The sequence below is a fragment of the Glycine soja genome, chromosome 20, assembly GCF_004193775.1.
Source record: "Glycine soja cultivar W05 chromosome 20, ASM419377v2, whole genome shotgun sequence".
Taxonomy (NCBI): Eukaryota; Viridiplantae; Streptophyta; class Magnoliopsida; order Fabales; family Fabaceae; genus Glycine; species Glycine soja.
The window spans coordinates 32,511,002-32,583,090 of NC_041021.1; the positions used below are offsets into that span (position 1 = coordinate 32,511,002).

Below are 72,089 nucleotides of genomic sequence, written 5' to 3' on the forward strand. Positions count from 1 at the left end.
CTATCTATAAACCTAGGTAGGAGTCCACCGTACCAAGTCAATGTCGTCCCTTTGAGGGACGTTGGGAAGACACAACATAGAATCGTGTTGTTATTGGTGTAGAGGTTCGCCTGAGTCAGTAAGGCATCTAGGTGCTCATCTAGATCCATTGTCCTATCATACCGCTTGAGGTTGAGTGGTTTCCACCTCATGGGTATGTCTGCTTCCATAATGCGGTCACAAAAGGATGTTGACGGTACTTAGCCCTATTGGACGGTGCATGTGGGAGAGGCTTAAGTCATCTGCAATGTTGATTGTGCGTCGAGGGTGCGATTCCCCTTGGGTGCACTTAGGCAAAGTGTGAGTAGAATGCTCATCGCCTTAGGGATGTCTAACACGAGCCTTCAGCTGATCATGCTCAGCCTTTAGCTTTCTCAGCTCTTCCTCATGGCGTCACTCCACCTCTACAATGCGGGTTTGGAGTTGTTGTAGAGTATTTGTGTCTGTCATAGTTGTCGGGTGAGGATAGAAGTCTTCGAGAGGGGTCTCACATCTGAGGCCAAACTGAGTGCTAACCATGGATGAACAAGAGAGAGTTGACAAGGGTATATTTTACTGTGGCCCCACGGTGGGCGCCAAATATTCTTACCAAAATCCGGAGCTAGGGCACGTTAGGGTGAACGTGGCCAAAGTGGGCTCCAGTTGAAACAACCTGTCAGTTAGGGATCCCAGTTGCTAAGGGCTGGGTGTCCGTGCTCATGTTACAGGACTGACGTGGAGGGTTGGCACGTGTCTCGCAGTACCATGTTGGATGTCACGTGTATTTTGTGGATCCTGGACAGTACACCAAATTAGATTATAGTTATGTTTAATCATGTTCAATAGGTACTTAATTTTTTATGGACTAGAGTATATTTTCATATTATTTTATACTACTATATTAATAGTAAAAAGTTTAGTAGTTGTATTAACTTTGTAATAAATTTTTTGTATTTTTCTTTATATAATCTGCTAGGACTTGTTGCAGCTATTATTTTGAATTTATGATTTCCCTTTGTTGTTGTAGAGGTAGCAACAATTGCCTTTAATTGTGCAAATCCAGTGGTAGAACATGCAAAACATCATTTTTTAATCAGTGGCAACAACTACAGTTTTAGGTACAACAATTAAGAGTGCAGTCTTTGCTTTTGTTGTTGCAGCTGATTTACCTGCTGCTTTTGCATTCTTGACAAATAGCTGATTTTGCATTCTTGATAGGAGGAGTTGATTTTGTTTTCTTGACAGGAGGAGTTGGTTTTGCCTTTTTTAATTGTGATGGAGTTTTTCTTTTCTGTACCTTTCTAGCATTTTGCTCATTTACCTATAATGACAAAATCATTAGTGTTATTTAAGATTTATTATTGGTTGTTCATTTAATACACAAAGTTACATTAGCAAACTTACCATGTTATTATGCACATCATTCTCAACTTGTTGTGACTAAGTAACAAGCATTATATTGTCAGCCACAAGTACTTTGTTGTTTTCCCAAGTGTTGTCTTTATTGGCAACTTCCTTAGCAACTGGAGAAGGAGGTGGAGGAGGAGGCAAATCACACTCCTTCTAATTGTGCCCATTTTTTCCACATCTTTTACATTGGTACTATGTTGTTTTTTCCCTTTAGTTTGGTAGGATTGGGAACCTCATCGAGTTCCCTTCTCCTTAATTTCTTGGGTCGACCTGGACCCTTCTTATAATCAAGTGGCAAAATAGATTCCATATTTCTAACATTTTCCCACATCCTTTTCCTAGACCTTATTTGAGTAGCACAATCCATAATGTTTCCTACTATAATACTGATGGACAAATTTTTCAGGTTTATGACCAGCATACTGCAAGGCAACAAGGAATACCAACTATACCCCAGAAATTACAAGTACAAGAATTATGATGCAAGTTGACAACTAACTTTTCACCATTTAAAGCATAGGTAACCTCTAATATCTTATGAGAAGAGTACTCTTAACTCCAGTTACAACTAAGCTCAATTTCCCTATCTAGCACCTTCGTGGGTTTAGGCATAATTTCACCACTATATTTTGCTAGCTTTTGTTGTTGTGTAACAAACCTAGCCATTAAATACAACCTAATCCACTCAAACAATGTTATTATTGGTTTCTCCCTTGTCAACTGTTGTCATCAGCCAATCATGTACTTCCGCATTCAACTGCTTTAATTGATCCATTTTTCCATGCCTGCACATGTGTTAGTCGTCTTATACGACTAACTTTTGTATAGAAATTTTTTTCCAAGACTTGTATAGTTCCCCAATTTATGGTTATTTTGCAGTGATTTTGTAAATAAATCTTGTTTTATGGTTAAAGTTGTCTCCAGAATATGTCCATTGGATTTAATGATGAAATATGTGCAATTTTAGGTGAAAATGATGAAATATGTGCAATTTTAGGTGAAAAAGAGGCTAAGTCATGAGGTGCTAAAAGTGACAGTTGAGCTTAGCTCATCAGTGGGCTAAGCGCACATCCACCGCTAAGCGCAGCTTTAGCGTGCTTAGCACGACAGAAGAATCTGGCAGGGCATCATCATCAAGGCCGCGCTCTAAGCGCGAGATCAATGCGCTAAGCGCAGCAGTTGTCTTCAGCTAGGCTCAGCACACGAATGATGTTAAGCTCAAATCCACTTACTCATGCTAAGCAAGAGGGTGGCGCTAAGAGCAACATCGTGAATTCAGAGCCTGTTTAAAGCCCGATTTGTGCAAAATTAGGGTACAATGCTCAGGGCACAAAATTCCACAGCACACCACAGTGCCTATTTTGGGAAAAGAGCTCTAGAGGCAGCAAGAGGAGCAGCTTTTGCAGAGATACCTAGGTTTTGTAAGCTTATTATTGTTAAGGTTTCCTCTATAATGGTTGGCTAAACACCCTTGTTGGGGATTTCTACTGAACAACTGATATAATTATTTTCATATCTAATTGATTCTGTTTCTTGCGTTCAATGCCTCTTTCAGTGCTTAAATTTTGTATGCTCTTGGTCTGATCAACCATTTGTGTGCCTAGTTTGGTGATTTTAACATTGCAAAATGTATTGTTGCCTTAGAACTTGAATGAAGCAGAATTGGAACTTAGTCTTACAAGAGGGATCTGCAGATTAAGTTTTGGTTTTAAGTATGCTATTACAATAATACTGTTTGGTCTAAGTCTAGTCCAACAAGAGGAATCTGAGGACAAAGCTTAGGCTAAATTAGGCTAAACTTTTGTAAGCTATTTAAGCTAAGTCTAGTCCAATAAGAGGGATCTGAGGATGAAGCTTAGTTTAAGTTAGTCTAAACATATGAGGGCTGTCTAAATTGAGCCTACTCCAACAAGAGGGTGTGGATCATGCATTGTTTTGATGATGTCGAAAAGAAATCACTTGATTGTCATCATCAAAAAGGGAGAGAATGTGAATGTATGAATACATGAATTTTGATGATGCCAAAGAAGAATCAAACAAGGCTGCTTCAAAGGATAAGCATTTGCTTCAAGATTAATTTAAGATTGCTTCAACAAACAAAGCCTTGTTTCAAGATTCACTAAAGATCAAGCTTTGCCTCAAAACAAAGGGTTTCAAAGTCATGCAAGGCTCTGGAAATTGATTACCAGGAAGTGTAATCAATTACCAGAAGGGAAGAATGAAAAAAAGATGTTGAAAGGGTTTTGAATTTGAATTTTGAACATGTAATCAATTACCATATGTCTGTAATCGATTACCAGCAACGAAAATCCTAAAATTCAAATTCAAAAGTCATGACCTTTCAAATTATAACTGTGTAATCGATTACACAAACATTGTAATCGATTACCAGTGGAGAGTTTTCAGAAAATTTGCTAACAGTCACATCTTTTGATTGGATTTGTGAATGGCCATCAACGGCCTATAAATAGGTGACTTGGGCATGAATTTTGATGAGAGAGTTTTTCTTGTTCAAAATGTCTTATCCTCTCAAAAGGAAATGAGACAGATTCCAAGATAACTTTATTGCCAAATGCTCTCTCAAAAGAAACTCTTGGGCAAATACTTGCAAATCCATTAAGATTTTCTCCATGGACTTCAATTGTAATATCCTTCTCTTCAAGAAAGAATTCTTCTTTCTTTCTTCTCATTCAAAGAGATTGATTAAGGGACTGAGGGTCTCTTAAGTTGTAATGATTCCTGAACACAAGGGATGGGTTGTCCCTGTGTGGTTCAGACTTTGTAAACGGATTTTTACAAAGGGAGTGGAAAATCTCAAGAGGGTTACTTGAGTACTGGACATAGGCACAGACTTTGCCGAACCAGTATAAAAACTGTGTTTACATTCTCTCTTCCCTTATCTCATTTATTTTGTTGCAATCAATTTTGTCTTGCATATTTAAAGAACATTATTAAATTGATTGTTGCTTATTCTACATTCTAAGTCTATCCCTCTTAAGTTATTGAGGTCGCTGGTCCAACAAAGGGATCTAAGGACGAAGCTTGGATTGATTCAGTCTAACTAGGGATTGAGGTTTAGTAATTTAGGTTGCGGCATAGAACACAAAAACATAATTGATTAGAAAAACATCCTTATATGCATCAGCTGGTCTATTAAAAAGACCCAACACTTCTACCTACTGCTGTCAATTTTACTTGCTTGCATTTTATTATTTTTATCCTAGACTTAGTTTAATTCTGTTTTAAACCATCAATTATCAATGTTTCTTTCAACAATGCCTTATTTCTAAATTTAACCCGGTCTTAGACTAGTTCCCTGAGTTCGATACTCGGATTCATCTGTTTTAATTTTAAATACTTGACGATCTGGTGTGCTTTTCGGCAAACCGGATTTTCCTTGAACATATTTGTATAAAGAAAAAGTGGACCAAAAAAAAGTAACTGTAGGGGAAATCCAACAACATGTGTTGTCTTTGTTGCACCCATCATTAGATCTCTCAGAAGTGTCCCTCCACCAAAATTTTTCTTGAAGTTTTGATATAGATGTCTCAAGGAAAACCTTTTATGTTCACCAGCTCCCATGGCTCCAAGTGTTTGAACTAATCCCTACAACAAAAAGAAATAAATATATCAAACAAGTCCAAATAAATTGACATGTTTAAAGAGTTAACAATTGAATGGGTAATTTTACCTTTTGTTGGTCACTGATGAATATCCATTTGTTGGCATTTATCTCTCCAATATCAACTACAAGAAGCTTCAAAAACCACTTCCACGAATCCTTTGTTTCACTCTCCAACACAACAAATGCTAAAGGGAGATATTGATCATTGGGATATCTCCTAATTGTAATCAATAACTATTCCCCAAACTTACTCTTTAAATGACAACCATCAAGACCAATTATAGGTCTACAAGCTTTCTTGAATTCCAATTTACATCCCTCAAGGCACGTGTAGAAGCTCCTAAACCTCAGCAAAAACAACCCTTGTGGTATTTTTAATATCAATTTATAGCTATTACCTACACAGGTACGTTTTAGCTCATCACCATAAGTCTTCAGATATGAGTATTGTCTAATAGCATCCCCATCCAATATTCCTCTAGCAAGCATTCTAGCTTTCCAAGCAACAACCAAACTTATGCCAATGCCATATTTGAATCTGGCATCATCCATTATTTATGATAATTTAACATCATTGTTGGACCTCAGCTTCTTTGCAGTAATCGTAGCCACCCACATAGAGCCTACATTCTTGTTTTTAAAAACCTTACCACAGTTATGTTTTGGTCTGTGAATCTTAATCCTTTAAGTTTCACTCCTCCCATCCTTGCTACAAAAAATCACATAACCACATTTCTATTTGCACTTTTCCCTATCCCTTACTCTATCGTTTGATATAAATACAATATGTCTCCCATTCAGGATAGAATGCTCAAGTATTGCTTCTTTCAACTCTTGTATACTAGAGAAATCCAAACCCAACTTGAACTGAAAATCTTTGCTCAACTATTCTTTTCTAAATCTTACAAACATGCCTACATCCTCTTCATTAGATTTTGATCCACCATCGAGAAGTTCTTCAATTTCATACCCCTCACTCATCTCATTGTCTCTTTCTTCTAGATGTTTATCAACACCTGTGGATCCAATATCACCATCAGCTTAAGCTATACCTTTTTTCCTCAAAATCAGGTAAACCAAAGGTTCATCGTTATCAAAACCATCATCAATTGCAACTCCTCTCTCATCTTCACTATCTTTAAAAAGAACACTCCCATTATCTCCATCAGAATCACTTTCAATACTACCTTTATCAGAGTCACTATCAGTAACCCCACCACCAACACATTCAGGCTCCACAAACCTTCATCCTCAACAACATTTGCAACATTAGCCAAACCATGATTCAACTTCTCCACATAAACATTCAGTGCAAAGTTTCTCAACCCGAAATTTAGTACCACAATAGTATGGCTATCCAATGCCAAGTCTTTAAGTCCAACATTTTCCCCATTCCACCATAACATAAAATCCCCCTTAATCTTACCATCCTCCTTCAGAATCCCAACAAATTCAAAAAACAAAAAATCTTCATTTGTTAGTGTCTATCTCTAATAAAAAAAGTTATGTCTCCTGCAACATACTTCAAAATGGGCTCACGAACCAAATAACTGCCACCCCCATATGTAATTTCCACTATAAAGGCCATGTCTAACAAAAACATGAATTTATTCATCGACAGTGCCCTCAGTGCACCCGACCACATAATGACAACAGAGTAGCTGACATGGGAGAATGACCAATAGAAACACAATAAAGAAGATTCACTTATTTGGTCCACCTACTTCACTTTTGGGACCACAAGCTTCAACACCAAATACCTTCAGTCAAATATGTATGCTTCAAACTCGCATGAAACCCTAACCCCCAAAATGCATGAACATCAACCACGGAGGCACACAACTCACATGATCTCCCTCAACACCCACGCATCCCGTGACAAGACCCACCATGATAACGACAACAACCACAATCGTTATCCCTAACCCTTTTTGTAGTGAAGTGAGGCGGAGCGTGTGTAAGGAGAAGATTTAGGATCATTTGTGTGATGAGACTAAGGCAAGGAGAAGAAAAGGATCGTTTGGCCTTTCTAAGTTAGCAAAATGACACAAGTTTTGGTGTTGCATCAGTTTTTGTTTTAAACCTAACATAAATTATATTTGTAATTACTAATTATATTTTAAATTAAAAACCAAAGAGTAGTGGCTTATTTGAAAGTCTGACTCAACCTTTGAGCATATGTGACACCACACATAAGCATCTGACGTGTCAAATTATTAGACACATCAGTAGTTAACAAATCCAAGAAACTACAAGGACACAAATAAAAAAATTTCAAGTATTAGGGAGCAAAAACAACGAAAAAATTTTCAAGGAGCAAAAACGAAATTTGGGTTTATATCAAAGAACACCAACATATTTAAGCCTAATTTGAATGACATGATGACATGGGGTCCTTCAGGGAATGTGGTCTATTCTTCTTTTGCCTTCAAATGGCTCAAAGCCAAGAATCCATCGTCTAATTCCGCTCAAAGTGTGAACTGGTCCTGGGTTTGGAGTCTAAAGTTACCGGAAAATATTCTTCATTTTCTTTGGCTCACATTTCATGAGAGCCTTCCTAGTTGATGCAATCCTACCCCGCAAGGGCATTGGATAGAAAACTCCAAGTAGATTGGGCCAAAGATGCAAGAGAAGGCCCTAGGGTTCTTATGAGCCTTAGGGTAGATTTCAGGCCCATGGGCTAAGTATGAGCCCACTTATCTTTGAAAATATTAGATTAAGGTTTCATTATTTGTGGGCCTTGTATTTAGGGCTCCATAATGTAGGTAGGGTACCCTAGAAATATAGGGTTTTTCAGCCCTTGTATTTTAGGGCACCTAGACTAGTTTTTGTATTAGGGGTAGTTTTGTAATTTCACATGCACTAAGTGGATATTTGATGTGTGTGGTTGGAAATAAATTTAATTGAATTGGTAGAAGCCCAATCCAATTAAATTTTAGAGGGGGAGGTGAGCGTTTGCTTACTACACCCCATTGCCACATCATATAGTCACACTTTGTGCATGTCCTTCATGCTTTTCATGCCTCATGACACCTAAGCACACTTAGTGGAGAATCTTGGAATTGATCTTGGATTAGTGGGCTGAACCATAACTAAAATTCACTAATCATAATTAGTGAAATTTTGGCTCCAAAGTTTGGCTCCACAAATTCAATTTCAAATTCAAGTGAAATTTGAATTTCCCTCCAATTTTGTGTGACACTTAGGCTATAAATAGAGGTCATGTGTGTGCATTTTTTTCAACTTTGATCATTTGAATATTAAACTTCAGATTTCAAAGCTCATTTAGAGCACAAAATTTCGTGCTCTTCTCTCCCTCTCCCTTCATTCATCTCCTTCTTCCTCCAAGCTCTTATCCATGGCCTCCTATGGTGGTGAGCTTCTTCTAGACTCATCTTCTCCTTGAAGTGGCGTCTCCTCTCTCTCTCCCTTTCTCCATTCCGCTGCCATTCATATTCCAAGAAGCAAAGGAATCCATTGATGAAGAAGATCCTAGGCCTACAAGCTCCAATGGAGCTTGCATCATGTGGTATCAAGAGCATCTTCATCTAGGTGATGTTCTTTTGCTTCCTCTATCTTTTTGTTCGGTGAATTCTCTTTAATTCCTTGTTTTTCATCTTATTCTCCATGTATATCCTCCATTGTCTTGTGGTTTTGTGCTGTTTAGAGTAGATTCAAAAAAAATAAACCGATTAAATCTTAGATCTACACTTGTTCTTGCATTTCTATGGTTCAAATTTTGTAGATCTACTCTTGAATCTTGTTTTTGTGTTGATTTTAGGTTCTATCAATTTTCATTCATAATATTCTTGTGCTGAACCTTTAGATCTAAATTTTGTTCCAAAATATTGATTAAAAAAAAACACAAAAATCTAAGTGTAAATCACTTAATCCATGTTGTCTTAGAGTCATGTTTAGTCATAGTAATTGTCACATTATGCTCTAAGTTTGTGTTGAATTTTTATTTTTTTATTGAATTCTAGATACATTTGTTCATGTATTCTTGTCATTCTTAGCCTATCTTTTGAATTTTGAGTCTAATTCATGCATGTTATTTAGTTCATAACATGTTTTAAATCAATTCCTAGAAGTAGTCTTGTTCTTGAACTTTTTTTTTGCTTTCTAAGTTTCCTACATGATGCCTATGATGAAGTTGAGTTGTGGTGCTGAGTTGTGGCTGGATTTGTGAATCAAAATAAGTCTTAAGCTCTCTTTAATTGTGTTATTCAAGATAATTGAGCATAAGCAAACACAAATTGTAACTATCCAAGCCTTAAGCAACATAAACACTACTCTTGATTTCTAAGCTGAAATCGCTGGTGCTGGCAGCTTGAACATACGAACTTGTATAAATTACTGGGAATTGGTCACTACGTTTTTTGAGCTGAAACTTTTACTGAATTTTATAGACATCTGGATCAAAATTATAAAAAAAGAACCAAGCGATTTGGATTAAAGGAAAAAATAATAAAAATCTCACAAGTTGGCAGAAAAATCAGTGTCCAGAAAAAAAAAAAAGTGAAAGGAAAGTGTGCTTGTTGTTTTGGCTCAAAATTTGTTCTATAATTGGTGCCTATTTTATACCAATCCTAGTTCTGAAATTTCAATTGAAAATTATTGTGAAAACAAGTGCCAAAACTAGAGGTTTCTTGAGTCTTTTTTTTTTTAGAGTTTTTCTACTCTACTCTAGAGCCATTCTAGGTTTCTCTTTGAGTCCTAGCTTGCTTTTTTGTGCTTTTCATTGCTTTAATTGTTGAATAATCCTTGGAAATTTGTCTTGTTAAAACTCTATTGGTTTAGCTTTCATTTCATTTTTTGTCTTTGGTTATTGCTTGTCTCTTTGTTTCCTTGCTTGTGAGTTGCCATATAGGGAATTGGAAAGGAGGATTGGTGCCATATCTTGAAGAATTTGAGTCAAGAAGCAAGGGGCCAACCACCTTAAGAGCTATTGGACTAAGAAGCACTCCAAATTGAGTGAAATACTAAAGAGAGAATAGCCACCACAATTGAGGACTTTTTTTTTGTAATTTTGTAATTGGCAATTTGTTTTGCTTTCAAATTTTGTAACAAAAAGGCCTTTCATTGGAAGTAAGTTGGGAGCCTCCAATAGGTCACCCTACTTCCATTTGTGTGTAATAGTTTTAGGCAATTTTCCCTTAGGATAGTGAGTGTTTTGTTGGGAACCTTAAATGAGGTCATCCAAACACTCTTAGGATCCGCCTAGTTTGCATTTCTTGCACTTTAATTTCTTGCTTATTTTCATAGCTTATTTCCTTTACCCTTCATTGTCAAACCGCCTAGATAGCTTGCCTTTTACCAATTAGTTTTTACCTTATCTTTCACACCTCTTTTAGTGTTTATTTTGGCTAGTTTCAACCATAGTTTATTTTACCTTTTGTTTTCAAACCCCCAACAAGAAAGAACCATAACTTTGGAACCAACATGAGTCTTCATTCTTCATCTAGTGTTAATGGTGAGGGTTCTACTCCTAAGGACCCCTTGTATAAGATACTAGATGAGTTGAGATCCCTTAAGTTGTGGAAAGAAAAACAAGAGAGAAAAGAAAAAGGTAAAAAAAGAGTGGAAGAAATAAGTCAGGATGAAAGAAAGAAAATAAGAGAGGAAGAAAGAAGAAAAATAATGAAAGAAATGAAAAGAGAAAAACATGCCTCCTATAGTAGTCATAACTCTTGCAAGAGCCTAAGTGAAGAACTTCGTGACTATTATGAAGGAAGGAATAGGTCACATCTTAGACCTCACTCCCATAGGAGAGAAAATGAAAGAAAGCCTCAAGAGGTTAACATTAAACTCTCATACTTCCATGGGAAGGACAATGTAGAGGCTAATTTAGATTGGGAAATAAGGGTAGAGCAACAACTTAAAAGGAAGTCTACTTCAAAATCTTATGGCTCTCACTCTTATCCAAAGAAAGACCAAGGTCAAGGAATCTTAGGGGTGAGACCTTCTAAGCCCAAAGATGATAAGGGGAAGACAATAGAAAAGCAACCCCTTAAGGCTAGTATGCAAGAGAAGACTAGCTCCATGAAGTGCTTTAAATGTCTTGGAAGAGGACACATTACTTCTCAATGCCCCACCAAGAAAACCATGATTATGAGGGGCCAAGACATTTATAGTAGCCAACATGAGGCTACTACTTCACCTTCCTCTAGTAAAAGTGAAGAAGCAAAAGGGGAAGAATCTAGTGAAGAGATCTACCCCCAAGAAGAAGGACAACCTTTAATGGTTAAGGAGGAGTGTAAGGAGGTAAGTGTCTCCTCCAAGAGGTTAGCTATGAAGGAAAGACATTTTGAAATAAAGACAAATATTAAAGAAATTTCCCTTCTTAGACAACCTCCACATTTTCTCCTTTGTAAAAAGACACTTGTTAGCATTGCCACATCTCTTAGGCTTGAGTTTATTCCTCAAGTATAGGAGTTGTTGGATGAGGGTTTGGTTCGCAAGAGATTAAATCCTTGTGCTTTGTTGGTGCCCAAAATAGGTATTATTAGGCACCAAATCCCTAAAATAGGTGGTGTGATGAATGCTTTGGGTGGTGCAACACTCTTTTGTAAAATCACTCGTGCACCCAACATCTTCATGATTTGTGTACATAGGGACTCATTAGGTAGGTTTGTTCTTATTTTTAGTTTCAATACAAACTTAGTCACTCATATGGGACACCTTAGGTTTGTCATACTTTTTGGTAGGAATAATCAACATGAAAATACAGAAAAAGGTATGTTTTATTGCTTTGCTTTTCTTAATTTTTTAAATTGTGAGCAAGGGGTTCCCATGAACCCTAAGAGAATAAATGTCATTCCTGAGTGGCCCGCTCCACCAAGTGTAAGAAAAATTTGGGGCTTCCAAGACTTAACAAACTTTTACAAAAGGTTTGCCCCATATTTCTCTATACTTGTAGCACCACTCATTGAGTTGGTGAGGAACCATGTTCCTTCATGGGAAGATGCCCAGGAAATGAGTTTTCAGACCTTACCTTACTTCAACATACTAAACACCACTAATACATATGTTTTTGTTCTTTTTACAGGTGTTGAGGAAAAAAGCCCAGAGTTTCAAGAACCTCGGGATTTGAGGTCAAATCCTTTTCAAGGGGGAGGGAATGATGCAATCCTACCCCGCAAGGGCATTGGATAGAAAACTCCAAGTAGATTGGGCCAAAGATGCAAGAGAAGGCCCTAGGGTTCTTATGAGCCTTAGGGTAGATTTCAGGCCCATGGGCTAAGTATGAGCCCACTTATCTTTGAAAATATTAGATTAAGGTTTCATTATTTGTGGGCCTTGTATTTAGGGCTCCATAATGTAGGTAGGGTACCCTAGAAATATAGGGTTTTTCAGCCCTTGTATTTTAGGGCACCTAGACTAGTTTTTGTATTAGGGGTAGTTTTGTAATTTCACATGCACTAAGTGGATATTTGATGTGTGTGGTTGGAAATAAATTTAATTGAATTGGTAGAAGCCCAATCCAATTAAATTTTAGAGGGGGAGGTGAGCGTTTGCTTACTACACCCCATTGCCACATCATATAGTCACACTTTGTGCATGTCCTTCATGCTTTTCATGCCTCATGACACCTAAGCACACTTAGTGGAGAATCTTGGAATTGATCTTGGATTAGTGGGCTGAGCCATAACTAAAATTCACTAATCATAATTAGTGAAATTTTGGCTCCAAAGTTTGGCTCCACAAATTCAATTTCAAATTCAAGTGAAATTTGAATTTCCCTCCAATTTTGTGTGACACTTAGGCTATAAATAGAGGTCATGTGTGTGCATTTTTTTAGAACTTTGATCATTTGAATATTAAACTTCAGATTTCAAAGCTCATTTAGAGCACAAAATTTCATGCTCTTCTCTCCCTCTCCCTTCATTCATCTCCTTCTTCCTCCAAGCTCTTATCCATGGCCTCCTATGGTGGTGAGCTTCTTCTAGACTCATCTTCTCCTTGAAGTGGCGTCTCCTCTCTCTCTCCCTTTCTCCATTCCGCTGCCATTCATATTCCAAGAAGCAAAGGAATCCATTGATGAAGAAGATCCTAGGCCTACAAGCTCCAATGGAGCTTGCATCACTAGTAACATGTTTTGAGTTTATAAACACTTGTCTACAGATTCTTTTTGCAACAGGTGCAACAATAAAATGGTGATAAGTCCATTCTACACATGCTTTGTGATTGCCACTTAGCTATTCAGGTTTGGAGGTTCTTGAGGCTGGATACCAATGTGGCCTTCTACTCTGGGGATCTACAACACTGGCTCACGGACAACATTAAATCAACACGTGGAATGTTGTTTACTGCAACGTGCTGGGTGATATGGAAGACGTGCAATGCATTCATTTTCGGAGCTAATACTTGGAGCTTATGGAGCATTATTAATCAAATTCAAAACCTTCACATGGACATCATTAAGGTGTGGAATCACACTCCTCAACACATTCGTTTCGTTGGCTGGGAAGCTCCAACTTTTCCAGCCATTAAATTGAATATTGATGGCAATTCCTTTGAGAACACGGGGAAAACTGGATTTTGAGGTATTTTTTGTCATCATATGGGCAACTGAATATTGGGTTTTTTAGGTCATTGCGGCAAATCAACTAGTCACAAAGCCGGAGCTTTCTGCTATACTTCATGGACTACAAAAAGCATGGGATAATGACCACAGATCCTTTGGCTATGAAACTGATTCTAAGATATGCTTGGAGTTAGCTACTAATACTTTGGAACCACATATATCATCCTCATTTGCCCATCATCAGCAAAATTCAAGACCTTCTAGCTCAAGATTGTAATGTTAGTTTGCATCACACACTTAGGGGGCAAACTTTTGTGCAAATTGGCTTGCAAAATATGGGACCAACCATGTTGATCCTTTTACTTCTTGGTTACACTCTCCTTCGGAACTACTTCCCCTTTTATCTACCAATATAATGGGAGTGGTTCATGTTAGGAACTAGCTTTTGTTTCCTTTGTTCTTTATTTTCTGATGTATCAAAAAATGTATAGCAGATGTATGGTGTGGTTTTTGTGCAACAATTGAGAGAAATAGAGTTGAGATTTTTTTTTATCAAAATGTTATTTTTGGAACCGATGATAAACAATGAAAATGAAAAATGAAGAGGTAAGTAAAAATCACCTTATTTCATCAATCTTATGACTAATTATTTTACGGAAAATGTGTTTCACTAATTCATGTGTGATATAATTATATCACCAAAATATTATAGATAAAAATTAAAAATAATATCATATATCATTTTTAACATGATAAATAAGTTATAATATCTAATTGAATTAATTGGGTCAATAAGATAAAAGAGTGTAGATTTTAATTTAATTAAAAATTACTTGAATCATGGACAAATTATTTTATAACGACATTTAATTCTCAAAAAATAATATCGCGGTATTTAATTCCTTTAATTCAGGCAATATGAATCCCATAGGAATTGTCTTTGTACTTCATTTAATAGTACTCATATCTTAATTTGAATGTGTACTACTAGAAAATATAAATATTACATTGTCCAATTAACATCAGTTTATATGAAAATCGATACAAACACATACACACTGATTTTTTTTTTTAAAATAAGGAAATGTGATTAACATCGGTTGAGAGAACTGATGTTACAGATTAAACTCAACATTGGTTTTGTTTAGAACCAATGTTGAGCCTCAAGCATTAAAATTGATTTTTGTTTAGAACCGATGTTGATTTTAACATGTTAACATCGATGTTATGCTTCACCCTAAGTCTTAAACATCTTCATTTTCGCTCTCGCGCCCAACTGTCTCTCACAGCCTTTCTTCATTTCACCTTAAACCTTTGTGACTCTCATTTCACCCTAAACCTCTCAGTGCCCAAATTTCTCTTTATCTCAACTGTCGTTGTCGTGGTTGTCGTTGTGCCCATCGTTGTCGCCTCGTCACTGTTGCCATTGGTCACAGGTTCTTTTGTTATTTAACTTGTAATTAATTACTCTATACTTATTTTATCGGCTGCTATGTTACCCTGCTTAGACCCTCATGGAGTACTTTCCTTTGATTCGAACATCATTAACACATTGGCGATACTCACATTACCCTTTCTTGGAGGATTTTGAATATAGATTTAGCTGCTTATAAAATGAAGAATGTCTTCTTGGAGTGCACACACAATAGGAACTTCCATACCATAACCTGGAGCTTCACATAATCCACAAAGTGAAGAAGTATTGTTGCTCTGTCCGTCTACAACCACCATTTTATCTTTCAAAACTGGTAATATTGTTTTTGCATTTGTTAGAATATAGTAATAATTTGTTATTTTGCTTGGAAGCTTACTTACATCTCATCAATCTTATATGTACTGGGATTGAGTTGAATAAATATTACCCAAGCTACATGATTTAATATTTTGTTTGTATTTGATATTTTCTTTTGTGCTAGTGAAGCTAAATTCCCAGATGTCATACATCTAATATGTTTGGATTGATATTTGTGATTACCTGTGTGCATAACTGCATATTGTGTGTTTGCAATTTACATTTTTCCATAAAATAAAAAAGAAATTGCATTTCATGATTTAAATGTTTGTAGAATTGTTCAAGTATATTCCACTACATTGCCTTAGGTCTTTGGGACTTATGATTTTTGTTTCTTTCTATGTGTATGACCAATTAAAATTTGAGACAATAATATTCCCAATTACTGTAGTATCAAAAAGTTATTGTCTTGTAATCATGATATGTTATGATTAATGATGTGTTTTGTATTGTCATGCTATAGGTGGAAGATAAAGGATTAACTACTGAGACAACTGACAAAATTGAAACTTTTCTCAAAGAAAAAGGACCTCTTCTAGCATTGTTGTCTAAATTTACAGAATGCAGTGCTTTCTTAAAAGATGATGAATTCGTTGCTGCATTGAATGACCTGGAATTTTATTTAAACTTCTAGATAAATCAAAATGCCTTGATAAAGTGGTTTTTGACTTGAGTCTTGCCCGAGGTCTTGACTATTATTATACTGGAGTTATATTTGAAGTTGTCTCTGAAGGGGATACTCAGGTAATTCTCACGAGTTTTATCTTATCTTTATTCTGAAATGTTTCTTTAGTCCATTTTTCATACTTTCAATTCAAGGGCATGGGGCATTATGCTAGCCCAGGTACAGGGGATGTTCAATGCGTTTCACAACTCTAAATGCTACAAGCTAAACCCATCTTGATAAGCTAATGCTTTTAAATGTGATAGTCTAAATACGCAATGAAATGAAGGATAATGGTTCTTTTTTCCCCTCTCTTGTTAAACAAAGGAGAAGCTTTAACACTCTTTTTAAATAGGTAAAAAGAGCTTAATTATATGATAGATCTTTTTTCAATTTAATTGTTAAAATTTAAATCTAAATCATACCAGACAATAGAAGACTGTAGATTTGCTTAGTCCAAGAAATTAACTTATATAGGATGAATTTGGATATTGAAACGTTGTTAGTGGTTTGAGAGGACAAGACGATTATTAGGCAAGAGAATGGTTTTAAGGTCAAATTCTTGGCTATTTGGGTTCTTTAAAAATTATCTGCTAATTTGGGATTTGAGATTTTATTGTTTCTTGGGTGAATCTATTTTATGCTATAGGATTTAAATCTGGATAGAGTAAAGTTTCATTCACTACTAGAAAATAGTCTTTCTACATCGGTTGACAACGCCTTTCTACATCGGTTATAACGTGTCATTGTAGCCAGCGTTGTTGAAAGTGTATCATCCTACAACGACAGTTGACCACCCGATGTAGAATATTTACCATCTACATCGGTTATTAGGACAACCAATGTAGAAGTGTGCTCATTCTAAGACGAGTTGCTCTCTAAATCCATCTTAGAATGCCACATTTCTACATCGGTTGTCATAATAACCGATGTAGAATGGTAAGTATTCTACATCGGGTGTGTCCAGAACCGTCGTAGAATCCTACCGGATACACGATTCAACATCGATGTTATACTAATAATCGATGTAGAATGCTGGACATTCTACATCGGGTGTTTCGTGAACCGACGTAGAATCCTACCCTATGCATAAGCATTCTACATCGGTTTCCCTAATAACCGATGTAGAATTATTATTTTATTTTTATTTTTATTTTTTTACTTATTGTTCATGAATGTCAATAACAATATGCAAATATAGTGTGCTATGTATAGGCTTCCTTCGTAGTTGCAATAAGCAGGACTTACCTTGCATTTGCAACAGGCTGATTCAATAAATACAATAAACTTCTAACAAAACAAGGAATCAAAATTTAAATTATAAAAAATACCACACTGGAATAGCATTTCCAACTGATATCTCTTGAAATCCAAGTCCCAGTATGCCATCAAACTTGGCTGCCAAAAATGTAACACGAGGTTCCCTAGTTGCTTCAATAAATTTTTTATGGGTATCAAAAGGCACTATACCAATTACTAATCAACATATTATGAAAGAAGCCCTCTGACACCCTCTATTGAAATAAACATTGATGATTAGTAGTTCAGTATTATTTACCTGGTTCTTTACAACTATATCACCAACTCTGACACTGGCGTAGCTAAAGAAACCAGAAATTGCCCCGATACCATATTGAATTGCAACAGCAGTCCCTATATAACAGGGAGAAAAACATTATCACTGAGAAAGACATCATCTCAGCATCTCTTTTATAGGTCCAGAATAGCAAGTGGGCAAAAATAGAAGAACATATAAACATGTTGCATCTCCTCTCTCCAAATCTGCAAAACAACATTCATAGTGTGATTTTCTCCTTCAACAAATCCATAATTAGGAAACATTTTAAGATTTGAAGTAGATTTTTTTCCTTACAATTTCCACTAATTATGGTTTTGATCCTTATATAATATTTTTGTTTCGGTTTCCATGTTTTCACTCAATTTTCCAAGAAAGATTGCTTGCTAAACATATCAAGGCAATGGTCCTGGAGAGACCAAAATCGCGTAGTAGTATGAAACTATGAGGACCAATATCCAAGGAAAAGAATTACAAGGATTTTTTCAGGTCAGGCAATAATAAGGATTAAAACTCAAATGAGTCAAATAGGGACCAAAATTTATTTTGCACCATATTTAAATACACACACCAAGAAAAAGGTCTTGTATGTTAAGATGGCAATGCCCTTAGAACCATGTAAATCAAAGATAGAAAATTAAAACTAGCAGTAGTTCAATTTTCTCCTTCAACTAATTAACATAATCTAATAAATAATAAATTTTGTTTCCCATTCCCAAGATCCTTATAATTCAACCATACATGAATAGTGTAATTTAATTAAAATCATGTGGAAAATTAATAGTTGTAACAAGTTATATAAATAATTTAACCATAAATAAGTCCATACAGTATCACGGAATTCCAACCGAATTTAACCAACACTTAAAAATTTCTTAAATAAATTATGATTGTTTGATTTTAATAAAAATTATTGTTAACTTTGAAAAATTACAATAACTACATAATTTTATAAAAAAATTTACAATTATATCATAAAATTACTATTTCTTTTAGTCCCTAAATTTTTTTTTACTAGTTAATTATCTCAACTTTTTTCATTCTTACTTTTAGTGTTTAAATAGAGACTAAAAGTAAGGACCACAAAAAATTAAGAGACTAAAATTAGTCAAAAAAATTTCAGGAAGTAAAAAAGGAATTACTAAAACGTTTAGTAACTAAAGAAAATAGTATACCCTTATTTATTTAAAACACCTAAAAAATAAACAATTTTAAAAGAGTAGATGATACCTAGCTTTCGAGGGCTAGGGAACCTCCCCGAAGCGAGAAGCCTGTGAAAAGCTTAAGGGACTCGCGGGGAAGAAGACGCGAGCTCCGAGAGAGAGAAAGCTTAGAGAAGAAGAACTTAAGAGGGAACAGAAGAAGCTTCTAGATATTATTTCTATATCTCTTTGAAGTTAGTTACAACTTATTTATATGTTTGAGGAGCCATATCTAACCGCAACGGGTTAGTAGCAACTAACCCTAACCAACTATGCCACTACTAACTACCCTTCCCGCCTAAGGATCACATGATCAGCTTCTACCTAAGCCCATTCACCCTAGCTGGTAAACGTCCCAGTGCTTAGGTAACTACCTCACTCTCCTCGAACGTCGTCGTTGCATGGCTTCGTCTTCCACGTTCATATCATCCCCCCTCTCTTTAGACAAAACCTTGTCCTCAAGGTTGCGGTGTTCTTTCAGCTGTTGCCAGTCTTCCCACGAAGCGTTGTCGGGTGATAACCCTTCCCCCTGCACCAGCACCATACGTCGTGGGCCATCTTCGGACGGAACCAACTTGGAGTCTAGGATTATCATGGGGGCTGCTGCTGGTTCATCACTAGCCATGGCAGGTAAGGGGTCCACGTTTGTTGTCGTAAGGTCTCCCACAAAGGCCTTGAGTAAGGAAACATGAAAGACAGGGTGAATGCGACTGTGGCTGGGAAGCTTCAGACGATACGCAACCTTGCCCATCCTCTCCACCACCGTGAATGGCCCATAGTACCTCTTTGCCAACTTTGAGTATGATGTCTCAAAAGCTGAGGTTTGACGATGAGGTCGAAGTTTGACCAACACCCAGTCCTCGATGTTAAACTCTTGAGGTCGTCTTTGTGCGTCTGTTGTCTGCTTCATCTTCTGCTGTGCCCTGAGCAGTTTCCGGCTGAGCAGCTTCAAAACCTCGTCGCGTTGGTTGAGCACCTCATCCACCGTGTTGATAGACGATGTCCCCCCCAAATATTCTGGAATAGCAGGTGGTTTCCGATCGTAGATGATCTTGAACGGGGTGATCCTTGTGCCTGAGTGGCATGAAGTGTTGTATGACCACTCAGCCCATAACCGGAATTGCCCCCACGACGTTGGCTTGCGGTGGACAAAGGCTCGTAAGTACTGCTCCACGACCTGATTCGCGACCTCCGTCTGGCCATCTGTTTGTGGATGGTACGAGGAACTGAGACGAAGCTTGGTACCACTGAGTTCAAATAGCTCCCTCCAGAACTTACTCACGAACAATGGGTCTCTATCTGATATGATGCTACGGGGCAAACCGTGAAGACGAGTCACCATAGCTGTGAACAGCTCCGCCACCTTCCTTGTAGAGTGCTTAGTGGGTAACATGCCCAGATGAAGCCCCTTCGGAAAGCGATCCACTACTACGAAAATTCATGTATAGCCTTTATACGAAGGTAAGCCCATAATGAAGTCCATGCTTAAATCTTCCCACGGCCGATATGGTACCGGAAGAGGGCACAATAGCCCTGTTGGTTTGCGGTTGTCGTACTTAGTAAGTTGACACGTGACGCAGGCTGCGACGAAGGTGCGTACATCACTCCGCATGGAGGTCCATGTGAAGTTCTCCTGCAACCTCTGAAACGTCTTCTGAGTCCCATAGTGACCTCCTGTCGGCGTACTATGGAATTCTTCCATTAATAGCGGGATGATGGAAGATCCTGCGGGAAGCCAAATGCGTTGTTTGTGAATAATCAATCCATTCTCGACCCTATATTCAGAGGCTATGTCGGGGTCCTTTTGGATCTTCTCCTGCAACGCTAGAAATTCTTGGTTTGTGGCTAACTCCTTCTTAAGGTCAATAATGAAGGAGAACTGTGGCACTGAGAGTAAGTACAAGGAAGCTCTGGCGTCTTCTCCGGCAACCCTTGATAAAGCATCTGCAACCCCGTTCTCGTGTCCCGGCTGATACTGGATAGTGTATTCGAATCCCAGTAGTCGAATTAGATACCGATGTTGCTCCGTTGTCTGCACTGCCTGAGTCATCAAATCCTGTAAGCTTTGGTGATCAATGAGAATCACAAAGGGGTGGCCCAACAAATAGTGGCGCCACTTTTTAACGGCCATCGTGATAGCTGCAAGTTCACGAATATATGTAGACGATGCTCGGAGTTTGGGGCAAAACTCTTTACTGAAGAATGCTATGGGGTGACCTGCCTGAGAAAGAACTGCCCCGACGCCGGTACCAGACGCGTTGGTCTCCACCATGAATGGAATATCGAAGTTGGGCAGTGCAAGAACAGGTGTCGTGGAAACTAGAGGTTATATGTCCGAACAATTATCAACTTGGTAATGGCTCTTTTCACTAAGACAATTAGTTTGATATGGTAATAGTTTTGGGGTAAGACATTAAATTACTACAATGTACCAAACTTGGTGTTTTACCAAAAAAGTAAAAAAATATATAAATAGACATGTATTAAAAAAATAAATATTAAACTTAGATGTATTGAATTAAGATTTTCAATGATTTTAAAAGAATTTTTTTTATTAAAAAAAGGTTTCAAGGTATTCAATCAACACTTTTTAGTGACATAAATAAGTCTTGAGGTATTTAATTAAGATTATTAGAATTTCTTAAGGTGTACAATGAAATCTAATTGTATTCAATTAAGATTTTTTACTTGTTAAAGAAAGTCTTCTGGTATTAAAAAATATAAAAATTTTGATAAATTCTTTTTTAGTATGAATTTTGATGGATTTCATGTGATTTTTCTATAGAAAATATACATATAACAATCCCACAAAAAAAATCTCAAGATTTCTAATGAATTTTGATGAATTATTTTGATAATAATTCTTTTTCTCTTTCTTGAAAAATATAGACATTCATGAAAACACTTCGTAATCTTCAATAGCCACTTGTTAATTTACCAATGTCATGTACAAACTACTTCTCCTTTCTCTTACTTCTATGTAACAACTTTTCATTCTTAAAATACAAATAGAATCATTTGCTATGTATTATGGACACATAGATATTTTGACATGTCGGGACTCTATCTTTTTGTATTTGCATTTGTTCATGGCACTCCTTGTGCCTTATTTAACTTTTTATTATTAATACAAATACAATCACCTTCAATGACATGACAATGTTGTGTCACAGTAACAAGGCGTGATGACACCCAGTCTGTTGTGTTTTCGCTTAATGGAAGACAACTAACCACATGTGGTAAAATGAAACTTAAAATTTGTTCAGGTACTTGGTTGAAAAAAATTGAATTTTCAAGTAGTAACTTAAAAATCATCTATTTTTTAGATATGAAAAACTTATTTAAACCATATATAATTGGTGTTTTGCGATCCATGGTCAATGTACACATGTAACATATTATGTCTTTTCTCACTTTTTCTCCACTATTTGTTGGATTCTCTTTTAACTTTATCCAGATATTAAATGCACACATCTTAACTCTTAATTTTACCTTTAATACTATCTTACTAATCTAATTCAATCGATTAAACATGATAAATTGATAGGTGAATTATTATATATTTCAAATAGTGTTTTTTTATTCCTACCAATAAAAATATTTTATTAATTTAATGTATATTCTTATTTTGAATGAAGAATTATCTTTAAAAAAATAAATAAGATAAAATAAATTACATATATGTTCATTAGATTATTCTAATCAATTTTTAGTATTTTGACAAACTTACAAATATTTGATTAAATAAAAGTGTTTGAGAAACAATTTTTTTATTGACGTGTAAGATGTACTTTTAAACGTAACTTAAATTTAAATTATCATTTTTATTTTTATTTTCAATAAAATAATAAAATCTACCATTTATCATTTTATATGAAATTAAATTATTTATTTTGATAAAACTTCTCCTTATCATTTATTAACTAAAAGTTATTTTTTAAATTGACTTAATTAAGTCTTTCATACTTAAAAAATAAATCGTTTTCCGATTACTAAATTTTTTGTCAAATAACTATGTGAGAAAATTTTCAACACCACTCGTTACCACATTATCACCCCTTGTCATTGATATATAATTAAATAATTAAATCATTTTTTGATTACTAAATTGATAATGATGTGTTCGTGATAACATGATACTTAGTCTACTAAGTCATCATTTAACAGAATATGAAAACAACTTATATTCCAAATATGGAAAAATTCAATTAAATCTAGAAATAATGTTAAAAAAAATTATCACAATAAAAGTTTTTTAGCCGAAGAAAAATAGGAACATAATTGGTGGATAGATGGAATGTGATTTATTACCAAAAGAGGCAAAAATCAATTCTTACTCTCGTTGTGATTGATAACGAGAAATTGAGAATTGTTACAGAAACGATCGTGTTTTTTTTTTTATTCCATCGTAAACCAAAATTTAGTTCTCCAGTTGAGCGTTCTTCCCACAAACCCTAATGTCGTTTCTTGAAGAATTTCATGCCAGTAATCTCTTCCCTTCTCTTTCTCTCTCTGCACAAATCTAGGAATTTTACGGTTCAATTATGTGTTTGTGCCTTATTTTCGCATTAACAAGCGACTTTGCATTTTTCTGCAGATTTGGATTCACTACCCGTTATTCTTCGGAAGAAGTATACACTGTTGCGTGACCTAGATAAGAGCTTACAGGGTAATTGTAATTCTTTAATTTTATTTATTTATTTATCCTTTTACGAATGAAAACCTAATTATTTAAGACCCGATATCTTTTTCTTGTTTTTATTTTTTGGTTCTTTGATCATTATCATGATTAGTGGAAAAAAATTCATTTGTTTGAAAATGCCATGTGGGTTTTAGTGGGTTTAATGAATTTTAGTGGCTCTGATTATCATTGGCTCTGTTGGTGAACTGAGTACAATTTTCTCCTAGAATGTGTGTCTAGTGTGATTCAGTGGAATGATAATGGTTGAACTTCCCTTGGAATTGTATTGTCCTTTATGCCTAGGTGATTTCTGCCATGGTTTCCAGGTTACCGGGATTTTAGACTTGTTACCAATCAATTTAACGCAGTCTATGTTGCAAAAGTAAGCAAGATGCTAGTTTGATATCAGTCATTTGATATAGTACCTGAATCCTTGGCATAGAAAACTCAGAAACATAGTTATTAATCACAGATAGGAGCACAAAGCAGTTAGCCCTGAAAAGGCTATAGCAGGATAGCGGGATAACTTTGAGTATAAATACAAGCTGAGTAATTTATATTACACATAAATAATGCTCAAATTTAAAAATAATTACAAAAAATGAAAAATATATTTAAATTAATAATCAGAAGTTACATTTTCCAGCTAAACACACAAGTCATTAAGAACAATAATCAATAAATTGAATAAGTGTAAGCCTCCTAGTGGATGATGCTACAACTATTTCGAGGGTGTCCGATGAAGTTAGAAAAAGACAATCAAAGCAGAACACAAACATAGGATAAAGGGGTGAGTGGTAGAACAGAAGGAGGACTTAGGACATGTGCACGCAAAAAAAAAAGAAGGACGTGCAACAGAATAGGGGCAGAGAGAGGGCACAGACCTCTTAGGACTTTTGTGAAAACTGAAAGAAGTAAAGGATGTGCGAACAATCAACAGTCTGAGTACACGCAAAATAGAGAAGTGGGTATGCCCAGGCTTTGGTGGAAATTGCTGGGATTGGCTGGAAACAATGCCAACAAGCACTGGAGTGTTGGTAGTTTGTGTCAAAACCAGGATTTTAAATAGTGCGCTATAGCAACATAATGGTGCGGAGCTGCCCCTGCCTGCTTCAGGGGCTGTCATAGTGTAGCAGTTTGGTGTTGGTGATTACAAAAAGGCCCTTTGAACAAAGAAGATAGGGCTTTCTTGGGGGGATATTTTTGGGTTTTTCAATTTCCAAAAGTAAAATCTATAGCTGTAATAGTAGTGAAAATTTTAAAGATGATGACTCCTATCTAGGAAACCTGTATTTGACTTTTGTTGGTATTTACTTGTATGTTTTGTTTAAGATACCTATGACTTTCTATTGTTAATTAAGAATGTCATTAGTTTCAAGTAATTTTTATCAATTATCATTATGTAAACTATATGAAAAATTTCAAAATAGCCCACTTCCGCTATCCCACTATAGCGTTTTTGGTTCTGGCTGCTATGCACCACTAAATTTTGTATTGTCAATCATTAAATCGTGAAATGCCAAGCTATATAGTTGTCTTAATAAAATAGTGTTCAATACTTCAATGTAATGATTTTAAACTAGAAATAGATAAAGCAACTTAACCATAAGCCTAGTAAATCAAATAAGATAACTTCAAAAGCGCTCCTTCTATTCCTTTTCATTTAATAATTTAAGCTTATATATGACTTTTCAATTTCTCTGAGAATTCGTGAAAAAAAAGTAAAAATGAAAAAAGAAAATAACAAATCGTTGAATCATGGAATTCATATCAATGATATGAAATTTCACCGATTTATTCTTGTATTGTAAAATTTAAAGTCATTTGAGATTAATCTTATGATACTAATAGGTAGCTGAATCATATCGAATCTTGAATTATAAGATTCTAATTACTATGAATTTCGGTACATTATGGTAAGCTCGTGATCAGAATTTTGAAGACCTTTTTTTGGTTAATTTCAGATCATGTCCTATCAGTGTTATTTTCATTTATATGGTATATGTTGCTTACAATTACCCATAAATATGATTAGGTATTAGGTATAAATTCAACGGACAGTGCACTATTTTCATTCTTGTGTTGTGATCAGTATCTGCAATGCCCATTTTTGTGTTGAAAAAGGAAAACGAAAATAATCAGTTGTGCATCTCTGTTTTCTACTGTATGATATCACTTCTTGAGAGTCTTGTCTGAGGGTTCCACTAAACAGAAGCATTGTGATGTGTGTAAACAGATATTAAAAGGCAAAATGAACAGCGTTGTGAACAAGAAATTGAAGATATTAAGCGAGGTGTTAGGTCTGGAAACATCACGCCTGATACTTCGGCAATTAGATTCTCTGATGAAGCGCTTGATGAGCAAAAGCATAGCATCAGGGTTGCTGATGAAAAAGTAGCCTTGGCTGTCCAGGCTTATGATTTGGTAGTCCACACTTATCTTGTTACATGCAATTTTAAGATCGTAGTTAATGTTTGTCTTTGAATATATCTGCCCGGACTGTGATATTGTGGGTTTTTTTGGCAATACCCTCTGTGATATTGCTGGATCAAGGATCCAATTTCCACGACTCTGCTATCTGTATCTTTTTTCTTTCCTATTTTCTTTTTCTTTTTTTCTTTCTTTGTGTTGTCAGTGGTTTTCTTTACACTCAGGTGTCACAATGAAATAGTTGTCCAGACATGGTTCACGCATGATGTTAATGACTTAATTTTCATTTTGTTCCACCTCATTTAGCTTAACTGGAAAGCTTGGTAAGATAAATTTGATGCAGGAATAGAATATATATTGGCATGAATTTTAGGTAAAGTTAATGCTAACTGGTTTCTTCCTTTGTTTTCAAGGATTAGTAATTACATATTCATGATTTTTTTGCAGGTAGATACAAACATACAACAACTTGATCAGTATCTGAAAAAGTTTGATGAGGAGATTCGGCGTGGTACTGCAATTCCTACCTTTTTGTGCAACTCGTAATCTATAAATGATGTTAATAGTCTTCTGATAAGGTTGAAATATATTGTATTTGATAACAACTTAATCCCATTTGTATGAATGAAACCTAATTTTATGACTTATGACAGAAAGAGAAAACGCTGCAATAACTGGAGTACCTGCTTCAGGTCCTGAAGGTAATACAAAATCTGGAAGGGGTAATGAAAGTGGTACTGGTAGAGGAGGGCGAAAAAAGTATGTAACTCTTCTAGAAATAATTGTGATTGATTTTGTTATAGCTAATAACTTGATTGATGCTTATCCTTTATGCTTTTTAACTGTCACATACTTGCATTCCCTAAATACGGATTCCAGCCTTCCATTATGGTACTTTGTTATGTGTTGGACTTGAGAAATAAACACCTCATATTCTGAATTAAGATATAAATAATCTGGTTTTAAGGCTAGACTTGAGTACAAACACAGGGTTTTCCCTAACAAGGAGTTTCCTCCTTCAAAACACAAGGAATAATATGATACCATGATTTCCTTTACGAGTCTTTAGGAAGTTGAGGATTTCAAAATCTATGTGCAACTTAGATTGCATCTCCCATTTTTTGCATCTAATCCTCATGGTGAGAATTGGATCTTGGTATTTTGGCATTATCTCCTCTTCATGCTTCTCCAATCCTTCCACTCTAGAGTGTATCCTCCTTGATGGCATTTGGCTGGTCAGATTAATTGTTGGACTCAAGAAATTAACACACTGAATTTTGAATAAAAATAGAAATAATTTGGGTTTTAGGTCAGATTTGAGTATAGACCAGTGTTATCAGACTCGGACTGGTCATTGACTCAATCGGAGTACTGGGTCATTGAGTCATGGGTCTACTACCCAATGAGTCACTAATTGACTCATTTTTTTTTATCGGCAAAAAAGATGTATAAATAAATGGTACAAGGGGGTACCACAACGCCAAATACAATTGGTGAGACTTGAGGGGCCATCCTAAAAGCTCCCTTGGTTATGACCTATTTAAATTGAGCATCTATTGGGAAAAATTCAAGTCCCACATCGATTAAAAATAAAGCCAAGTTAGAATAAGTTAGAGTATATAAGTGAGGGGCAACCCTCACCCCTTGAGCTAGCTTTTGGGGTGGAGTTAGGCTTAAACTCACATTCTAAGATTCTAAGATAGTATCAAAGCATATCCAATTTTAATCCAAAGGACCACCCACCATTGTTATCCACGCACCAAGCCCAAGAAGTGCTGGGTGTGTATTGGAAAAAATCCAAGTCCCACATCGGCTAAAAATAAAGCCAAGTTAGAGTAAGTAATAAGTGAGGGGCAATCCTCATCCCTTAAGCTAGCTTTTAGGGTTGAGTTAGGCCTAAACTCACATTCTAAGATTGTAAGAGCATCTAAATTAAAAATAACCAAAGATACAAAGGGTTAGAGATTAGGCATGTGCCTACACATGAATAATAGAACGTGGTATTCAACCCAAAAACCATAAAACAGCCCCATCAAATTACCCTCCACGAAGTCCAGCCCCAAAATGACCATATATCACAACATCAATTTCCAAGCAAGCCAACAGCATCAAAGTTGTGTCGTTTCTCGTGAGCCATGTGAACACAAAGCTTAGTCTCGGGGACTGCCAACAAACACCCCACATAGACTCACTTTAATCACCACTTTGATCATGCATACACCCTGCAAATACGCACCAGCGATGATGCCCCCTACAAACCCCTCAGCATCACGTATCAGTATTAATGCACAGTTCAGTGTTACACAACCACTGAGAAACAAAAAGAGAAGTTTCTGCACTTCCTTTTTATCCACTGCCATGCTCAGAACAGGGTTTCTTCCATCAATTTTGCTGCTCAGAACAAGGTTTCTTCCATCAATTTTGCTTCAGCAAACGTTGCTCCCCTAAAAATGCAATCATTATGATGGGCACCAAATGCTCCATAATAAGGCACACCAAACAGTGTTTCACTTATCATTCATATCCTTGGAGCCACCACAGGTAGCATGTTGGTAAAAGTGATCTTCCATGGAAGCACCGTTATAATTCCTAGTTTAGAGTGTCACTTACACCAGATCTGATTTACACTCAGGCACAAAAACATAATATGAATTAATGACTCATCCACTTGAGCAATGAAGGGGTAGGTGTAATCCTCCACATGTATGTCTCTTTTACGTAAATTATCTCATGGCTAATTTGTTCAGTGCTACCCTCCATAACAAGAATTTAGTCTTTGGAGGTAAATCCAACTTCCATAACCGAGTAAACTGAGATTGCTGAAAGTCGACCTGCAGCATGAGAAGAACATGATAAGCTAAACTTATAGAAATTTTTTTTGATGATTCTGCCAACCAAATGCATTTATCTGCTTGTGATAGTTGACTCTAATGACCTGGTCTATATTAAAAAAATTAAATATTTCATAACCTATAACTTTTATACTTTAAAAAATATCATTTATTTATTCAAACAAGATATTTAGTAATATATAAAAGCAATGAATAACACATAAAAGCAAGCTAGGACTCAGAGAAACTTAAAATGACTCTAGAGTAGAGTAAAAAAAAACAAAAAAAAGACTCAAGAAACCTCTTGTTTTGACACTTGTTTTCACACTAATTTTCAATTGAAATTTCATAACTAAGATTGGTAAAAAATAGGCACCAATTATAGAACAAATTTTGAGCCAAAACAACAAGCACACTTCCCTTTCACTTTTTCTTTTCTTTTTTGGACACTGATTTTCCTGACAACTTGTGTGATTTTTCTTATTTTTTCCTTTTGTCCAAATCACTTGTTTTTTTTTATAATTTTTTTCCAGATGTCTAGAAAATTCAACAAAAATTTCAACTCAAAATTCGTAGTGACCAATTCTCAGTAATTTTTATAAGTTCATATGTTTAAGCTGTCAGTACTAGCGATTTCAACCTAGAAATCAAGAGTAGTGTTTATGTTGCTTAATGCTTGGATAGTTACAATTTGTATTTGCTTATGTTCAGTTGTCTTGAATAACACAATTCAAGAGAGCTTAAGACTTATTTTGATTCACAAATTCAGTCATGACTCAGCACCACAACTCAACTTCTTCATAGGCATCATATAGGAAACTTAGAAAATAAAACAAAGTTCAACAACAAAATTTTTCTAGGAATTGATTTAGAACATGTTATGAACTAAATAACATGCATGAATTAGACTCAAAATTCAAATGATAGGCTAAGAATGACAAGAATACATGAAAAAATGTATCTAAAATTCAATCAACAAAATCAAAATTCAACACAAACTTAGAACATAATGTGACAATTACTATGACTGAACATGACTCTAAGACAATACAGTGTTGTCAAATGGCGGCCATGGCGGCACAATGGCGGAAAAGCGTGGTGGTTTTTTGAAAAAACGCCACCGAATAGCGGTGGCGTGGTGGCGCCATGGCGGCCACCATAGCCATGGCGGCCACCATAGCCATGGCGATCATGGCGGATATGGCGACATGACGGAAATAGCATCTTTTTTTTGTTTTTTTTCCCGCGGTAGGAGTTGGGTTGACCTGACCCAACCCTACCCGGTAACTTAATCAAAAGCACAACCCTCCCCTCCCACGCAAGGTTGAATCAGAACGCAGCCCTCCTCCAAGCTCCAACAAAAAAGTGCGACCCCGGAACCCAGCTGCGACCCCTGCAACCAGCCGTGATGCCCCACACCCACACGCGACTCACTGCACACAGGACGCAGCCTGTAGCGACGACCCACGGCGACGACGAGCACAGCGCGAACGGAGGCGACGAGCACGGCGCAAACGACGGTGACGACCCTCACGCAGTGAACATTGCGATCCAACTCAATGGTGGGCGCAAGTTTTATTTTTCTTTTTTTTTTAGTTTTGTTTTTGCTGTTTGACACCCCTTTTCTCAGTCTGCAGCTTTTTTTTTCCCTTTTGTTATTTGACACCCTCTTTTTACTTTCGACAGTTCCATTTTTAACTTTTTTTCTATTTGACACCACAAATTTTTTTTTTCTGTTCAGTCCTCTTTTAAATGGCTGAACCATCATCCGATGTTGCTACTGCAAGTGCAACGAGGAAAAATAAGACAGATCCAGACTGGAAATATTGTCATTCACTGGTGGAAGGAGATACAAACACCATTGTTTGTAATTTCTGTGAAAAAATCACAAAGGGAGGAATAATCAGAGTCAAACAACACCTGATTGGAAAGTCAGGTAACGTTGCAGCTTGCAAGAAAACTCCACCAAATGTAGTCGAAGAGTTGAAGAAATATATGGCTACAAAAAAAAGTGGGACTACTTACAATACTTCTGGTAGTGGTAATATGACAAATATAAGAGATTTTGAATTTGGTGAACCAATTGGATGTGATGGAAGTGAAGAAGATGAGTTTGTGGACTCTTGTAATGCTGCTGCAAGTGCAAAGACAAAGTGTGGGACTAAAAAAGGACCAATGGACAAATTTTGTAAGAATCTAGAAAATGCAATCAATCGGAGAAAAATGGAGATGTTGAGGCAAATGAACATAAGAGAGTCAATGGATAAGAATGAAGTATTGAAGGTGCATCAAAATATTGCTCGCTTTTGATACCAAGCAGGTTTGTCATTCAACCTCATTAAATTGAAAAGCTTTGAGAATATGGTTGCAGCCATTGGTCAATATGGGCCACATTTGCCCATTCCTAGCTATCATGACATTAGAGTTCCACTCCTGAAGAAGGAAGTTGAATATACTGAAAATTTGATGAAAGGCTATAGGGAGCAATGGGTCAAGTATGTTTGTACTATTATGTCCGATGCATGGACTGATCGGAAACAAAGATGCATCATTAATTTTTTGATTAACTCTCAAGCTGGTACCATGTTTTTGAAGTCTGTTGATGGCTCTGATTTTGTAAAGACAGGTGAAAATCTTTTTGAGTTGCTTGATGCCATTGTGGAGGAAGTTGGAGAAGCGAATGTTGTTCAAGTTGTAACCAATAATGGGAGCAACTATGTTTTAGCGGGGAAGTTGTTGGAGGAGAAAAGGAAACATATTTATTGGACTCCTTGTGCAGCTCATTGTATTGATTTGATGCTTGAAGATATTGGGAAGCTTTCCTTGATAAGGAAGACAATTAGAAGGGCAATTAATCTAGTTGGGTTTATCTATGCCCATTCTAGTACCTTAAGTTTGTTGAGAAATTTTACAAACAAGAGGGAATTGGTGAGACGTGCTATTACTAGATTTGTCACTTCTTATCTAATCTTGGAAAGGCTCCACAAAGAGAAAACAAATATTAGAAAGATGTTTACTTCTGATGAATGGACCTTGAACAAGCTATCTAAGGAGCCTAAGGGAAAAGAAGCTGCAAAGGTAGTTCTTATGCCTTCTTTTTGGAATAGTGTGGTTTACACTCTTAAAGTCATGACTCCACTTGTGAAAGTGCTTTGTCTTGTGGATGGTGAAAAGAAACCAGCTATGGGCTATATTTATGAAACAATGGACAAGGCAAAAGAAACAATTATCAAGTCTTTCAACAACAATGAAAGCAAGTACAAAGATGTGTTTGCAATCATTGATAAAAGATGGAATTGTCAGCTTCATAGGCCATTGCATGCAGCTGTCCACTTCTTAAATCTAGAGTTCTTTTATGACAACACTGACTTGGAGTTTGATTTTGAGGTCACCAATGGTTTGTTTAAGTGCATTAAGAAGTTGATTCCACAATTTGATGTGCAACAAAAAATTCTAACCGAGTTGCATCTTTACAAGATTGATGCTGAACACTTTGGTTCTAACTTTTTAATGGCTCAAAGGAAAACCCATTCTCCTAGTAAGAAACTTTTACCATATGACAAATATAAATACCATACTATTTTTTTATGTATTAGTGTTATAATTCATAATTCTAAGTTATGCTCTTGGTTGGTAATTGGTATTGCAGCATATTGGTGGCGAATGTTTGGGTCACAAACTCCAAATTTGCAGAAACTAGCTATTAAAATTTTGAGTTTGACTTGCAGTGCTTCAGGATGTGAAAAAAATTGGAGTGTGTTTGAGCAAGTAATTGTGACAAAACTCTAACTATACTTTTTAATTTTATTTAATTTTGATGATCAAGTTTTATTTGGAGTATATTTGAGATTGAAATCAATATTTATTTGTTACGTTGTAGATTCATTCCAAAAAAAGAAATAGGCTTGAGCACAAGAGGTTGCATGATTTGGTGTTTGTCAAATACAACTAACAATTGAAGCAAAGATATAATGCAAGAGATGAAATTGATCCAATTTCTCTTAATGATATTGATGTGTGCAATGAATGGCTCGTGGGAGAGATGGATCAAGATGATGATAATGATGCTGAAAATGATTTGGTATTTGAAGATGATGATGCTCTAAATTGGGCAACTGTGTATCAGGCTTCGGGGGTTGGAGAGTGTAGGATGTATACTAGGCGGAAAAAGCAAAAAACAAGAAGTGTTACTGCTACACAAACTTCTAAAAAACAGACAATGGTTGTTGGATCTTCATCAAGGAAGCAAAAAACAGTCTAAGAAAATGATGAGGATCTAGATTTTGAGAATATTGATCTTGAATCTGAAGAAGAAGAAATCATGGTCAATTTTGAGGCGTCTGATGGGGAAGAGGGAGAGGGAGATGCTCCATTACCATATGATAACAACGAAGATGATTATGTTGGAATTGGAGAAGATGATTAGAACCTCAACCTTCACTTTGCACTTTGCATTATGTTTTTATCATTTTCTTATTTTGAACTCTTTAATGAGTTTATTTGGTGTTGGTACTTGATTATTGTATGAACTCATGAAACTTTTTTAGTTTATTTGAATGCAATCCTTTTGTTTTTTTTCAATTTCAATGAGTTTATATATATGTATTTTTTTTTTGTCCACCATGACATCCACCATTTTCCGCTACGCCATCCGCCATATTTTTATGACGGATTTTTGTCTTTCCGCCATGAATCACCATCCGCCATATTTTTATGACGGATTTTTGTCTTTCCGCCATGAATCACCATCCGTCATTAACAACATTGAGACAACATGAATTAAGTGATTTACACTTAGATTTTTGGGTTTTTTTTCTAATCAATATTTTGAAAGAAAATTTAGATCTAAAGGTTCAACATAAGAAGATTATGACTGAAAAATGATAGAACCTAAAAACAACACAAAAACATGATCCAAGAATAGATCTATAAAATTTGAATCATAGAAATACAAGAACAAATGTAGACCTAAGGTTTAATCGGTTTATTTTTTTGAATCTACTCTAAATAACACCAAATCACAAGACAATGAAGGATATACATGGAGAATAAGATGAAGAACAAGGAATTAAAGTGAATTGACCGAACAATGGTGTAGCTCCATGTGTAGCTTGTAGGCCTTGGATCTTCTTCATCAATGGAGTCCTTTGCTTCTTGAAGATCAGGGGTAGCGGAATGAAGATGGAATAAAGATGATTGGAGACGCTACTTCAAGGAGAATACGAGTTAAGAAGAAGCTCACCACCATAGGAAGTCAGAGCTTGGAGGTTAGAGAAGATGAATGGACGGAGAGGGAAAGGAACACGAAATTTTGTGCCTCAAATGAGGTCTGAACTTTGAAGTGTAATTCTCAAATGATCAAAGTTAAAAAAAATGTACACATATGACCTCTATTTATAGCCTAAGTGACACAAAATTGGAGGAAAATTTAAATTTCTATTCAAATTTCACTTGAATTTGAAATTGAATATGTGGAGGCAAATTTTGGAGCCAAAATTTCACTAATTATGATTAGTGAACTTTAGTTATTGTTCAGCTCACTAATCTAAGATCAAGTTCAAGATTCTCCACTAAGTGTGCTTAGGTGTCATGAGACATGTAAAACATGAAGGACATGCATTTACCTTCCCCTCTAAAATTTAATTGAATTGACTTCTCCTAATTCAATTAAATTTATTTCCTAACACACACATCAAATATTCACTTAATGTATGTGAAATTACAAAACTACCCCTAATACAAAAACTAGTCTAGGTACTCTAAAATACAAGGGCTGAAAAATCATACATTTCTAGGGTATCCTACCTACATTATGGAGTCCTAAATACAAGACTCAAATAATAAAAATCCTAATATAATATATACAAAGATAAGTGGACTCATACTAAGCCCATGGACCCAAAATCTATCCTAAGGCCCATGAGAACCTTAGGGCCTTCTCCTGCATTTCTAACCCAATTTTCTTGGAATCTTTTATCCAATGTGCTTGAAGGGTAAGATTGCATCACCAAGTCCAATAACTCTGGTACAAACACATGGTTCCCCCCTAAAAAAGAGTTTTCCTACTTCAAAACCCAAAAATAACTCCTAATTCCCTTTACGAGTCTGTAACACTGACACAACTTATATATTAGCTATCACATCATAGCCTTCAATTATCTAATAAAAATTAATATATAAATAACTTCCTAGTACAAAGTTATAACTGCCTTCTGCTCCCCTCAACCAAACACATCATAAAAGAGATTTTGGCCTAATTACTTCCTAGTACCAAATTATTGGAGTGTATAGACACTACAACAGCAACAAAATCTTATTCCACTAAATCTTAAATCTTATTCCACTAGGTGAGGTTAACTAGATGGATTGCACGATGCCATTTGGCTAAATAGACACTAGTTATCTGAAAATAAGGAAGCCAAGGTTAACAAAAATTGATTGTAGAAATATTGATAAGTTCAGGGAAATTATTTCCCATTATCTTTAGATAGAGAACACATTTCAGTATCTCAGACTAGTGAATGTATAGACAGTTGTCAATTTTGCTGGAAGAAATGGATGTTATTCTTCTGCTATCCCATGTTTACGTACCCACTTTTTCTTCATTTAATACTTTTATGGTTAGTGAGGAGACCTACATAATTTGACATGTGACATAATCACATGCTACTACTTGTACATTGTTGTCTGGATACCTTACTCATCAGTCCTAGCATCTCTATGTGTAGTTAAACCTCAATTGTTCCTATTTTTTTGAGTATATGAAAGTATGAACCCCTACATCCTCTAGTACTACTTATTCTGATACAAAACCCTTGAAGTGGAAAACTTGGAAGCCAAATTTTGTTTTCAAAAGATATTTACCATAATGAAAAATCCTTCTGATGAAATAAAATATCAGAATTTTATTTTATAATTACTTATAACTACCTTCATAGCAACAACAGATTGCATTTTAGTCTTAAAACAATCTTATCCTTAAAACATTTATTATATAAGTTTATGAAGTGAGGAAGTGATACTTTATAGTTTTAGCTTTCTCTTTTTTCTTCTCCCGTTTTCCCATTATGGAAGCATTTATGCTTCATGCTAAAATATCAAACATTAGAAAGCAAGAATTGACAGAAAAGATTATATAATCTGATGTATATTTTGAATTATCAACTACTCCAGAACACGGCAAACAACAATGGTCACAGAAGCACAAGCCACTTCAAACCCAACTGGCATGGATTTAGAGTTACCAGTTGATCCAAATGAACCCACATACTGCTTTTGTAATCAAGTTAGCTATGGAGCGATGGTTGCATGCGATAACCCCAATGTATGTGTGTTTGTTTATCTTTTTTCCCCATATATTTTATATCCATTTTACCCACATTCCTTACATATTTCCTTGATCTATTCAAAATGACAGTGTAAAATAGAGTGGTTTCATTTTGGTTGTGTTGGTCTGAAAGAACAACCAAAAGGAAAATGGTACTGTTCGAATTGTGCAGCAACCAAAAATCGGCGTAGAGGCAAATGAGGCTGACAGAAGAATAAGAATAAAGTTAAAAATGATTGTATTGAATGTGCGTATATATATTTTAATATCTCTAGAAGGGAGTTATTTATATTGGGCCTAGAAACTTTGCTTCTGTAGCTGTTATTAATCGGGAAATTATGAAAGTACAAATTTCCAATGACTTATGGTTGGTGGCTGTGTTTGTATATTTAATTGGTTTTGTACACACTTCAGAGCTATGTTCCTTTAAGGTTCTTCTCCTGGCCATCAAATGGTTCCTTTTCATTGTAGATCTGGGTTGAAAAAGCACGGAATTACTGTGTACTTGTGTAGCATACCATGTAGTTTCTGCTCTAATTATATAATTAGCAGTTTAGTTATGACATTTGTTTAATTTTGTGTAGCATTTGCTGTATTTCATGTGTGCATGAAAATAGTAATATAATTAATAATAATATAATATAATAGTTATTTTCACATTTAAATATTTATATTTTTTTCATAGTAATATACATAATAAAACATAATATATTGTAAAATATTAATTCATATATATAGCAATGTATTGATTTATATATAATAATTTGACACTTTAATTTAAATTATATCATTAATTAAAATATTAAAAATTAAATAATTATTAATCAAATATTTCTCTTAGAAAAATTTGTATAATAATTATAATTTTAAAAAACTTACATAATCTGTATCAATACAATATAATTTTGTGTAATTTAGTTAAAATTATTTTTCATGATTTCATAATATATAAAAAATAAATTAAAAGATAATTTTTAAAAAATTATATGTAAATTTAGTGAAACAATTTTGGTGAACATCAAATATTGAATATCAAACATTGAATATGATTAATATTTATCATATTTTTATCTCATCTCATTCCACTCCCATGCACTATAATATCTTATCATGTTTTTACCATACTAAATGAGCCCTTAATATTTATTAGTTACCAAATTGGGAATTTTTTTTCTACGTATGACACCACAAAAAAGTAAAAACCATCTCATCAAATTCTAAAGGAGAGCAAGGATGCCCAATTGGGCATGGTATCTTATGCGATCCATGTCAAACGGTTGTTCTTGCACCTTTTTGGATTTTTTTATTTTATTTTTATCTTCGGATCGACAAATCTGGAACGGAAAAGGTATAATCATTCCAGAATGTCGTTTTACCTTTAACTTTAAGATTTACTTATCCAAAAGCCAAAAAAGGTGCAAGAAACAATTTTTTGGTGCAAAAAGCAATATTGCTGTCAAAATTTCCCACCTTATCTTATGGATCAACTAGCAAACACTACTACTACAAACTAAATGTTGTATTGTAACCTAAAGTAAATATATATCAAATGATCTCGATAAAATTTAATAAATTTATTCACCAAAAGCAATAGTCCTGTCAAAATTTCCCACCTTATCTCATGGATCAACTAGCAAACACTACTACTAAGAACAAAATGTTGTATTGTAACCTAAAGTAAAAATATGCATCAAATGATCTCGATAAAATTTAATAAATTTATTAAAAAAAACATCAAATATATTTAAATATAATTTTTTTAAAAGGCAAAGAAAATTTTATTGATAAAGGTCAAAATGTACCAGTTGTACCATGACCAAAACATCAAAATCCATTACGTAATACTATGCACATAAAGGCCAACATCTAGTTCACGCACATCCGCCAAGTGTCGTCCTTCTTCTTTACCAGAAGAATTGGGGAGGAATACGGGCTCGTGCTTGGTCGTATCAGGCCAACTGAAAGGAGATCGGAGACTTGCCTTTCTATCTCGGTTTTCTAGAAGTGCAGGTACCTGTAGGGCCGTATGTTCACCGGGGAAGTCGAAGGAAGGAGATTGATACAATGAGTTACTTCTCTTCGGGGGGGGGGGGGGGGGGAGGGAAGGGTGGGCGGTGTCTGGAAGATATGTTGGTAATGGTGGAGTAAGGCTTCTATAGCGGGAACTGGGTGAGGAAGATGATGTTGTGGTGGGTCGGGGCGGGTTGTGGGTAGAAGGCATAAGTGGAATAAAGCTGATGTAGACCCGGTGCGAATGAGACGTTTAACTTGGGGCGCTGAAACTAGTTCTGGCCCATTCGTGACGTCTGCGTGAAGCTCTATTGTTTGGCCCAAATGATTATACTTCATAATAAATGAGGTGTAATCAGTCATCACTGGCCCAAATTGTTTTAACCATTCAATGCACCACGAGGCGCGGTGCGCTCCGATCACGTTCTTGTACGCGACGGAGAAGAGGTTCCTCTCCTCCACGGTGAGTCCTCGTTGTTGGCGGCGGCGGAGACCTTCCCCATGAACTCCACCATCTCTTCATAGTGCTCGGCCTGCTCGGCGAGCTTCGCCATGTACACGTTCTCTTTGCGAGGTGAGGGAGCGGCCACCATTGTCGAATCCTAGAGAGAGAAAGCACGAGTAAGAAGAAGAAGGGGACGGACGCGAAGAAGAAAGAGAAACAGATGCGAAGAAGAAGGGGAACGAACGCGAAGAAAAAATTAAAATTGCTCACATTCAAAGACGGGTCCGCTACAACCGTTTTTGAAATATTCACAATATTTACAAAATTGCCACCATCAGACAAACAAAAACGGTTATTAAACGATCGTCGTAGATATTGCGTCGTAAAAAAGAGCTTTTTTAGTAGTGATTGTACCACTGTTGTTGGAAAGTCATGCTCTTTGAATAAATGAATTATGAAGTGCCACAATCTAGTTATAATGATCATTAAATTGACATGTGACTTTGGTTATGCATGAGGTGGCTAAAATTGGTATGTGCACTAATTAATCTTGAAGTCCTGTATGCATGCTTATTGATGGGCTCTGTGTGTGTGAAATTTAGTGAACTTGGGGTAAACTACCAACTACACCTTGATTATCTTGACTATGAAATTGAGAAATGGTTGAAAATATAAATGGGTTGGCTAACTTGTTTGTGGATTGAATCTTGTAAGAATACTGTGGCTGCTTGTGGCAATAGGTATCACCCCAATTGCGTGAATAGAAAATTATGTATAAACTGCCCATGATGATGACGAAGATGGGAGATTTTAGTTTGGAAACTTTACCAAGGATCAGGTGTCCATTGATTTTTTGAACTTCTGAGTCAACTCTTTTTTTGAAGGTTCTGCTAGGGACTAGGTGTCCAACAATTCTTAAACTTGTCTCACCAATCTTTTCTTTTAATAATATTTTATCTCATGATTTGTAAAATGAGTATCTACCTGCAAGTGAGTGCCTAGACCTCTGGCCAGGGCCTAGGTGTCCTTCAGGACTCTTTTCCCGTATGCTAGCTCTTTTGATTTTTTTAGAATCAATATACGAATACTTATGCTTTGAAAAGTTGTGAAAGACCTTAATTAAGAATGAAGATAACTATTTGAGGAAAGATAAATATTTCATGGATAAGGACTTATCTCCTAAAACCCATCTCCCATCCTCTCATCGTGGCTACTAATAAAGGGAAGTACTTAATAATCAATCATGCATCATGACATTCTAGGACTTAGTGTTCACCCCAGGCTTGGTGAGATCCCAAGCTTAGTGTCACTCCAAGTCTCTAGATTATTGCATGGCTTAGTGCCAAGGGTGCCAGATAAATACTATTATCGGGTACCTGCATGTATCATGCATTAATCACAAGATAATTACTGATTGAATGTATGATCATGCATGGCATTCATACTTGGTGACTAACCCCTATTGGATGATTGGATACGCTTATGTGCAATGGATGTATTATGTAATTGGATTCTATTATTCAATTTTGTTGGTAAATGTGATGACAATGCTTGTAGAATGACATTGGTGCTTAAGGTGTTATGCTTGGTAGGAATTAATTGTGCTTAGAGAATTGTGATCGTGAATGGTAATAGTGACCCATAACTAGATTTCGTGTTGTAGCATAACCTCTTACTGCTATGATAATCTTTGTGTGTTACCATGGTGATTAATGTATTATGCTTGATTTGATTGTGAGTTATCTATATGGGACCTAGTGATAAATAAAAAAGTATTATATGCATGTTGCCATAAATAGTATTCTATTATTCATCTAAATTGTGTGTATGTGTGGGATTGCTATAGAGGCAATGTCATTCCCCTAGTATATCATGTTATGTATATTGCATGCCTATTGGCTTCATATCTCACCCTTTTTTTGTTTCTTGAATGTAGCACTGCTTAATCACAAGCAGTGGGTAGCGAGCAGCTTGACAATAATACTCCCGAATCTAAAAGGCTGAAAACTTAAGGCGAATAAGAAGATGAGATATTTTATGTGGAGATCTTTACCATCAAGATACCTATGTTATGAGTATCTATATAAAAAATGACTTTAGGATAGACACCACAGTTATTTTGTTTATTCCACTTCTAGTAGGTGTTTGGGATTGGGTAAAGTTTATTATCGGTAATAGTTTGTTAGGATGGAATTAGGTAGTTAATTGGAGGAATGTATTATATATACTTAATGATTATTAAAGTATTAGATTACATAAAGATGTTATATTTATACTCCTTGATTTTGAACAAGCATTGAACTTTTTCCTTCAATACATGTGACTTTTATCTATTCCCATCCTAATGCCCTTGGAAAATGTGTAACAGGTATTGACAAACAATGACATAAGGTTTTAAGTTTTATCTCAAAATTGAATTGATGGTTTATGAAAATCGTTCTCACCTGCATGCCCAAGTTGACTTATAACTTGAATCTTTGTTTTGAAAGCTAAAAGGTTATTATGGAAATTGTTTATCAAGTACTTGTTTGTAGAAGCAAATGACTTTGATGTTTTGATGATGATCATGATGATTTGATGCAAATGATGCAAATGCGCTTTTCAAGTTTAAATTCAAGACAATGATTCAAGAATACAAGACACAACATCAAGATGATCACTAGTATTTTAGGAAGGGAATTCCTAATTGATATAGCAAAAGGTTTGGCCAAGTAACTTAAGTTAAAAAGTATTTTTCAAGAGATTTACTCTCTGGTAATCGATTACCAGTGGCAAAAAATGGTTTACAACAGCTACTAAATATTTGAATTCAGATTTTAGACTGTGTAATCGATTACACAATATTGGTAATCGATTACCAGCAGTTAATAAACATTTTAATTCAAATTTTAAAAGCTGTAATCGATTACACAAATCCTGTAATCGATTACTAGAGAAGATTTTCAGAAAATTATTTCTAAGAGTCACATCTTCTCAAATGGTTTTTACATGACCACCAAAGGTCTATATATATGTGACTTGAAACACGAATTTGCTCAGAGTTTTTCATAACAACAAGTCTTATTCTCTCAAAGAGCAAAAACATTTTATCCTCTTAAGAATTCCTTGGCCAATACACTTGCAATTCAATAAGGAATCAATTGAGTGCTCAGATTGTAAAATCTATCTCTTTCAAGAAAGATTCATTCTTCTCTTCTCTCTAAATTCTCAAAGGGATTGAGAGACCAAGGGTCTCTTGTTATAAAAGAAATCTGAACACAAAGGAAGGATTGTCCTTGTGTGTTCAGAACTTGTAAAAGGATTTTACAAGATAGTGGAACTCTCAAGCGGGTTGCTTGGGGACTGGACGTAAGCACAAGGGTGTGGCCGAACCAGTATAAATCCGAGTTTGCACTTTCTCTTCCCTTAAACTCTTTTATTTATTATTGCTTTATATTTATATTTAGATTGTTCTATTTGAATCATTATTTAAGAGTTCTTTTTTAAGGGAATTTGTAACTTGCATTGAAATTGAAATAGAATTTAATTGGGGAAATAGTTTGCAATATATTAATTCAACCCCCCCTTCTTAAGATATCTGAGGCCACTTGTCTAACATTGTTGACGATGCCACTTCATGTGGGCGACATGTATGTTTCTTCACTATGTGAACACATGCATGTCAATTGTTTTTGTTTTACCAATTTCATACTTTATAAATTGAAACACAAGTTTGGGATGGTCAAAAAAACAATATCCAAGATTTTATAACTTTGAGTAAACACACTTTTATTTTCTAAATTTCAAATTTAAACTAGTTAAGTTCCAATCCTGACAAGTTACGTCCTTACAAATACATGGTAGGGAGGCACTTTGTTATCAAAACTGACCATCAACCTTTAAAGTACTTGCTAGAGCAGTAATTAATAACTCCTGCTCAGTATACATGGCTCACAAAGTTAATGGGATATGATTATGAAATTAAGTATAAAAAGGGTAGAAGTAATGCAATCTGGTAATAACATTCTTGGAACACTCCACAGTTTCAACCGATGCTTACATTGCTATTAATGCTACTTTAGTCTTCAGATTCTCAATTGGACAATACTATTCTCTCCTTGCAAGGTAGCAAATCTATATCTCGTTATTCATTCAATAATGATCAATTGTGATGGAATGGTAAGTTGGTGACGGAAAAGATTTAGTGTTAAGAAGAAAGCTGGTCTAGATTTATCATGATAGCACAATGGGAGGACACTCAGATATGCATGCTACTTATCATAAATTGCATGTTGTGCTATTTTGGAAAGGCATGTGGAAGGATGTAAAGGAGTACATTAGACATTATGATGTTTTTCAACGATACAAATATGAAAATATGTCATCCCTTGGATTATTACAACCCTTGCCTAAGCCTTAGGGTATTTTTTTTCCTGATATTACCATGGATTTCATTGAAGGATTGCCTAAATCCAATGGTAGCTCTGTAATTTTTGTGGTTGTTGATAGGATGATCAAATATGCCCATTTTATGCCTTTTTCCCATCCTTATAATGCTTCCACAGTAGCTAGGGCTTTCTTAGATAATGTCTATAAGCTACATGATTTTCCTTCTAGCATACTTAGTGATAGAGATGTTGTATTTGTGAGATTACAAGGGGTATCATTAAGGGCTTCCACAGTGTATCGTCCACAGATGGATGGACAATAAGAGGTTGTCAATAGATGTTTGGAAACTTACTTGTGTTGCATGGTTTGGGAATTACCAAGGAGCTAGTCTTTATGAATCTCTATGGCAAAATATTGGTACAATACCAATTATCACACTACCATTGGTATGAATCCATTTCAAGCTCTATATGGAATCCCTCCTCCATTGCATTTGCTCTATTTTCCTCATGATTCTAATGTTGAGACTGTGGATATGAAACTTAGAGACAGAGAATCCATCATCCATTTTCTGCGACATCAATTAACTAAGGCACAACAACGTATGAAAAGTCAGAATGATAAACATATAAGTTCTTAGAAATAGGGGAAGCAACATGAAGATCCAGAGTAAAATGAGTTTGACTTTTACATGCCCAACTCCATATTGAGTGACATTTGTATTGCTTGTTTCTTATTATCCTTAGTCATTCTGTGTGTACATCATGCATCATCATAAAAAAGTATGAAAATAATTTCTACATTAAGAAAAATCATTTGTGTTATATGACTCACTAGTTTAATCGATTACCGCATATGTGTAATCAATTACATAAGTCTTTGAGAACTTGCAGAGAAATCATGGTTCTGGCATAATCCATTATGAGAATATAGTAATTGATTACGTCGTTCTTGAAAGTGTACCAAGAAGTGATCAAGAACACTTTAATCGATTAAATCAAGAGTGTAATTGATTACATTACTCTTGAATGTTTTCCAAAATTGGGGAAGAACACTTTAATCGATTAAATGGGAAATGTAGTCAATTACTTTCACAAAATAATCGATTACACTATCAATTTAATCGATTACTGACGATTATAACTTATATATATATATATATATATATATATATATATATATATATATATATATATATATATATACTCACCTTGTGTTCTAATTTTTAACCAACTTTGACAACTTAAAAATGTTAGTTTTCATTTTCTGGAGCTTTCAAAAACAAGTTTCTCTAAGGGTTATGTGATTAGTGAGTTGTTAACACACTTGAGATCAAGAGAGGTTCATTCAATCAATTCTTTTGGTCTTGAATTTGAATGTAAAGGTTGCATCTCTCCTTGATTTTGTTTCATATTCTTTTTACATATTGTTATTGGATGTGCAACAGTTTTATTGCATGCTAGAATATGTGTTTCTAGTTTGAAGCTAAGAGTAGGTTTCTTTTAGGCTTAGATTCATAAAGGACCCTAGGGTTGGGTGCCTAAGTATCATTTTCTAGGTAGAATTTGGAATTGCTTGTGATTACTTGTAAAACTCACATTGCATAGTGAAAATTTAATTCAGGTTGAATTAGATAATTGGATTAGCTTATCTAGAAATAGAGAGTGAACCAGTATAAATCTTGTTCTCTATCTTATCTTTAACTCTCATCTCTCTCTATTACATTCTTTATCAATTTGCTAAGTTTCAAAGATATTTCAAATTGATGCACTTTAACAAAAAGGGTACTATGTTTGGGTGATTGATTCAATATTGATTTAAAAGAAAGTTGTGATACGATCGTTTGGACAACAAAAGTTTTAAAACTTTCCTTTTTTTACAGTTTTATTTTACACCAATTCACCCTCCCCTCTTGGTTTGGTTAGTCCCATTGTTCTTTTTTCAATTGGTATCAAAGCCTTGTCTTGAAAGTTAATCAAGATCATCATTTTCTTCACATATGGGCTCTAAACAAATCACTTTCAAAGAAGATGTTTTTCTCAATTGACCACCATTGTTTGAGGGAGAAATTTTACGTTTTGGCAAAAGAAAATGGAAATTTTTATTCAATCAATCGATCTCGGTGCATGGAATGCCATTGTTAAAGAACCCTTTATACCAACTAAAGAAGTTAATCATGAATTGGTTCCAAAAGAATGGGATGAGATGAAAGATGATGAGAAAATAAAAGTGCAAGATTATCAAAAAGCTAAAAGCATTTTAACTTTTGGTTTATCTTCTGATGAATTTTTCCATATTGCAAGTTGTAAATGTGCAAAAGAGATATGAAAAATGCTTGAAGTCACTCATGAAGGCACTGTGGATGCAAGAAAATCAAGAAAGCACACTTTTGTATCTGAATATGAAGCTTTCCGAATGAAGAATGGTGACACCCATTCTGAACTCCAAATAAGATTCAACCACATAGTGAATAACTTACTTGGTCTTGGAAAGACATTTGAAGATGATGAGTTAAACATCAAGATTCTCAACTGTCTTATAAGAACTTGGGAACCGAAAATCACAATGATCAAGGAATCCAAGGACTTGGCATCTGTGTCGATGAAAGCCCTCTTTAGAAAACTGCTTGCGTATGAACATGAGTTGATTGAAGAATCTCATGCAAAAGATAGAGAAAAGAAAAGGAAAGGGATTGCACTCAAAGCTAGTTCCTCAAAGGAAGACCACGAAGAAGACTCTAGTGATGATGAAGATGCAAAGAATTTGAATTTGATTGTCAAGAAGTTTGGCAAATTCCTTAAAAGGTCCAAAGACAAAAAAATCTCTAAACCTTCAAAGAAGGTGAAAACCAACAACAACACCTTTACATGCTTTGAATGCAGGAAGCAAGGTCACATTAAGTCAGATTGTCCTGTCTACCTCAAAAAGCATCTTGTTGAAATCTAAAAAGGCCTTCATAGCTTGGGAAGATAATGCGTCAATATCCTTTTACTCTTTTAGTGAAGAAGAAATTGCAAATGTGTGCGTAATGGTTGATTCAACGGATGACTCCTCAACCATGAAGAAATTGAGGTAAATTCCAAATTTGAGGAAGTTAAGGAAGCCTTTAATGAAATGCATGAGGAAGCCCAAAAGCTTGTTGTTTCAAACAATAAGCTTAGAAGCGGTCTTAAATGGAATCTTGCTAAATTGGCTTCAACACAAATTGAGCTTGATAAATTGAAGCAAGAAAATGAAAAACTTGTTTCAAGTTATAAAGCCACCAATTATGTTTGTGCTTCTACATCTCTTAATATGGATAATTACAAATCTTTGCTAGATGAGTTTGAAAAGTTTAAAAAGGATTAATATGAAGAACGTACAAAGTTGCAAACTGAACTTTCATGTCTTAAAGATGTTTTTAGAAAAATGAATAAACAAAAGAGTGATCTTAATCACTTACTTAGTGTGCAAAAGCATACTACCGATAAGACCAGTTTGGGGTATAACAAGAAAATTGACCTTCCTAAGAAAACCAAGTTCGCACCCCTCAAAAAGGTGAAAACAAAGTCTTCAAAAAGAAAAGCATAGTACATTCTAAGCCTAAATCAAAGATTTGTCATTATTGCATGAAAAGAGGGCACATCTTATAAATGCTATGTTAGGAGATTTAATGTTCCTAGAGATAAATATGTTTGAATTCCCAAGGAACTAAATATGGAAACTTACCCCATTGGACCCATACTCAATTGGGTACCACCTCTCTCTAATTAATTCTGTCTTGTAGGTGTGCCTAGAAGCAAAATACTCACTATGGTACTTGGATAATGGTTGCTTTAGGCATATGACCGGCGACAAGTCCAAACTTACTGACCTTGTGTTAAGGAAATGTGGATATGTCACTTATGGAGATAACACTAAGATTAGAATTATGAGAGAAGGAAACATAACACAAGACTCAAAATAAAAAATGTGTTGTCTGTTGATGGACTTAAGCACAATCTTTTGAGCATAAGTCAACTATGTGACAAAGGCTTCAAAATTGAATTCAACAAGAATTGTTGTCTCATTTATGAAGCCAAAACTGGTAAGGTTGTTCACATAGGTAAAAGAGTAGGTAATGTCTATATGCTTAACATTGAACAAACATCATTTCATGAACTTAGTTGTTTGGTAAGTAAAATAATGATTCATGGCTTGGACATCGTAGTGCTAGACATATAAACATGCATTATCTCAATCATCTAGTCAAAGAGGACTTAGTAATTGGCATCCCAAAACTCAAGTTTGAGAAAAATAAATTGTGTGAAGCTTGTCAAAATGAGAAACAAGTTAAAAATTCTTTTCAAAGTAAAAATATTGTTTATACTATAAAACCCCTTGAACTACTTCATATGGATTTATGGATTTATTTGGACCATCAAGAACTATGAGTTTAGATGGCAACTACTATGGCTTAGTAATTGTTGATGATTATTCTAGGTACACTTGGAATTTGTTCTTGAGAACCAAAAATGATGTTTTTGAGGCTTTCAACACACTTGCCAAAGTTATTCAAAATGAGAAAGGTTTGAATATTGTTTCAATTAGAGGTGATCATGGAGGTGAATTTCAAAGTGAGTTTTTTGAAAAGTTCTCTGAAGAAAATGGAATTCACCATAATTTTCTGCCCCAAGAACACCTCAACAAAATGGTGTTGTGGAGAGGAAAAATAAATCTCTTGAAGAAGGAGCTAGAACACTTCTAAATGAAACAAATCTACCCAAATATTTTTGGGCTGATACTGTGAGTACTAGTTGTTACACTCTCAATAGGCTTCTAATAAGACCAATTTTAAAGAAAACTCCTTATGAGCTTTACAAAGGAAGGAAGCCAAACATTTCTCATTTAGGGGTTTTTGTATGTAAATTATTTGTTTTAAATAATGGAAAAGAATCACTTGGAAAATTTGATGCAAAAGCTGATGAGACAATATTTATTGGTTATTCATTACAAAGCAAGACATATAGAGTGTTAAATAGGAAAATATTGTGTGTAGAAGAATTTGTACATGTTTATGATGAATATAACTCTCTTGTTCAAGAAAATGCTTTGGAAGATGAAGATGAAGATGCAAGTTTTTAAAATAAGCACACTGCACTTGAAGATGAGTCGAAGGATAAGGATCTTGATCAAAGCAAGGAAATCACTGCCACACCTTTTAGAGACATCCCAAAGGAATGAAGAACTTAAAGAGATCTCTCCATGGACAACATCATAGGTGAAATAACTAAGGGAGTACCCACTCACTCTAAAATTAGAAATCTATGCAATAACATGGCTTTTGTTTCTCAAATTAAACCTAGAAACATAGATAAAGCATTGCATGATGAGCATTGGTTGTTAGCTATGTACGATGAATTGAATCTATTCAAAAGGAATGAAGTGTGGGATTTAGTCCCTAAACCCGCCTCTCACAAGCCAATCAAAACTAAATGGGTTTTTTGAAACAAGCTTGATGAATCAGGGATCATAGTTAGGAACAAGGCTGGGTTTTTTGCTAGAGGATACAACCAAAAGGAAGACATTGATTATGATGAGACCTATGCCCTTGTTTCTAGGTTGAAAGCTATTAGATTGTTAGTTGATCTTGCTTGTATAATGAATTTCATGTTATATCATATGGACGTGAAAAGTTCTTTTCTCAATGGACACATTGAAGAAGACATATATGTGGAGCAACCTCTAGGTTTTGTAGACTTTGATCATCCTAATCATGTTTACAAGTTGAAAAGGACTCTATATGGATTAAAACAAACACCTAGATCTTGGTATGAAAGATTGAGAAATTTCTTAATTGGACAATCTTTTGTAAGAGGTCAAGTTGACAAAACATTGTTTATCAAAAGATCAAACAATGAGTTCTTACTTGTACAAATTTATGTTGATGATATAGTTTTTGGTGCCTCTAATGAATCTTTGTGCAAGGAATTCTCTAGTTCTATGCAGAAAGAGTTTAAGATATCTATGATGGGAGAATTGACTTTCTTCCTTGGACTTCAAGTTAAGCAAATGAAGCATGTAACCTTTCTATGCCAAGCAAAGTACTGTGCATAATTGATTAACATGTTTAATATGGAAAAGTGCAAAGAAACAATGACACCAATGGCAACATCTACATATCAGAAACTTGTTAGACTATTGGAAAGCGTACCAATGTTGCCACATGTTATAGATTTTATAAAAGAGATCGTCTTCACAAGGACTTGAGTTACTTAATTTCTCTAGGTAAAAGTAAACAATTCTATAGTTATGCACAAATTTAATCGAAAATGTCATGGGTTTAACTGAAATAACAAAAATAACAAAAGTAACGAAATAGGGGAACTAATGGAATTAGTACATCGAAAATACGTAAAATTACGAAAACAACTAAAATAGATTAAATTAATTCAAGAAAGAAGTAGGATTAGATTTCATCACTCATACCCTCCGTATTCTAATAAGATTAACATATATGAATCATTTTCTAACATCACTGATGCACACATTAAATTACCCTGAACCGATCCCTCAGACTCGAGAATCCTAAGAATATTTACCAAATATCGATCCCACACATATGAAATAAATATCCCAACATTACAATCATAATCTTGTACTATTTGCAATCAAAATGCTATGCTCTATCCCTAGCAACATAACGTAAATAGTAAATTCATTCAATTCAAATTCTATGAGTAATTTTTAGTCAAAATTAAAATTCAATTTCGTGAAACTAGTGATCAAATAGAATTAAGCATTACGAACATAATGAAATCACCAGTAATGAGTAGAAAAGGTTCACACATATATAAAATATCAAAAGAGATACATAAGGGTATGAAGATTACATCCAATCCTTTGAAGAAACTAGCCAATCATTGCGTAGAGCACAAGATCAACAAGAGAAATGACGAAGGATGTGATCCACGGTCACAAATCTGCAGTGCTTGGACTCCACTTTGTCACTCCTTCCTTGCTACACGTTTCCTCTCGTTTCTTCTTCTGATTCTTTGTGTTTTTCCTTCCTTTGCATAGATTTTTATAGAAAAAGAGAAGAAGCTTCCAGACCAACTCACCCAAGTGAGTTGGTTGCTTAATGCTGAAGGTACTCACTCGCCCAGGTGAGCTATAGCTAGCCTAGACAAGTTGGTTGCTTAGGTCTGAAGAAACTTGATTAGTCTTGGCAAGCTGGTTGGTAGCTTGAGCGAATGGTTGTTTGAAATCTTGGAAAAATGACCATGTTATTTTTCCTTTTAACTTGGTTTCTAGATCCAACAAACAACCATCAAAACCTACAGAATCATGGATGAATCTTCTATATTTAAACAAAAATATTAGTAAATGTACATTATATAAAACAACTAGATTTAAGGAAAGTTTTATAAGAAAGCTATTAGAATCAAAAGATAAGTGCTAACATTTTAGTCTAAAAAATCAATGAAATATGACACTTATCAACTCCCCCAACCTAGAATCTTGCTTGTCTCAAGAAAAGTATAGAAAGAAAACTATGAATAACAATAGTATAATATAAAAACACTTTAATGTTTCTAAACCAAAATCTATGAACATGTTTTGTAAAGAATCAACCTCCAAACTAATCGGAACAACATTTTTCAAAACACAATAATGATAAATGAAAGCACAAAGATGAAATTCACAAAATCAAACGAGATTAAGATCAATTTGCATTTTGTTTCTGAAGAACATCAAAGAAAATACCCGATTTACTCAAATAGAGGAAAACCTCTCAAAGGTGTATAATTCTCACATAGGCAAGTGTTTCATCTCAATTCCAATCATTGATATATCATAAATCAATTTTATAAATTATTTCCCATCAAATCAAAGATAAAGTGTATAATCATCATGAATCATTAGGGCTTTTAGGGTTGGGCCTGGCTTTCAAAGAAATCTTAGTTTTTCTAGATATTCACGATTACCTTGAGACTAGGAGAGCAACATAAAAGCAAGCTAACAATTAAAATGAATCATCACTTCCTATCCCTTCCTTTTTCAACCAAGTTATCACTACTTCCTATACCAAAGTCCTAACTTAAAATTTACAACAACTTTGTGCAGTTTATAACATAATATACATAATTCAGACATTTATTTATTAACAAAGAACTTGTTTCCTTTTTTTCTTTTCTTCTTTTTATTTTCCTTCTTTTCTTTTCTTTCTTTTTTATTCTTTTCTGTTAAATATTTAATTTCCCTTAATACTCACATTTAAAAACAGAGTATTTACATCACATTAGCCACCAAATGATAGAAATCTCCAAAAAAACACATTTGCTCTCCTAACCTAAGGTGACGTAGCAAACTTTTATCCTAGATTAGTGTTCCAACAAAATATCAAGTATTTGGATCAAAGGGCTTGCAAATGGTAAAAAAATACTTGGAAGCAAAGCTTCCAAGCTTATTTCGATGATGCCAAAGACTCAAGTCAAGAATCAAGAGTCAAGCAAGTTTCAAGAATCAAAGAATCGTTCAATCAAGAATCAAGATTCAAGTAAAGAATCAAGAGAAGATTCAAGATATGCAAGAACCATTAAGATAAGTATTAAAAGAGTTTTTCAAAATATTGAATAGCACAATTTTGTTCAAGAGAATTTTTCGAAAGAAAAATCTTTTACTAAGAGTTTTACTCTCTGGTAATTAATTACCAGAAGGCAGTAATTGATTACCAGTAGCCAACATTCTTTTCAAACTAATTTACAAAGCAGTAATCGGTTACCAATGTTTTAAAACGTTAGATTTCAAATTTCAAGAGTCACAACTTGTGATAAAACATTTTCAAACTTGTGTAATCGATTACACAATACTTGTAATCGATTACCAGTGTTTCTAAACGTTTTGATTTTTAAATTTAAACATGAAGAGTCATATCTGTTGATGTGTAATCGATTACACTATTATGGTAATCGATTACCAGTCACTTATTTTGAAAATAAATTACCAAAAGTCACAATTCTTAAAGTGACTAGTTTCTGAAGATTTTTTAAGAGTCACAACTTTTAAAGTGATTAGTTTTCAAAAAGAGTCACAACTTTTAAAGTGACTAGTTTTCAAAAAGAGTCACAACTTTTAAAGTGACTAGTTTTCAAAAGAGTCACAATTATTAAAGTGACTAGTTTTTGAAGAAATTTCCAAGAGTCACAAACTTTCTTCAAGAGCCATCAAATGACTATAAATATGTGACCATGGCACGAATTTCAAATGATGCATAACAGATTCCTTTCATTCAAAAAGAGATTTCTTTCATTCATTAAAAGCATTCTTCTAAGAGTTTTTGTTCAATACTTTCTTTATCAAGAAAAGTTCATTGGCCAAAAACTTGTGCTATTCTTCTTCATTCCTTCTCCCTCTTGCCAAAAGAATTCAAAGAACTAACCGTCAGAGAATTCTTTTGATTCATTCCTTCTCCCTCTTGCCAAAAGAATTCAAAGAACTAACCGTTTGAGAATTCTTTGCCCAAACACTGAATTCAAAGAACTAACTGTCTGAGAATTCTGTGTAAGAAGCGGGTAGCTTCTTGGTTGTAATAGTGAACACACGGAAGGGTACATCCTTTGTGGTTCGCTTCAAGTAGAGGGTTCATCTACTTGGTTGTTCAAAGAGAACAAGGGAGGGTACATCCCTTGTGGATCTTTGCTTATAAAAGATTTTACAAGGTTATTGGAAATCTCAAGAACCGTGGGTTGCTTGGGGACTGGACGTAGGCACGGGTTGTGGCCGAACCAGTATAAATCTTATGTTTGTTTTCTTCTTCCCTACACTCTTTATTTTTGCGCTATGTACTTTTTATTTCCGCTTTACTTTTGTCTAAGTTATTGTTTCTGTTCTTTACTTTTTCATTAAGAAGGATAAATTTTAATTAGTCAAGACACATTCATAATTAATTTAACCCCTCCCTTCTTAATTATTATGAGGCCACTTGATCCAACAAAATATACATCGAAATAGCTTTTTGGCCATTGGCTTAAAATATTAAAGAAAGAAGGCCTAAATCATATGTTATGACAATTAGAAATTCATGCAAAATCAACTGTAGAACATATCAATGAGGATACTCTATGTAAAATCTGTGGTTGGACACAGTCATTAAAGCTTAACACATGTTTCCATGTTCAAATCAAATCAGTGTTAAGACAAAGTTTCGAAACACTGGGTTGCCTCCCAGGAACACTTCTTTAATGTCTTTTAAGTTGGATGTCCTTGTTATGACTTAGGCCTTCACTGTTTCATCATCCATAATTCTTTTCTTCTTTGTAAGAAAATACTTCATGAATTTAGTGTATGTTGGTATCTGCTCTAATGCCTTAGAAAAAGGAATGTTAATTTCCTGTCGTTTGAAAATGTTTAAGAAACACTTGTATTTCCTTTCCTTATATTTCTTTGACGGAGCATACAGATAAGGAAGATGCTCAAGTGGTGGATGGTTTACTACAACTTTACCTTTGTTAGTGGCTTCTTTCTTTGATTTCTTCTTGACGTACCACTTTCTCTTCAACTTTTTCAGTAGTCAGCACTTCATAATTTTTCTCCTTTTCTTTTTTCAAATCTTTCTTTATTCTTTTTCTCACCATTATCCTTCAAACCAACCACAACCCCCCACCTTGTTGTAATTGAATTACATTGTTCCTTTGGGTTAACCTATGTGTTTTCTGAGAAAGATCCACTTCCATGATTAGAGAGTTGTGTTGCGAGTTGTCTAACCCGAACTTCAAGATTTTTAATGGAAGCCTCAGTGTTGTTCTAGTTTATGATGGACATATGCATAAACTGAGTTAAAGTATCTTCCATCTTTGACATTTTATCCGACTGAGCTTGTTGTTGTTGTTGTGGACCCCTATTTGAAACACCTGCATAAGAGTTGTTAGAAGGAAATACAAAAGAAGTTTTAGTGTAACCAAAATATGCATATTATTTTGTGGCCTCCAGCCATAAGGTAGGTTGATTTGAACCTGAGCCACCTCTGCATCCTTGGTAGTTTCCTTGGAAGTTCTGTTGAGGACTAGCTTGATTCTACAAATAATGGGCCTCCTCTTCCTGTTGGCAATCACCAGGTGCTGAATAGTGGCCATTATGATGGTCACCACCATAGAAGTCACATCTCAGAACTTGTTGAACATTTCGACCTTGTTGAAATTGTTAAGGAAGTTGGCCTATCTATTTTGTTAAGGCCTCTATTTGTCGAGTCAAGATTTTTGTTTTGAGCCAGAATTGCATTATGAGTATCTAGCTCCATTATACCTTTTCTTTGAACAAAATCCCTATCATGGTGACTTTGATAATCATTGGCTGCAATGGAGTCAATGATTACAATTGCTTCCTTAGGTCTTTGAGACATCATAGTACCTTCAATTGAGACATCAAGAATCATTTTTGTCTGGGGTCTCAAGCCACAATAGAAAATATGTAGTTGTGCATCATCATCAAAACTATGGTTTGGGAACCTCTGCAACAAAGACTTGAATCTCTCTCGTGTTTGAAAGAGAGGTTCATTAGACCCTTGTAAAAAAAGTAGCAATGTATGATTTTGCACTAATGAATCTAGATGGAGGAAAGAACCTTGCAATGAATTTTTCCTCCACCTCTTCCCAAGTGTTGAGGCTTTTGTTTGGATGTGATTGGAGTGATGTCTTTGTCTTACCTACCAAGGAGAATGAGAAAGCTTTGAGGTAGACAACTTCAATATCTTCGTCAGAAGCTCCCATGGTACTGCACAGTTTCATGAAGGTAGACAAATAGGTGTATGGATATTCATGATCCATTCCAGCAAAAGGATTTAAACCAATCAAACTAAGCAATGTTGGCTTTAACTTTACAACCTTATTACTGAAAATAGGAATGATTATGTTGTTGTAATGCTTTGGTCCTTGTCGGTAGGCATAGTCACCAAGAGTCCTCCTTGGTGGTTTATTTCCTTCTCCTCTTCTTTCTGCCATACTATTAGTTACAAGTGGCTTTTCTGGTAAATGAGAATCAATAAAAGAAGATTCACTCGGTGGCTTAGTGGTTGCTTGTTTCTTTTTCTTCCTATTCTTCTTATCAGTCTTAGAAATTTCTGGATAAAATAACAATTTATCTACAGAAACTTTATCTTGCATAAAGGAAAAAGAACACACTACAATAAACCATAAGCACCAAGTTTAGCGAAAATAAATATAACAAGAGAGAATTTATATAAAATCAAGATAAAAGAAATAAATACAAAAGTAAGGAAAATAGCCTATCTAACTAAAAATTTAAATCCGAAGAAATGAGCTAGGAATCCTAGATGGATCTAGCATTGGTTGATGTTGTGCTATGATCTGTGAATCTTGATATGAGCTATTTGAATCTGTCAATTCCTGCCTTGATTGCTAATGTATGTCAAAATGTTTAAAAGTGTTTGAAACTTTTAAAGCCTTGATTTAATCAATTACATGTCTATTTTCATGGTTTTCTTTGAACTTTGTGTTATGTTTTAATCAATTACATTGCATTTTAATCTATTACATGGCCTAAAGGGGAGCTTTTCTGTCAAATTTGAAAAAGATGATAGAACTTAATAAACCAAGAGGGGGGTGAATTGGTTTTCAAAACAAAATGTACTTTAAAAAACTGAGTTACAAAAACTTTTGTATGGATCGTATCACAAAACAAATATGAATCGAACGTAATCAATACTTAATCAATCCTTCCTTAAACATGATCCTTCATTAACATCCTTTCTTTCATAATAATAAAACTTGAATCTTTATGAAAAACTTGATTAATACTCAAATGACTTGATTAGGACTTGAATGAGAGAAAAATGATTAGAACAAGAGAAGAAAAACATAAACTTTTATACTAGTTGACTCTCTATTTCTAGAGAAGTTAATCCAGTTATGTAATCCACAACTTGAATTAGATTTCCACAATGCATCAAGAATCCTTACAAGCAACCACAACCAATCTACAATTCCCACTCCAGAAAAAGAGACTAAGGCACCCAACACTAGGGTCCTTTATGAATGTAAGCCTAAGAGAACCCTACTCTAAGCCCAAACTAGAAAACCCTATCCTAGCATGCTATAAACAATTCACCCATAAACAAAAAGACTGTGTAAAAACCATACACAAGAAAAACCAAGTATGAGATATACAATCTGACCAATCTTTCCACAAAAACCTTGCTAGACTGAGAAGGTGATCTTCTACTTAAAAGACATAACTCACTTCCAAGAAAAGATCTTCAAAACCAAACGATTAAGAAGTTGTGAGTTACTATAAAACTCTTTTCTTCTCTTCTTTTATTCACTATTGAAAACACAAAATCTTGCTCATTATGAGGCTAAGATGTTATTTTTGAGATGTATTAAGTATTATCTATTGATCTCTTGATTGTGTAGAGGTGAACATAAGCTAGTTATATATAGAGAAAATAGTTATAACCCTCTGTAATCGGTTATTTTAGCATAGTAATTGATTAAATTATCTAAGTAATCGATTAAAAATTTCATCCAACATTTGGAAAACAACTAAAGAACAATGTAATCGATTAGATTCTCTAGGTAATTGATTAAAGTGTTATTGTTCACCTCTGAACAACTAAACAATAGAGAAGTAATCTATTAATCCACCTGGTATATGATTAAAATAAAGAATCCTAAATAAATCAGTCATTGTCTCAAACAACAGTGTAATCGATTAAAATACTACTGTAATCGATTAAACTGATATGAGACTTAACTCTTTAAGCTTCAAACAACTTGTTGTAATTGATTACGACAACTCTGTAATCGATTAAAACAGAGAGTTTTTGCCTCTAAAAAAAATTTTCTAACTTAGAAACTTTTCTTCACAGACACTATGATGATGCATGATGCAAAACATATATCAAACGTACCAAGATGCAACAACCAAGATAGCAACCAATACAAATGCCACTCAAGGGAGTTAGACATGTAAAAGCCAAAACATCTTCAAAACTTCTTCAAGCTTTTACTTGAGCTTCAAGCTTTAGCCTTAGGTTGTTCACCATGTTGCTCCCTCTATCTTTAACAATATTTTATCGATTATGTCTAGTTTTAATCGATTACTATGTAATTTTAATTGATTACATGCATGTAATCTGTGTTGTAATCGATAACACCTCTTTGTCTTCACCTCATCAACCACCCAATCACTACAATTACTCTCACCACCCAATTCGGCCTACCAAAACACCCTAGTCTCTCTTTAAAAGGGAACCTAAACCTAACACATAAATCACTCCAACGCCTCTTATCAGTATCTGCTACCACCTCATCTAAACCCAAACCTCCCCTTCTCTCCAATCCTCCACCTTTTCTTCAAAAATGGCTAGTAACCCATCAAGAGTTCAAAAAAAGGAAAATCCCAAGCAGCCATCAATCGCTTGGACACTTGGTTCACTGATGAAGGAAATAAGAGTGATTATAAGATGATCTATATTGTCAACAATGTGAGGGTTCCTAAGTATTTGGATCTAGAATGGTTCTATCAGTAGGGTTTCAATTTTCCCAACCTGCTAAAAGTTCAAGGGCTAACTAAGCAAGTGCAGATGAAAGGGACTTTCTACCTAGAACTGGTCAAAGTTTTCTACACATTTACTCATGCTGGCCTTGAAGGAAATCTCTTCTCAACTGTAAATGGAGTAGACATGGAGATAGATGTTATTGTGTGGAAGGAAGTTGCTAGTCTAGTCATGGGTGAAGTCAGAAAATTCGATGAAACTGTAGATGGCTACAACAAGATGCAAACCTACATAAGATTTCTTCTTGATCCTACAAGGAGATTGAGAAATCACCTTGGAGTTGGAAGGCTAACTGCTAAAGACAGGATGATTTTCTACCTCATCACTTACATTCTCACACTGACGTCAACCAATCATGCTCAATTGAGTAATGATAATCTCCAAATAGTCTATGGATTAAAATATGGTATTCATATGAATTGGATTTTCCTGATTGAAGACATCATGCTTAAATGTCGTCGCCTTGTAGATTATGAGTTTCCATATGCTATGATTACCTCTAGATTCATTGACTATTTTCAGGTTGATGTTTCTAATGAGATTGTTGACAACACCAAAGCCTCTTGTGAGATAACTGAAAGGCATCTCAAGAAGCTTGGTATGAGGTATGCCAACCATGAATGGATAATTCCTAGAGAGCCTACCGCGAGAAACATTGATGAGATGGAAGAGGATGATGGAGCTGGAGCTCAACATGAGCTTGCACCTCAATGGAGTCCTTTTGAATCTCTCATGATTCAGAAGATGGATGCCATGCTTCACCTCCATCAAGAGCACTTAGTCAAAGTACATATCTCCTTAGAGAATATCAATACTAGGTTGAAAAACATAGAAACTAAGCTCAGCCTTAGGAACCTTCCTAAACTCAACAAGGACGATGCTTAGATGTGTTATTATGCTTGTTTCCACTTTTTGGCTTTCTTGCTTATTTTGTTGTTAATCATGTTCTTCTTTATATTTAGTTGTTATGCTTTTTTGTGATGGTTGTAATGATTTGAATAATGAATGAAATGTATATTGTTTTTTCCCTTTCTCACACATTATATTGATTATTTTTTTCTTTCAATATTTTGCATGTGGCTTTTTGGCCTTGCTATGCCAAAAGAGAGAGAAATTGCATTGACTCATGACATACATTCTTATTCATTTGACCACTCTACTATGATGATGATATGCATGATTTCACACTTCTCTTGGCCATGGTGTTTAGTAAATTTTAGGTGGTGTTGCAAGATAAGTCTTTACTTTCGAGCCTCTACAAATGCACTCAATAGCAAATAAATTTTGGCATCATCAAAGCCAAAAAAAGGGAGATTGTTAGAGATAGGGGATCAACATGAGGATCAAGACTAAGAAGAGTTTTGACTTTTACATGCCCAACTTCATATTGAGTGACATTTGTATTGCTTGTCTCTTATTATCGTTAGTCAATCTATATGTACATCATGCCTCATCATACAGAAGTAGGAAAATAGTCTCTAAAATAAGAAAAACAATTTGTGTTATATAACTCACTAGTTCAATCAATTACTGCATATGTGTAATCGATATTCTTTTAGAACTTGCAGAGAAATCATGGCTTTGGTTTAATCGATTACATCGTTCTTGAAAGTGTTGCCACAAGTGATCAAGAACACTCTAATCGATTAAGTCAAGATTATAATCGATTACATTGTTCTTGAATGTTTTCCAGAATTGGTAAAAAATACTTTAATCGATTAAATGTGAAATATAATCAATTACTTTCATGAAATAATCAATTACATTGTTAGTTTAATTGGTTACAGATGGTTATAACTATTTTTTATATATACCCACCTTGTGTTCTCACTTTTAACCAACGTTTACAACTTACAAACTTTAGTTTTCATTTCTTGGAGCTTTCAAATGCAAAGTTTCTCTGAGGGCTATGTGATTAGTGAGTTGAAAACACACTTGAGATCAAGAGAGGTCCATTCAATCAAGTCTTTTATTCTTGCATTTGAATGTAAAGGTTGTATCTCTCCTTGATTCTATTTCATATACTTTTTACACATTGTTACTACATGCTAGAATAGGTGCTTCTAGTTTGAAGCTAAGAGTAGGTTTCTCTTAGGCTTAGATTCACTAAGGACCCTAGGGTTGGGTGCCTAATTTTCATTTTTCTAGGTAGAATTTGAAATTGTAACACCCTAAAATTTCCTTCTCCATTTATTTTTTGCATATGTAAAAAAAATTTCACTGTTAAAGAGTAGACAATAGAAATTTTTGCACCGTGTAATTTAATTATTTGATTGTGTGATCTAATTATTTGACTATGTGATTTAATTTATTCTCTGTATGATATTAATTGTATAAGTTTAGAGTTATTTTTATTTATTTTTAGTGTAAATAATTTATTTAGTTAGTTGACAGAAATTTGGAAACTGCCTGAATAAAAATTTCATCTATAACGAAATTGCACAGCGCACTGGGTGATAGTGTATTTTAACTTTATGCGAGGATCACTCTAGGCACACGTATTCCTAGAGATTAGCACAATAACCTAGGCAACTTAGATGATACTTACTAGTTTAATTACAAAGCGAAAATACCCATTTTTGGCAAATCCTATCCCTTTCATTTTTGGTTGTTTTGCAAAAAGCAAAACTATCCATTTGTGGTATGTCTTGGCACATTCAATTTGGCTGCCAAGGAGGTCATTCAAAGTGTCACAAAGCCTTGTCAATGAGAGCCTACATGATAGCTTATTGGCCTTTGTGAAGAAAAAATCTTTAGGAGCCTTATCCCTTCTTTTTTGCATGAAATTAAAGTTTGAGGAAAGGGAGTTCAGCTGTTCCTCTTCTTCTTCCCAGATGGTTCTTTGTGTTATTGAGCCCTTGAGTCATGAAGTTTAGGTAAATGAGCTTCATTCTTCATCCTAGACTTAATTCATCTTGATTCTCTTGTTCTAGTTTCTCTAATAACTTGAAACTATCATTTTGTTTACTCATGAAGGGAAACTTTGGTAAAACTGAATATTCTTCATTCTCCTTCAAGGTTTTGCGAGTTCATTAAGAGGTAAGGGGGGTCTCTCCAATTCACGAACCGTGTGCTTGTTGTTGAACTTCCTTGAACATGTTGCTTTGAAATTTTCGAGCTTGCTGTCATGTCCTGAATCTATGTTGTGAGCTATTTTCCTTGAGTTTTTTTATGCCAAAAACGAGTTCTTCTCATGTTAAAATATAGAGTTAGCCTTAAATTTCACCTAAATCGGAGTTTCCTAGCAAAAGTTACAAATAAATCAAGTTTAGGGGCCTTTAGAAAAATGAAAAATTTGTCGTGGATTTGGACTGAGTTACAGCAATATGGACTATTTTATTAAAGTTTTGACCTCAAAAATGAGTTTGTTAGGTTAGAAAATATAGGGTAGTATACAAGATTTGCGAAAATTCGACTCCCGAAGCACTGAGAGTGCTAAATATAAGTTAGGACTGAAACTGTTAAAAATCAAGTGACAGAGAGACTTTAGATAGTAGATAACTTAACTTTGGAATCTGTGCCTCCGTACAAATTCATAGAATTATTTATTTTCTGGAAGTACTAATTTATTTAATATTATATGGCTTAGATAAATGCAAGATCTGATGAGTGATGTATGTTTTAAAATGGTGATAATTCTCTACTAATAAAATATGTGAAATACGTGTCTATATTCTATTATGATTATTTAATGATAAGACTGATAGAGTGTGAACTCTGGCAATTATATTTGTGGCATGCAAATTTATTTATAGTATATATGTGTATGTGTGTTTGTGTGTGTGTGTGTGTGTGTATGTATGTATATATATACGCATTCGTTGATGCACGTGGCACGAGAGCTACGCATGTGATGCAATGACAACAATCAAGAGGATTGGATAGAGATTAAGGAACCGTTGGTTCTATTTCCTTCTATGAGAAAGTGAGGTTGCATTGAGGAAGTGGATGATGGACAGAGACACACTAGGGTGTAGTGGGCGAAGAGGTTCAAAGAACCTAGGGGAATTAGAGAGTGATGACTACTCGGCATTTGGTGTACTCCTTTAGCACAAGTAACTCACAAGCCTCACTTTGCTACTCTTGATGAGCTCCAAGACTATGCTTTTTGAGTTGGGAGATGAGGGGTCGGTGTGCGATGTATCCATATCTAGAAATCACTCTCGATTGTCATCCACATGATTTTGTAAGATCACCAAGACCTAGGAGGATTGGTGGTAGTGATTGGGCCCAATGGTGAATTAAGTGTGATAGTTATGCGCTTAAGACACGAGAGTGTTGTTTGTTTAGATGACCACACACAATGATTACATAGATTATATGTTTTAATTTTATTTTACTATTGCTTGTTTTTTGTGGTATTTGAGGATCAGAGGACTCACCCTTGCAACCACCAATTTCAAGGGAAGATCATGGAGCTATCGCTATTGCTACACGATGAAGGAAGAAGCATAACTCCACACACATTTATGATACATTCGGTTCCATGTTTTGCTGTTAGATGAGTTCCATGTTCCACTGATCACCATAGAGGCAAATGCTTCATATCACTACCCGTTCAAGCGTACCTCTTGTGACATCCTGGAATTTCTACCCGGAATTTTGTAAGTATTACATTTAAATAATTATATATATATATATATATATATATATATATATATATATATATATATATATATATATTCTTGGTAGAAGTATATACATTGGGGGAGATTGGGGGAGAAATACGCGGGTTAGACTAATTAACGAAGAGTAACCCATAACTAGACGGTTATAGATTAATTCGCAATTAATTAGTTTAAGAATTATCGTTTTGCATACAACTTATAATTAAACAAAACCAACCTCTGAACCATGCTCAAGGTCTCATTATGAGCATTTTGATATATATATATATTGCCTAACTTTGAATACGGGCCCCGACGGGTGCAAAGAAACGCGAAGAACTGGAACCGGAGAGGTGGCACGCAAACCGAGGCAAGATTTCAGCATCCAAAAAGGTCTAGTTTTTTCTTCTTTTATGGCTGAGTATGTGGTCAAGTCAAAGGTAAAGGTGGGCCCTTTTTGCTCCAATTAAAAAATGACATGTGAAATTGCTTTTAAAAAGAAAATGAAAAAGAAAAGAAAAACCATTTTTTTAAAAGCCAAATCTTCTCTCTCTTTCTCCAGAAACTTCCAGCATAGCTCTCTCTTTCTTCCTCCACGTTTCTTTTTCATTTTTCTTCACCACCATTGTTGTCTCTCTTCAAGCTTCAAATCCCCCTTCATTTCCACACCAAATTGCAAGATAAAGTTGTTTTTGGAGTCTAGGAGCCTACCTCTACCTCGTGGGACCTTCAATTTCAGGTAAGGGTGGACTTCTCCTCACTTGAAATCTGTGGGTGTTGGGTTCTTGGGAGCTATAATGGGTAGTTCTACTAGGTTATTGCTTTAGGGTAGTTGTTTGTGAAGGAAATTGTTGTAATTATGCTAAACTTGACATGTTTAATGTAAGCAAAACTGCCCATGTTGATTTAGGGTTCAATAATGATGTTTTGAGATATGTGTGCTTAAAATGTAGATAGAAAACTGGTAGAGAGGATGGGAAGAGTTAGCTTAGAGTTAAATGTGAGAATGGTAGTGTTGTAGGTGGAAAAGTGTGAGATTTTGAGGTTTAGAAAGCCAAATTTGGTGTTAGTGGAAATTTGAGTTTAAAGTGAGTTGATTCTAGTTTAGAATGTCAATTAGGACTTGTAGGAAAGTTTGATCAGAGCAAATGAGGAAAATTAGTGGCAAATGTGAAAGAAAAGAGCCATTTATAGTGTAAATTGAGTGTTGAGAGGTCAAATTTTGAATAGGTGGAGATTTTACCTTAAAATTAGTTTGAGCAAGTCTGATTCAATGTTATAGACTTGATGAAGATGAGAGTTTACCCCAAAATCACCCAATTTTCATTTTCACCTTTGAAACCTTAAAAATTCACTAAATTTGGTGGGTTTTGGATACCTATAATTTGCTTTACCTTGGTTTGAAGTTTGTTTTTGGCTTGAACATGATTTATACATGGTTTAGGACTTGTAGGATCCAATTTGAGTGGAATTGGATGCATGTAAGCTAGATTTCGAAAATCTGCAAAATTATGCAGAAAAACTGCCCAATTATGCAGCAAATCTGCCAATTATGCAGAAAAAAAAACTGGTTGTGTAGTGCTAGTTTCTGCTGTCACGGGAAAGGTAGTATATCTCGTGTTCTATACATTCTTTAGCAGATCCCAACAGTTAAAACTTAGATTTCTGTATTAGGAACCCCCAGTTAAATTTTTAAGACGATCCAATGGTTAACAAATCGGGGATGAGGACTTTACGGAGGTATGTTGGTAGGAAAAACTCTGTGGAATTCGAATGAATCTTGTGTAAAGATTTCTGCCTCCACTCTGTTTTTTCTTTCAAGGTAGTTTCATGTCAAATGGAATTGAATTGATTTGACATTGTGAAGGCTTAGAGGGGTTGATGGGGACCCGGTGCTAAGAGGAACGAGGAGAAGGGCTATGTACGTGTACGTGATCTCAATTTAAAGGTGGGAACCTGGGGATGGTGTGCTTATGCCTGGGCTTGTGGAAATGGGATATTTGTTTTGCGCCATCGCCTGATCGCCACCTAGTACCACATATGACGGGTGCCCCATAACCCAATAAGCCCTGTGTGAGAAAGCGTGGAAGAGTCAGTCTTCCAACTTTTATTAGTTGACCACAGAGTGGTACCTGAGGATATGTCACGGGGGTCAAGAGACCTTGGGGACGTCAGGTGGGGTGTTATTGCCCAAAACCAAGCTTGGCCAATCCCGACCCAACCCGGGCATAGTCATCGAGTGAGAACCTGTGACGTACCTCAGCAGGCGAGCTCCTGGCAGTCAACCAATAAAGGAACAAAAGTCCACGAAGCAGGGAGGCTTGTGTGGCGGCTGGCCAACTATCTATCTTGTGTCTTTATTTGAAAAATTCCCTCTGGTAATCGATTACAAGACATTGTGTAATCGATTACAGGGTTTAAAAATTGAAACAGAGCATTCAGTAGCTGCTGGTAATCGATTACCATTTGTGTGTAATCGATTACACAGTGTTATATGCTGCTGGTAATCGATTACCATTTATGTGTAATCGATTACACAGTGTAAATTTTAAGTTCCAATGTGCGATGGTTGTTGTAATTCATTTTTGGGCACTGGTAATCGATTACATACTTTGGTAATCGATTACCAGAGAGGAAATCTCTTGAAAAGACATTTTGACTGTGCGTAGCCGTTATGGGATGCATTGTATTGTTACCTGTGTAGTTAGATTTCTTGTGAAAGAGTCTACCCCCTTTCTTTTATCTCTTGTATATCGCGATGGCAGCGCAGTTGATCCATGATCGCATCGTGATGGAGTGCCTAGAGGGTGTTTGGGAGACCCTCGAAGGCAATGAGAGGTGCCGATTCCGTGGCACAGTTCGACTCACTGCTACTTCGCTAGTACATCTGGAGCAACCCGCACGCACACTTCAGCAGCCTGTGGAGTGGATACTACCTACGCCTACTCCATATCGACTAGTTGAGCCTGTTCAATTGATAGAGGTGTCATCCTCTGAAGAGGATCTTGAAGAGGACCCAGAGGAGTTATCTCCTAAACCTGCTATGGATGCCCCTGACTTACCAGAGGATGATGAGGACCCGCTCTCTGATGTTGATTCTCCAGAGGATATTATGCCAGCATCTGAGGCAGACTCTACAGAGGAGAGTGGCCTTGGAGGGACATCGAATAGTGACGACTCTTCATCATAGCAGACGGCTCCTTAGATTAAGCGTACATACTTTTGTGGGTGGGTGTATCTAGTTCAGACTGTTAGGTTTACTTTTTTGATTTTTGGGTGGGTAGACCTCTTGTATAGAAATTTTGATGATTGTATATATATTGTGGCTAAAGCCACCACAGTTGTTACCTTTGCTCTGGATGTCACTGTGCTATTTTTCAAACTCCCATGTTTTGGACAGTTTTTGATGATGAAAACAATTATGTTTTATCTTGTTATTTGAAAAAGAAATGTTAACGAACTTTATTTGAAAAGAGTTTACCGACCGCACCTTATTATTTCTCACGTGACGACCCAAAATGATGGCTGGTATTTTTTTTCTGAAAAAGAAAAATAGTTTGGAGGTTATAAGTGATCAGAAAGAAATGAATCCGAATAGAGTTGTGAACTGCCAACTCAGGACTCTATAGTTATAATTTTCCTTCTGAAATTAGTTACCGTGAAATAAATAACAGTGTGAAAAAAAAAGAGAAAAAAAATTTTTCCCATGGTTTCTGCTATTTAATTTATTACTATTAAACTAGTCATTATTTAGGGACGCCACACCTCTCAGCGTGATATTGCCTATATCATTATCTACTACGCTTAATTTGGACTTGCATGACTGCGCAGCCCGTTGTGATTCGTGGAGTAGTTCTTCGGGCACAATGTCAACGGGAGGCCTACTAGATCTACCTTCCACCAGGACACGACTGTTGAAGTTTACGAGGATGCGGGAGATTTCAGTGATGATGAGGATCTCACGCTATCTAAGATTGCCTACTACCGAGATGTTATTGATGAAGAGATACTTGAGGGAGATATGCTTTCATCCGACGAGGAACATGATTCCTCAGGAGACGAGAGTGACCCTTCCAAAGATATGACATCGTCCTAGGTAGTTGTGGGTCTTAGGTAGTGACTGCTTTGAGTGTAGGATGGGATGGCTTTCCCTTTTTGATGTATATTTGGGGTGATAAGATTTCTATACTCAGTGTCATAATATTTTGTTGTATAAAACCTTTTGGTGATACTGTGTAATGTTTTGAGGGGGGGGGGGGGTGATGAATATTTATTTCTTGTTACGGTTGTAATGATTTAGGTACACTTATGTTTAAACCTTAAGGGTCACTAAGACTCAATATAGATGTTTTTCATCATTTAATTTTCGTTCAACTTATTTCCTTATACTTTGTACTTTATTATAGTTGTCGCAACCTACCCTTCGGCGGGGATGCGAAAAGGCCAAAATGATAGGCCAAAGCGTTTGTCTCCGACGGAGAAAATGAGCGGAGTTGCCACCAACATTTATTCGAGGAAAACGTTAGAAAAACCAAAAAGGACGAAGGTCTGTGGATTTTGAAAATGAAGGTTCAGGAGTTGTTTACGCACGGGGAAGGTATTAGCACCCCACGCACCCGTCACAAGGGACGACAACCTCTAATCGAGTGTGCAAAACATGACTTCAAAATTATGTATTTTCCTTTTTATGTTTATTATTTTTTTGGGGTCGACAAGGGTGTTGCCCTTGCTTATACGTATCCTCAGGTGCGATGAGGAAATCAGACCTACGTAGTTCTTTAAGTCTGAAAGTTTGTGTGTTAAATTATTTTTATGTTTTTTGAAATATTGATTTTAATTACGAACAAAAGTTGTTTAAGGCGTTGGACCTTGAAAAGATGTTTTAAACTTTTGAAAAGCGGAGAGAATCGTTAAGGTGTTGGACCTTGAAACGATCTTCTCAAGTTTGAAAAGCGAAGAGAATCGTTAAGGCGTTGGACCTTGAAACGATCTCTTGATTTTTTATGAAATGAAGATGTTTATGAGTTGGTTTTATTTTGGCTTTTTTTTTTGTTTATTAACCTTCAATCCCTTAAAGATAAATTGTGGCAATAACGATCGATTAAAACTTACTTTACAAAAGAAAAGCGATTACCGATAATAGGAGAAGGAGATGAAGATGCACAAAACAATAAAGAGGATCCCTAAGGGTCCATAAGTAATGTTCAAATCCTTAAAGACAAACACTAACCGGATGGAGAATGAAGAACGAACGAAGAACGATGTAGAAATCGATTACAGTTGTGATTCGGCGGTGATTTAGCTTTTTTTTTCTCTTCTTCCTTCTTTTCTCTTCTTTCTTCTCAATTCTAGACCTTTGGACTTCAGAACCTCTTTCCCCAGCCTCCCTTCACGCCTATTTATAGCAAAACAAGGCATTTGGGATGAAGGTAGCTCGCCCAGGCGAGCTGGTTACTTCACCATGAAGTTATTTTGGTGGCCCAGGCGAGCCAGAGGCTAGCCTGAGCGAGCCAGGGGTTTGAAAAAGTATAAAAATGACCCTTTTGCCCTCCCTTTTAAGTATTTTCCGCATTCTTTTCCTAAACTTCGAAAAATCTTATGGATTACGCGGCAACTAGTGTTAAGCAGCTCAATTCGGCTAACAAGAATCAAAATGTTAGCAAATGAAGGTGCCCGGACGAAATTAGGGTATGACAATAGCGTTGTGTAAGGACCAAACAAAAATGGCAAAAACTTTTAAAATGTTTATTTTTCACATTTTGACTAAATTTTTTTCATGAGCGTTTAATTATATGTATAAATTTTAATCAAGTGTAATAAATGTATATGTATATGTGTTCCTTCTTTTCCCAAAAGAATTGTCAACTTAGAAATAGAAACTAAAAATTTAATGACATGTATTCCACAATATTTACTATATAAACGATTTTAAAGCAATATTTCGAGAAAAATAAATTTCAAGGCGTTACAGAAATTGCTCGTGTTGAATTAGATAATTGGATTAGTTTCTCTAAAAATAGGCAGTGAACCAATATAAATCTTGTTCTCTATCGCCTCTTTAACTCTCATCTTTCTATATTGCTCTTTATCAATTTGCTAAGTTTCAAAGATATTTCAAATTTATGCACTTTAACAAAAAAGGTACTATGTTCAGGTGATTGATTCAATATTGATTTAAAAAAAAGAAATTTGTGATACGATCATTTGGAAAACAAAAGTTTTAAAACTTTTTTTTTTTTACAATTTGATTTTACACCAATTCACCCCCTTATGGTTTAGTTAGTCCCATTGTTTTTTTCATAAGTGATAGGAAATTCAACATTGAGGACATGGTCTTCCTAAAATTGCAGCCTTTATAGACAGAGTTCAGTAGTGCCGTGTAAATTTCCAAAGTTGTCTGCCAAATACTTTGGTCCCTACAAGGTGTTGAATCCAATTGGACATGTTGCTTATAAATTGGATTTACCTATTGACACTCAAATTCACTCGGTCTTCCATGTTTCACAACTTAAGCAAGTCCTTTCTCTAGCTCAAGTAGCTCTTTCCCTTCATCCATCGAGCTTAACTCTTGCCATGCTCCAACCTCAAGCAATATTGGACAGGCAAACAGTAAAATGAGGCAATGCAACTACTACTCACTTGCTCAATCACTGGTCTAATCACTCCCCTGCTAATGCTACTTGGGAATTTGCTAAAGAACTTAAACTGCATTTTCCTTCTTTTTTCCTTTGAGGACAAAGGAACTTTATAGGAGAGTATTGATGTATGGGTCATGTGAGACAATAGTTATAGTTAGTTTGGGCCAACATATACAAGCTAGTTTCATTTTGTATGGAAATTTATATTTTGAAAATCAGATTTCTCTATTATTCTCTCTCTATATTCTTGAATCCTGTTCTATCTCCTATTTTCTATTTTGTTTCACAACATCTCAGTCATATCCCTCACATGTACTTACCATTCAATCATACACCTCATTTCCTTTTAATATGTTGTTATGAGAGTACTTGTTCTATTTCTGTTTAGTGAAGTCCAAATATTCCTCTAACACCATTGCCCATTATAGAAACTTACACCCTCCATGTGTTCTACACATTGGCCACTTACTTTGCTACCCACACCTTCGTACTATCACTTCATAATGAGGGAATTTTTCTTTTCAATGTATATACTTTATAAACATTGTGTGCATACATTGGTGCCTAAACATCCATCAAATTCCCTTCTCACCAACCCAACAACACCTTTAAAACCCAACATTCTTCACATTTTGAACTGACCACTATACTTCTCCATTTTCTTTAGAGCATACCAATACATGCTCTTGGATTCACTGACCATTTGACAGAGGATGGGGAAAACCACCCTACACCCTATTCCATTGCTAAGAATAAAACTTTATTAACTCCAAGATTTCATCTACTTTCTTTTGTTTTTCCAAAAATATCTTTTCATTCCTAGTTAGCTATAATCCCATAATATAGCAAACACAACAGAAATCCATTGCTTTTGTATAATGTTTCCACTCCATACAAGCCTTGAAAATTGCAAAAAATTTGTCTTCACTATATTATGTAGCTCAGTTTGTGTTTCCCACCATTTTAACACCCCATTTCAAACTGGATCCAGATCCTCTCTAATTGAAAATAGAAAATTTTTTTTATGGACACTCATTTACCTATTGAACACCTAGACAAAGAGATAAAAGAAACAAGAAAAATATAGGTATGATAGGGTTTGTGATGTGAGAGTAAGAGAGACATAGAGATAAATTAAAGGTGTTAATAGACATGGCAACAAGGTAGAGCATGGACGGGTATGTGGTTCTCATCCCTGTCCCTACTTCCTCAAAGCCATCCTCGTACTTGTAACACCCTATTTTTCATAAAATAAATAAAAGAGCTTTATTTAAAAGTTAATGGAGTTTTTAGAAATTAAATAAATGAAAGAAAAGGGATTTGATAGTATTAGAAAATAAATAGAGTAAAATGATGTTTTAGAAAATATAGGGATGTTTTAATTGGTTATTTATTCAATGAAAAAGTAAAATAGAGTTCTTTTTTATGAAATAATAAAATAAAGAAAAATAGAGTAAATAATAGACTCAAAGTACCCTAGCTATAAATAGAGATATATTAGGTCAGCTTTTTTATATTTATGATATATTTCTACGCTCTCTCTTCCTCCTAAATTCGTTCTCCCTTTTTCCTCTCCCAAAACCCTCTCTTTTTCGCTTACACCCAAACCTATCCCAGTAAAACTATGATCTCGGACTCGTTAACTGTTGGATCGTCCTAAAATTCAGAAAGCACCTTTGGTACTAATCCCTGAAAATTCCAATCATTGGGAATTTCAAAATAATGTCAACAGAGAGAGAAATGCCCTCTCAAAGAGACAATAAAATTGAGGCTCCAATCCCTTCTCCTTCTCTAACGCTTGGAAACCCTAGCAGAACAACTAGAGGAAAAGCTTGAGGAATCTTAGGGAACCACTAGAAATGCCACTATCACTTATGAACTACACGACTGGTTATTAAATTCGGCTCGACCCAACTGGTTCTACCTATTGAACCAGAAACCAAACAGGTGACTAAGTTGAGTTAGTTATTGGATCAGCTATGCAATAGACATGTTGACACATCATCAAATCGGTTTCAAACTGGATTAAACCAATGTGACTTGGACCAATCCAAGATCTAGCAAGCCTTTCACATTTACCTAGGCATAGAGCTGCTCATTTTTTTTATGTTTGTGCAAGGCTGCAATGCTTTTCTCTCTCTGTCATGTTTCTGTAGGAAAAGTTACAACACTTATTTCTCACCCTCAAAGGCTGCAACAAATACTAGTAAGAGCATCTTTAATGAGAGATATTTAGTTGGGTTCTTGAGCTCAATATCCCCTCTTCAGCAGATCTCACACTAAAGAGGCTTCCAAGATCTCCATGTTGGAGCTTGGGTTCTAGTAGAAGAACTTTGAAGATCTAATCTTTTTTTAAAAAAAAATTGTTTTTAATGTCTCTCTCCCTAACCAATGGAACAATGAATGAGGGGAACAACAACAATAACAACAACAACAACAACAACAACAACAACAACAAGAAAGGGATCCAAAATGCAACAGATCAAATCGTATAGAACAACAACAAATCAAACAAAGAAAAGAATGCTCCATAATAAGAACAACAACATATCCAAAACAATATAACAACAATAACTTTCAAAATAATCAATAAATTTAAAATAAATTACAAAATAATAGAACCCTAAGGAAGCACTATAGTTCACCAACGAATGGAGAGACAACCAGCGAAAGGTCCACGTGGTGGCCTTTGCTTGAAGTGCCAATCTGTTTCCTTTTTCTCAAGATCTCCATGGCTACCCTTTGCTGAAGATGGCAACATGGAGGCGAAGATCTCGACCATGGAGTCCACTTTGGGGAAGATGGTGGTAAGATCGGAGGCCAATTTTTTTGATTCGCATGGCCATGGACGAGGCAGGTGAAGACAGTTGGACAGATAAGAAAGGAAAGGTGGACCATATGTGACACCCTCTACCCCACACATATATGTACTAATAATAAAAGGAATAAGAAATTAGAATTAATTAAAAAAATTTAAAACACATTTAAATAAAATCATTTCAAAAGGGTAAAAGGCTCACATTCGCTTTTCTCACATCATAATATAACTTGTCCAATAAATAATAAAATCATCTCGGTTCAAAACAAGGTCGTTCAAGACTTCATGCAAATAATATAAAAACCTATGCCCCAATGTCACATCCTATCAGAGCATTGTGTCTCGACGTCTTTCAGCACAAGGTTCCTTAATGCAAATCACCTAGTCATCTGCTCCCACGAACACAAAGTTCGAGATCATCACAGGATCCAAACACAAACAACACACAAGGAGTGAGTTATTACATTCCTAACTAATGGAGAGAAATAAGACAACATGTAAATATACATATCATATAAATGAAATACAACTTACTTAAGCATAGCTCACGTCATTCCACCACTTTGTCGCGTAACATCACATCACAA

At 35.2% G+C, this 72,089-nt stretch overlaps 2 protein-coding genes across 2 annotated transcripts; both read left to right on the plus strand.

Moving 5' to 3' along the window:
- Positions 1–23,084: 23,084 nt before the first annotated feature.
- On the plus strand, positions 23,085–36,657 carry LOC114401186 (PHD finger protein ING1-like). Its single transcript, XM_028363634.1, has 7 exons — positions 23,085–23,299; positions 23,412–23,483; positions 25,732–25,919; positions 26,373–26,436; positions 26,579–26,684; positions 35,930–36,080; positions 36,174–36,657. The coding sequence occupies exons 1-7, from the start codon at positions 23,272–23,274 to the stop codon at positions 36,282–36,284; spliced, it is 720 nt and encodes a 239-aa protein (XP_028219435.1). The 5' UTR covers positions 23,085–23,271; the 3' UTR covers positions 36,285–36,657.
- LOC114401185 lies at positions 29,707–34,129 on the plus strand. The gene is made up of 2 exons (XM_028363633.1): positions 29,707–32,524; positions 32,637–34,129. The coding sequence occupies exons 1-2, from the start codon at positions 31,118–31,120 to the stop codon at positions 32,706–32,708; spliced, it is 1,479 nt and encodes a 492-aa protein (XP_028219434.1). The 5' UTR covers positions 29,707–31,117; the 3' UTR covers positions 32,709–34,129.
- Positions 36,658–72,089: the final 35,432 nt, after the last annotated feature.

Excerpts from the sequence above, each read along its gene's own strand:
- LOC114401185 (XM_028363633.1), top strand. The coding sequence starts at position 31,118 with ATGGTTGCAGCCATTGGTCAATATGGGCCACATTTGCCCATTCCTAGC. Across the intron at positions 32,525-32,636 it reads ATTGGAGTGTGTTTGAGCAA|ATTCATTCCAAAAAAAGAAA; the intron begins GTAATTGTGACA and ends GTTACGTTGTAG.
- LOC114401186 (XM_028363634.1), top strand. The coding sequence starts at position 23,272 with ATGTCGTTTCTTGAAGAATTTCATGCCA. Across the intron at positions 25,920-26,372 it reads CTGTCCAGGCTTATGATTTG|GTAGATACAAACATACAACA; the intron begins GTAGTCCACACT and ends ATTTTTTTGCAG. Across the intron at positions 26,685-35,929 it reads GGTAGAGGAGGGCGAAAAAA|AACACGGCAAACAACAATGG; the intron begins GTATGTAACTCT and ends CAACTACTCCAG.